Genomic DNA, 72,089 nt, shown 5'->3' on the forward strand with positions numbered 1-72,089 from the left:
AAAATCTGATGGATGGAAAATTGTGCACAGGAATGGGAGGGGCCCGCCACAAGGGCACTGGCCTAGACGCCCCTTCTCCTTAGATTCTATTCCCTTGCAAAATCGGTTCAGCAGCCTGGAGTCTGTTGATTGACTGAGGGGCGGCCGAATTGCATTAGGCAATTCCCTGCTCTCCCCAGGTTGCTGTTTATCCGACGATATATCCATCCCTTTGAAGGTAATAGACGTTTATAACAGTCATATTACTAATAGGGAAGTAACATCAGGGGTAAGATCAAGCGTTACATCTGGTAAGCCTTATGTGGAGAAGCCAACTGTTGTACTCCCGAGGACCTTAGTAGAAGTAGGAAGTATCTCTGAGGAAGGTGCTGATAAACCAACAACTAGCCTAACAATATCCAAAAATGTTATATTACCAGAGGTAGGACTTAACATCATGACCTGGAATATAGCTGGCCTAAGTACAAAGTTAAATACCCCTTTTTGGAACGATTTCATTGCACAAGGGTTCGACATTATATGTCTTCAAGAGACCTGGTATAAAGAAGCTATCTATGTGGAAGGCTACACATCACACTGGGTACTGGCTGTGAATTCAGCAGCAGGAAGGGCAAAAGCTGGCCTTTTAATTTTGGTATCCACCAAATTAATTCAGTTCAAGCCTAATACTTATTATGAGGTGGCCCCTTACGCTCAGTTATTATGTTTGGAGCATGCCGCAGGCAAGGACTTAATCATTAATAATTATTATAACAATACCTTTGATGCACGCAGGGGTCCCATTGTGTACGAAATAGGTAGAGAAATAGATAAGTTGCTGGCTGGTTCTAGGAACCAACCGATTTTATTTTGGGCAGGAGATTTCAATATACAGGTCTGTCCATATGCAAACCAAAGGACATGTGGTTTCTTGGGGGAAATAGATGATAATGTTAACCCTCCACATACCCATTTCCCTCATGATGACTACGGAACCTCTCTTAATAATCTGATAGCTAAATTGGATTTAGAGTTACTCGACTGTTCCCTGAAAAAGGGTAATATTATATGCCCAAACTTTACAGGCAGGGGTGCCCACTCCAACATTGACCACATACTTGTCTCCTGCAACACTGCTTATACTGATCTATGGATAACAGAGCAAGCAGTAAGCAACCATAATAGTATCTCTGTAACTTTACTGACGTGGGGAAATGTACATTCAGACCCCACCAGTTCTGTTAGTGATATTGTTGCAGAGAGACCAAATGGGGTAAGAATTAAATGGGCCAATGTCAATTCTGTTAAACTTCTGGGAGAAGTTATTACTAAATGTATAACTGAAATTGACTACTGCCTAAGTAATGAGATAGTACCTGCCATATTGCTTTCTAAATTTTATCAAATTAATACTGTTATTGAAGGCTTATTGACAGGTAGGAGTAGGCCATCAAAAAGCAGGTCAGTTGGCTGGTTTGACAAAAATTGTACACAGGCATTGTCAAGATTAAAAACTGCCCTGGCCATTAAACCTAGGGATAATACCCTCATCAAAGCTGAACGTCATAACTATAAGACTTCCCTGGAAATCCGGAAAAAAGAAATACAGGAGGAGCTATGGCATAAACTCAATTTAGCTGCTAACACAAACAATAATGGCTTATTTTGGGAGACAATCAACTGCCCTTTCCTTAAGAATGATACCACCCCAGAATTAACGTCTTATGTAAACTGCAATGATTGGATTGATCATTTTTCTAATATTTTTAATCCTGATAGGCTGGTTTTAGATCTTTTAGCAAATCACAACTCTGTATGGTTATCGTCACCTTTATCCATTAGCCTGGATGAGGTTTATTTGGGGCTGACAAAAAGTAAAGGGGGTAAAGCCCCGGGCCCGGATGGTGTCCCTGTGGATCTGTACAAACAGGAGATGGCTCTCTGGGCACCTATTTTAACCCGTATTTTTAATGCGGCTATAGAAGGTAACCTTCCTTTGACCTGGGGACAATCTATCATTGTCCCCCTATTCAAGAAGGGGTCCAGGTCCGAGGCACGGAACTATCGCCCTATCTCCCTCCTGGACTCATCAATTAAAATTTTAAGTAGAATACTCCTTAATAGACTGGAGATATGGGCAGAAGAAAATACTATTTTATCACCAGTTCAATATGGGTTCAGGAGGGGAATGGGCACGATGGAGCAGTGCCTGAACCTCGACCTCATCATAAATAAATATGTTACGGTCAAAAAAGGGAATCTGTTTTTATGTTTTGCGGACCTCAGCAGTGCCTTCGATCTGGTCGAACATTCTATTTTATGGCCGATACTTTTGGAAATGGGCGCACCAATAGATATTGTACATTTCTTGGCCAGACTATACGAAAGGCTCTCCTGTAAAGTGCGTTTTGGGCCCGATGGGGAATCTACCCCCTTTTTTAGAGTTACTCGAGGCATTAGGCAGGGTTGTGTCTTGGCCCCTTTGCTTTTTTCTCTGTTTGTTAATCAAATCGATTTAATTCTTAGGCAAGTTCCTGCTGACGCTCCCCGAGTAGATGGCGATCCCATTCCAATACTGCTATATGCGGACGACGCCGTCCTCCTGTCACGTACCCAAATTGGCTTACAACGTTTAATTGGCTGTTTCTGTAGGTTTATTGACAATAGGAAACTGCTAATTAACAAAGAAAAAACATATGTAATGACTTGCGGGAACAAGAAAGGGGTTAAAAGGACCTTTTTCCTGGACGAGAATAAAATCCAATCCGTGACTAGCTTTTGTTATCATGGTGTCACATTCTCTGGTGACGGGAGATGGGACAATGAATGCAAAAATGTGCGCCTTAAAATGGTAAAAAATACTAATGGAGTATTCAGATTTGCTTCCAAGCTTGGGAATAGTAGGATTAAGGATATGATTTCGATTTATAAAGCCAGATGTATATCATCAGCCTTATATGGCGCTTGTGTGTGGGGGCACCACACCCTTTGTGGTAACCGCATCCAACTCGACGAAAACTCATTTTTGAGGCGTCTATTGAGTGCCCCTGCATCAGCCTCCACAGAGCTAATTCATAGAGAGGTGGGTTTAGATTACATCGAAGATCTTGCAGCTCTTCGCCCTCTGGCTTTATGGCGTTCCATCTGGTCCAAAACCGAAACCATATTTACTCAAAAAGTAATTAGAGACTGTCTAAGGCTGGACCACTGTTTGCATATTCCCTGGCTCAGACATATTTATTACTGGTATAAGCTCCTTTTTAATTTGGATCCTTTTTTAATACCTGAGGAAGTTGCCAGTATATCTAAATTAGATCTCAAGGTGTCTTTCTTACGTCATTCAAGACAATCTAGAGATCTTGTCTGTGTCAAACAACGCACCTATGTTTTTTACCGTGAAAATAACCTAAGTGAAGGTTTCCAGCCATATTTGACAGAAGTTACAAGAAGATCTCACCGTTTTGTTCTTACTCGCCTAAGGCTTGGTATAGTACACCACCTTGTGTCCTTCCCTATCACTAGGCAGCACAGTAATACTTTATGCCCCTGTGATGATTTATCCAAACAGAGTTGTTGTCATTTTATGCTGTTTTGTAAATTTTATGTGTTTTTAAGACGACATTTTTTAAAACCCATCTTTTTAAGATATAATGTACGGTCTACTAGGAGTGCAATGCAGCTAATGTTTAATCTGGAAAGTGCAGATATATGTTTCTATATAGCTACCTATATTTTGAAATGTATGAGTGCCAGGAAATCCATTGTTATGTAATTCATCAGATCTCCAGCAAGTTGCACCGTCACTTTATCAAGTATCGTAAGCTTCTCTTTTTTGCACATGTCCAGAATTGCGGATCGCATTTTATTTTATTCTGTATTTTTTGCACATTAACCGGCACGTTAGTTTTTAGGATATATAAATTATAAATTATAAAGCTTATCAGAACTATTTTATCTGTTTTATATTGTTCATCCCATCATGCATTGGCCCTTTTATGGGGATGGTATCATAACTAGTTTACGGGGATAGCATCACAATCAATTTGTTGTATATACTCATGCAATTGGTCTATATTCTGCCTTTTTATATTTTTACTGTATGACTGTTGTATGTTTTATTTTATGTCTGCTATATGGCTGTATATACAAGCCGAATAAAGCATTTTGAACTGAACTGAGCCTCTTCATAGCTGTCCTTTGAGGCTGTTGTCCTTTAAGGTGGTCTTTCTTGTGGCCATAACCTCGGCAAGGAGGGTGAGTGAGCTTCAAGCTCTTAGTTCCAAACCCCCTTTTTTGACATTACATGCTGAAAGGATGGTACTCGGGACCAGGGCTGCTTTTCTGCCTAAAGTAGTTACTCCTTTTCATTTGGGGCAGTCTATTACTCTCCCTGTTTTTTATCCACCTCCTCATCCCTGCAAAGAGGAGGAAAGACTCCATCGCCTGGATCCAAAGAGGGCTTTGAGTTTTTATTTGGACAGAACGAAAGACTTTCGTCTGGACGATCAGCTCTTCGTGGGCTATGTTGGTCATTCGAAAGGAAGAGCGGTGCACAAGCGCATTTTATCGAGATGGATTATCCTTGCCATCAAGATCTGCTACGCCCTGGCTGGTAAGACTCCTCCTGAGGGTATTAGAGCTCATTCAACTAGAGCAAAATCGTCTACATCTGCTTTGGCCAGGGGTGTTCCTGTGGCAGATATTTGTAAAGCCGCGACTTGGGCCTCCCTCCATACTTTCGCAAAGCATTATTGCTTGGACTCTGAGATGAGGAGGGAGGGCCACTTCGCGCGCTCTGTCTTGCAAGACTTTTTGGTATAGGAAGGTGGACACCCTCCTCCGGGAGTGGGGACTGCTGTGGGAATCTATTCACAAGGTGAAGAATCCACTGGCAGATGTATCCATCAGAAGAACAAGTTACTTACCTTCGGTAACGCTTTTTCTGGTGGATACAGTATCTGCCTGTGGATTCCTCACTGGCCCACCCGCCTCCCCGTTGTCCACCTTTGTATACCTTAAAAGTTGTCTTGCTTGAGATGTTGTTATACTTTCTTGTATATTGGTAGGAAATGCTTGTTTTATTTAGCTTTCCTTTTCCATGTATACTTTGTGTATATGATTGTATTTTGTATATTGTGTATACGTCGTTGGTCCACCTGTGCGCCTCGGAGGCACGGAAAAAATGGGTGGAACTGACGTCATCACGCCGACGTGGCTCTCTATGGCTCCGGTGACGTCATACGGAGTCGCGAGCGGAGCCGATGCATTATGACGTCGTCCAAGTTGGCGTAGTGTGCTGGGGAAAAAAGTTCCGTGGAATGGTGGCGCAGGGGATATTCACAAGGTGAGGAATCCACAGGCAGATACTGTATCCACCAGAAAAATCGTTACCGAAGGTAAGTAACTTGTTCTTCTCGTAACCTCTCAGTGGCCTCATGTTGTGATATTTTCCAAATCTCATTATAGACAGCGTAATAGAAATGTTCTTGACATGGCTTCCTAGGACCTAATAAAAAATCCTGTAGGTCCATATCCTCTGTAAGTAAAGATAAGTTGCTTCACATGTGTAAGTGTTGAGGTCTTTAGCTAATCAAGGCATAACCTCCCAACACTGTATGATGTCACCACCCCTGGGTGTGGTCTCTGTACATAGCGTGGATCTGGCTTGTTGATACTAAACCCTTCGGTTTTGCCCATGAATCTTTCCTGACTGCTATTGTTGTCTGTGGGCCAAATCAGCCATCCCTTCCAATCGGGGTCTGCTCTATTGTAGTGCATGATCTCATCTAGCGTAATCCACCTCCTGTGATGTTATGTTACCCTCAGTGTGTGATGGTGTGGGCATCCGAGGTGTATTTAAATCCTTGTTTTTGGCTAATCCAAGAGAGGTCGTTTGTTGCACAGTTTCATTAAAAAACATTATATGCTGAGGAATGGGGCATGCACTAAATATTGCCTCTGTTCCCTTGACCTGCCACTCTCTAGTACCCCAGACAGATTTTAAGTCTATAGTGTCTTTCCATAAGTCGAAACCTTGTTCAGACAACTGGGCAATAAAGGAAGCAGAATAAATCTTTCTGAAGGATACATCTGCCAGTGGATTCCTCACCTTGTTAATATCCCCTGCGCCAGCATTCGATGGAACCTTTTTCCCCAGCTCTCTACGCCAACGTGGACGTCATAATACCTCGGCTCCGCTCGCGACTCCGTATGACGTCACCGGAGCCATAAGAGAGCCACGTCGGCATGATGACGTCAGTTCCCTTTTTTCCGCGCAGTCGACGCGTAACGGTTTTCCAGCACTCTCCTGCTTTTGTAGTCTTGTAGTGGGTTACTGTTTCTGGATAAACTATGTCTTCAACAAGGAAGTCGGGTTTTAAACCTTGTAGGGAATGTGGGGGACACATGTCCATGACTGACCGCCATGAGGATTGTTTATGGTGCCTTTCGTCGGACCATGATGTGGATGACTGCTCCAGCTGCAGAAAGATGTACCCCAAGGCCCTGAAGGAGAGGGAGGTGAAACTCTTCATGGCCTAGGCGAAGAAGGAAAGAAGAGGTAGGAAGAAGGAGAAATCGAGGCCGGAGTCGTCAACTTCGCACTCTTCGAAGTCGAAGAAACATCATAAGAAGAGGAAGCATAGCTCTCGGCGCCGGTCTTCGAGGAGTAAGGCTTCTAAGGTCGCCGTTGCTTCGGCGTCGAAGCAAGGAATTAATATCTCCATCTCCTTCTCAAGTGTCTCCAGAGAGGTCGCCTTCGCCGAAGCGGTCCCCGGCACAGTCCCCGGCGCAGTCACCGGCGCCAGTGGAGTCTCCAGCTTCTGACGCCGAACAGTATCAAGAGGAAGAGCCTTCTCCAGGACCAGCTGAGCCTGCGGCGCCAGTTGAGGACACTTCGGCTCCGGTTCCTAGTACTCCTCGACCGGATCCAGGGCCAATCCCATATCCGCAGTTCCCGACTCTGGGTGCAGATTCAATGCATTTCCTCAATGCGATGTATGGGATTTTTCAAAGGGCTGCCTTCCCATCCGGCGCACCATCTGGTCCCGTGGGTCCTATGGCATACACTTTGGGAGTGCCGCAACATTATGCTCAGGCTCCCTTTATGCCCTTTTTGCCGATGGCTCCTTCGTGGCAGTTTCCGGCGCCGTCTGGTGATCCATCCCGGCTTCGTCTGGACCGGCCTTCTTCGGAGCCTTCCTTGATGCCGTTGCCGACTCCTTCGGCTCCACGCCCAACTCCACGTTCGGTTCCACCGACTCTGCGTACGGCGCCGCCGACGCCGGTTCCTCGGATGCGTTCTAGAAGAGAGGCCCAGAGGGTTTTGGAAGAGGAGCGTTATAGGGAGGAAGTGGAAGAAGGTTAGGTTGATGGATCTTCTGATGACTTTGAAGTCATTCAGGATGCTAGTGGTCTTGATACTACTCCGGAGTGGGAGCATTCTTCTGCTAGGTCTTCACCACCACAAGAAGTGGCCCCTTATAATTCAGTCATCAAGAAGGCTGCAGAGTTGCTGAACTTACAGTTGCCCTCTGCAGAGTATAAGCCAAACCTCCTAACTGAAGTCCTGCATTCACCATCTTCGATTGTTGAGCCCTTGTTGCCCTTTAATGAGGCTATTTTAGAGCCTGTGATGGACATTTGGTGCAAGCCGCTTTCTTCGCCTGCAGTCTCCAGACAAGTGGCAAGGAGGTATAGGGTGGCTCCGGGGATCCAAGCTTTCTTTCTTCCCACCCTTCTCCAGAAAGCCTTGTGGTGCAAGCTTCATGCTCGAAGCATTCTTCAGGCGCCTTCCCTCAAACACCTGCGGATAGGGATTCTAAAAAGACTGATCAGACAGCCAAAAAGGTCTTTTCTTCAGGAAGCATGGCGCTTAAATCAACCAATGCCACTTGTTTATTGGGGCGTTATGTTCATGCGCTGATGGACTCTATGAAATTATTAGCTCCTAAGCTGCCAGAAGAAGAGAGCTTCTTTTATGGAGGTTGTCACGGACACTCAGGCTGCTGCAAGGCAGGTTATTCAGTCGGGCCTAGACACGGCTGATTCTGTGGCTAGAATAATGGGGTCTTCGATAGCCACTAGGAGGCAAGCTTGGCTTCGTTCTTCCGGCTTTTCGGCAGATGTTCAGGCCACCTTGGTCGACTTGCCTTTTGATGGAGAGAAGCTGTTTGGTGAGAAGGTGGATTCCGCCTTGCAAAGTGTAGGAAGGTGGAATCTGACTATATGGTTGCCCCCACTTTTTTCCTGGTGTTTGAATGGTTTTTGACTAGTCTGGCTGGGATCCTGCTATTTCGGACCCCAGCCTATCTGCTTACTCCCTTAAATGATTGGTGTGCATATTAGATGCACTAGTGATTGGATACTGTGGTACCTTATGAGCCCCTAGTATATGGTACCTTAGGTACCTAGGGCATTGGTACTCCACAGGCCTACCAGGGGCTGCAGCATGTATTATGCCACCCCTGGGAAGCATTCACACTCTGACACCACAGGCCTGCTACTGCAGCCTGTGTGAGGTAGTGTTAGCACTCCTCACAGAGGTATAGGTTCCTATATCTCACCATACACACACATATAAACCTATCAGTCACCCCTCTTGCAGGCCCTAACAATCCTGAGGGCAGGGTGCTTCGTTTACTATGTGAGGGGGTGCTTCTGCATGAGCAGGACCCCCCTGCAGCTGGCAGAGTCTATACTCTTAAGTGCATTATAACCTAGCGGTAAATGCTAACTCTGGAATGACCGCATCAAAATATGTCGTGTTTGGTGTCAAACAACTTGGAATCATACCCCCACACCAGTAACTGGTGTGGGAGTATGATCCCACCCTTCTAGAGGCAACGACATGTACCCACTGTACTAAACGATAGAAATCTTCTAGAGCCCTGGCATCACAAAATGGATACTGCTGCCACAGACACAAGTCTGACCTCCTGATGCTGGGAGTCCTTCCAGCAAGGGAGGCTTGGACAATAGGTTTCCTGCCTTGGGAGGTGCTAGCACCACCCTAGACAGGACTTAGTGTATTGGGGCAGGGAGGGATGAAAGAAACGAGACACTCCCTGGGGCACACAAGGTGTCCCATGCATAGTCCGGTTCAAACCGGTGCTGGGGCACTCCAGCCCCAGTCCTGGTCCGAAACTGGACAAAGGGAAGGGGGTGTAACCACCCCCCTCCCTGGTCCCACCCATAGGAGGGACCTAGCAGTTAACCCAGCCCCCCAGATTAGTATAAGAGTGGGAGCTGAGTCCCTAGGACTTTGGATTATCCTGAAAAACTGCAACTTGAACAGAAACTCTGGACCTTTGACATTCGACTATGGAAGAAGACTGAAGAATCTCCCTTGTGGCCAAGGAGTGACCACCCTGTGCAAACAGGCACCATCAAGCAACCTGCCGTTTGCTTTGCCCAAGTTCTACGAGGAACCAACTGCAGAGCCCGACCAGCGCCTTGACTTCCAGACTTCTCCGACCCTGATCCACATCCACAGCAAAGCTGAGATCCATGGAGGCGACGAGAGACGTGGGACCGGCTACCTGGGAAAATTCGCTACTAGCTTCCAGCGCAGCTTCTGAGGCATCCTCGAAGTTGTGCTCTGGGGATTGAGAAGCCCCAACCCCGAGCACCATCTGCACCGAATATCCGCCCTCCACACTCCACGAGTTCTGCGTGGGGCCCTTCTGCATTTTCCTGCTCGACGCGTCTGTCCGGTTACTTGCCCGTTGGCTAGTAGCCTCTGTGACGATGAACCCTTAACTTTCCACCGCTGGTTTGGCTCCTCCAGACTGGCCCCTGCTTCCCTGCGAAAGAGAAGCACCTCAGGCCTTCCTGGTCTGCAACAGAAGCGAATCCTTCATCCTGCGTGGGTTGCGCTTGCCAAGGATTGTTGGGTCCGAACTCGACATCGCCGCCGCCAACAGCAAGAGCCTTCGTGGGGCAGCTCGGCTCCTGGTCGTCCTCGACGCCTCCTGGTACCCGTGGCTGCTGCGACAAGCTTCACCTCTTCACCTGCATCTTCACGACATTGCCTGGTTCCTTCCTGGTTCCTTCCCGGCTCCTGGCTGGTGACCTAGACTCTGTCCCCTCTGCTTGCAGGTATCCTTCCTCTTGATTCCAACCTTGGAATCCACCGGACACTCTTCACTGACTGCCTGTCAGCATCTTTTCTTCAGGCATCCATAGGAGTCGACAGAGAAACCCGACGCAAGTTCACACCTATGCACCCGCAGCCCATGGGCTAGGTAAACTGAGTACTCCGGTGCTCACAAGGGTATTGACTATCCTAGGGTCTAGTTTCCAAGTCTCTAACTCCTAGCTCCTTCCGAAGGGTCCTAAAACTCTTTAATTCTAAACACTACTATTTCTATCGACTTTAACGCGTTACGCGTGAGTGTTTCCACTCTGCACCTGAATCCCCTGGGCCTCCCACTTCCTAGCAATTGGTAGTATATTGTAGCCCCAGCGATTCCCTAGGCCTAACCTGTGTTCGTGATAGTGGTCCTTATACCACTTACTTAGTATATGGTTTGCGTGGCCCCTAGGGCCTAACTGTATTACTTACCTGTGTGACTTATGTATGCTTAAATAAGACTGTGTTGTACTTACCTTGAATCTCATAAAGAGTGCTGAGGGTATTTTGACTAGAATAAATACATTCTATTTTCATATATCTGCTGTGGTGTCCTTTCAATTGGTATTCAAGGGATTGCAAATGGTATAACAGCTGGCTTCACATGCCATACAGAGTTTAGCCTATGACTGCTCTTGTCCATGCTACCACTAGGATAGCTGGTTTATAAGGTTGACTTTACAACCAATCACCATAAGGGTTGTTTGGACTGACACAAGGTGTACACTAGAACTAGTGACATCATATATCAGGCCAACTTCTCACACAAAGGTTTAAAGATAGCAGGGTTAATGCAAAGTCTTTGGGTTTACAGACTCCTGCTAAGGGATTTGGACTCAGGAAATTTAGAGGATTTGGGAGGTCCTCATTTCGTTCCTTCCGGCAACATCAGCAGCAGCAACAACAGCAGCAGCAGAATCCCCTCTATAGGTCGTCTAGAGGAAAACAAAGGGGTAGGAGAGGTTCTGGCCGCAACCCATCTTCATCTTCAGCCTCCTCTGCTCCCAATGAAGCTTCAGGGAAGCAGCCCTGGATCCCCCATCCTAAATCATGTGAGACGTGTGGAGGGTCGGGTGTCCCACTTTCTGCGAGGTTGGAAGTCTGTCACAACCGACCTTTGGGTTTTAAACCTCGTGGAGGATGGGTACACCCTTCCCTTTCGGGAGTTTCCTCCCCCTTACCCTCATTGCCAGGGTTTCTGCTCGGAAGACCATCTGCTTCTTCTGCAGAAGGAGGTCCTTGCTTTACTACAAAAAGGTGCGATAGAGGTGGTTCCGGAACAGGAAAGGGGTCAGGGATGCTACTCCCGGTATTTCCTGATTCCCAAGAAAGATGGCAGATTGTGTCCGATCCTGGACCTCAGAGTCTTGAATTTTTACCTGAAACAGGAGAAATTCAAGATGCTGACCCTTGCACAGGTTCTTCAAGTGTTGCAGCAAGGAGACTGGATGGTGTCGATCGACTTGCAGGATGCGTATTTCCATGTCCTAATCCTGAAGTCGCACAGGAAGTATCTCCGTTTTATGGTTGGGTCGCAACACTACCAGTTTGCGGTCCTCCCGTTTGGTCTTACTACCGCACCTCGAGTCTTCACGAAGGTGATGGCAGTGGTGGCTACTCATCTCAGGAGGTCGGGGATTCCAGTATTTCCCTACCTGGAAGACTGGCTTCTGAAAGCAGATTCCCCAGAGATGGTGCTACATCATCTGCAGGTAACATCTCAGCTGTTATTCGACTTGGGTTTTTCTATCCATGTGCCCAAATCTCACCTGGTGCCCTCTCAACGCAACCTGTTCATAGGGGCGGTATTGGACACTACTGTGTGTCGAGTATTTCCTCCTCCTCAAAGAATTCTCGACATTCAGGAGATGATACCTTTATTCCACAATGGAGTGGTTGTTCCAGTTCTGAAGGTCCTTCGACTGCTCGGTCTGTTCGCCTCCTGCATTCTGTTGATCAACCATGCACGCAGGCACATAAGGGCACTCCAGTGGTGCCTCCGCAGGCAGTGGTATCAGCACAACGGAGAGCTCAGGGAGTCTGTGAGGATCTCGGGAGAAGCTGCAGCGGATCTGTCTTGGTGGAGCGTGGAGGGCAATCTGTCTCAAGGAAAGCCCTTTCATCTTCCTCCATCGGTGGCCACAGTGATAACGGATGGGGTGGGGTGCTCATCTGGGGGATCTGGAGAGCAAGAGTCTTTGGTCTCCAGAGGAAAGGTTGCTTCACATCAACCTTCTGGAATTACGTGCTATATGTTTGGCGCTCAAGGCCTTTCTCCCTTCCCTTCGCGGTCAGTCGGTTCAAGTCCTGACGGACAACACTACCGCGATGTAGTATGTCAACAAGGAAGGTGGAGTAGGGTCGTATTGTCTCTGCAGGGAGGTGTTAATGCTCTGGTCCTGGGCTCAGGATCATCAGATTTGCTTGATGGCCAATCATCTGGCCGGGGTGCTGAACGTACGCGCGGACAGTCTTAGTCGGCAGTTCTCTGCCGACCACGAGTGGAGGCTCCATCCGGAGGTGGTTCGCGTCACGTTTTTCGGACGTGGGGGACTCCTCGGATAGACCTATTCGCCACCCGCGAGAACGTGCATTGCCCGTCAATCTGCAGTCTCTAGTTTCTGTTGCAGGGGACATTGTGGGACGCGTTTCAGTTGAGTTGTGCCTCACAACTCCTTTATGCGTTTCCTCCCATACCCTTGATTCCTCAGGTTCTGAGGAAAATTCGCCAAGACCGGGCCCAAGTTATTTTGGTTGCCCCGGATTGGCCAAGAAGGGTGTGGTACACAGATCTACTTCACCTCTCATCGCACCCTCCGCTCCGTCTCCCTTTCAGGGCAGACCTTCTCTCGCAATCGGAGGGGCAGGTTCTTCACCCCTGTAGGAGAGTAAGGTCTGCTATCCTATGGTCACCCCAAATTTTTGCTTTTGCTTCACTGGTTTTATGACTTAGTGTGGCTGTGGGCCTGCTAATCAGACCCACAGCCCTGCTGTTCTCTCCCTAAATTAACGCCCATGCACACTAGGTGCATTACCAATTGGAACTGGTTCACCTTATTGGACGCTGTAACAGTGTACCCCAGGTACCCAGGGCATAGGTGTATCCAAGGCCTACCAGGGGCTGCAGCAAGTATTATGCCACCCCTGGCCTGGCCGCACTATTTGACACAACTGGCTGATCACTCAGCTGGGTTAAGTTGGTGTAATCACCTCTTACTTAGATATAGTATATCTATATCTAACATATATGGACACATGGTAACCTATCAGTCACTCCTTTGGCAGGCCTTAACAATCCTGGAGGCAGAGTGCTTGGTTTCATGTGAGATGGTGCTCTGGCATGAGCTGAGCCTGTCTGCAGCTTTCGGAACAACGTCCTTTAGCTGTTTCCATGATATTGCCATACCATATACTCTTAAGTGCATTATGAACCTCGCGGTCAAATGCTAACTCTGGTTTGGCTTTATCAAAACATGTCGAGTAAGGTGTCATACGATTTGGAATACTACCCCCTCGCCAATTCTGGCGACGGGGGTAGCATTCCACCCTTCTAGAGGGACACAACATGTACCTAACCTGAAACACGGGTAAAGTTAGACAGAGCCTCAGCATCACAAAATGGATGCTGCCACCACAGACACAAGTCTGCCCTTCTGCTGCAGGGAGTCCTTCCAGCTTTGGAGGTTTGGACAAAGGGTTTCCTGTCAGGGGAGGTGCTTGCACCACCCCAGACAGGATTTTGTGTAGTGGGTTAGGGAGGGCTGAATAGATTGAGACATGCCTGGGGCACACAAGGTGTCCCTGTGCATATGCCAGTTCAAACCGGAGCTGGGGCTCTCCAGCCCCAGCCCTGGAGCGAAACTGAACAAAGGAGAGGGGGTGTAACCACCCCCCTTCCTGGTCCCACCCAGAGGAGGGACCTAGCAGGTAATCCAGCCCCTAGATTTGGAATAAGAGTAGGAGCTGTGTCCCAGGACTTTAGATCGTCCTGAAACTCGACTTGAAGAAGAAGAATCACTGGACTTCGATGTTCTGCTGCACAGAAGACTGAAGAGAATCTCCCTTGTGGTCAAGGAGTGACCACCCTGTGAACACAGGCACCATCCAGCAACTCAACGACTGCTTTGCCGTCGCCTCCCGCCGGAGCACGAGCCCAGAGCCCGACAAGACCCAGACTCCCAGACATCTCAGAGCCCGATCCACAGTCCCTGCAAAGAAGGGACCCGTAGGGGCACCGAGAGACGTGGGACCGGTCATCTTGAAACGTCCACGACACGCTGACTGCGCAGCACCCGAGGCATCCTCATCGTTGTGCATAGGGCCCTGAGAAGCCGCAACACAGAGCAGCATTTGCACCAAAGACCAGCCCTCCAGCATCCACGAGATCTGCGTGGGGCCCTTTTGCTTTTTGCCACTCGACGCGTCATCCCGGTTACTGGCCCGTTGGCTAGTGGCCATCTTGGTGACGAAATCTACGAACAACACTGCCGGTCTGGTTGCTCCAGACTGGCCCTTACTCCTGTGAAAAGGAGCATCCCCTCTGACCTTGCTGGTTAGAGTACCAAGCTTTCATCGACTCCTGCGTGGCTTGCATTAGCCAAGGACTGTTTGCTCCCATCGAGAAGCCGACACCGCCATCAGCTAGAGCCTTTGTGGGACAGCTCGTGAGTGACTCCTGGACGTCGTCGACATCTTCACTTCCACGTGGCTGCAGAGACAAGCTTCACTTTTTCACCTGTTGGCACCCGACATTGCCTGGTTCCTTCCTGGTTCCACGCTGGTCACTGGCTAGTGACTCTGAACAGTGTCCCCTCTGCTTTCAGGTCTTCTACTCTTCAGATCCCCCCTTGGATCCACCGGAACTCTTCTCGCCTGGCCGCCTGCAGCATCTTCATCTTCAGGCTCCATAGACCTGCACGACGAAACCCGACGCACTTTGACACCTATGCACCCGCTTCCTGTGGGTGAGGTAACGCTGGCACTCCGGTGCTCCTATGTAGAGAAACATCTCTAGTGTCTAGGTTTCCAGTTGTTAGGTTCTGGTCCATCCGGAAGACTCCCTTTGCTTTAACTTTGTGACTTTTACGCACCCATTGAATCCAATAGGTGCACGCGTGTAACTTTCAACACTGCACACGCATCCTGTGGGCCTCCTGGTCACTTACCACTGTTAGCTCCTTGTAGTCCCAGCAATTCTCAAGGCCCTAGGCCTTCCTACTTTTCTATACGTGGTTCTTATACCACAATTTTAGTATATGGTTTAGCGGGCCACCCGGGCCCATCCATAATTGTGCAACTTTTGTATATTTAAACATTGCCTTGTTTTAACGAATGTGCTTCGGTGCTCATAAAGAGTATAGGGGATACTTTTAGTAAATATATACATATATATTTTGAATATATATCTGTGTGGTGTCCTTTCATTTGGTATTCAAGGAGGTTACATATGGTAAAACAGCTGGCTTCACATGCCCTCAAGAGTTTTGCCTGCAGACTGCACTGTCCACGCTACCACTAGGATAGCTGGTCTCTCTAGGTTGACTTCAACCACCACCATAAGGGTTGCTTGGCATGGTATAAGGTGATCACTAGAAATAGTGAGCAGCATATACCAGGCCAACTTCTCACATTGGTGAGCAGCGGTTGGGATTTGAGCTTGCTGTGTTTTACCAATTGTAATCTTTGAAAATATCATTTGAAAGATCATACAGGTACCTTTAGGTACATATAAAACAAGACTAGTATACATAAGTTCTACTGAACTTAGTTGTTGTAGAGCAAAGGGAGTAGCACACCCTGACTACAACGAACTAGAGAAGGTCCAGTAGGAAAACACCAATGTAGGTAGATTGCAACACATCCACCTCACTAAGAGAATGGCTGGAGCAGCATGAGCCACTGGGCTTCCAGCTGTTGAGAGTGACCCTCAAAAGGCACCATCCAAATATTCTATGTTAAACTTTCAGGAGTTAAGACAACTGTGTAACACCAGAAGTCTTAAGCAGGGTCAAAACCCTACTATAGCCCAACTCCTAGAGCTATTAGATTACTCTGATACTCTAAGGGCCCCTGACTCAGTCCCTACACGGTCTGGAGATGGAGGTCACCCATCTGAAGATGATAATACTGAGGCCCCTGTCGCTAGCACTCATGAGGAAGATGATGTAGATGAGGGGGAAGATGATTCAGATGATGGTAGAAATAGCCAGGTGCCAGTCAGGAGACTTAGCCAGGCCAACTTAAGCTTATATGGGACTGGACATGGGATACCTCCCTACAGACCCCCAAGCAGGCTTAACCAGGGACAGAGGGTGAGAAGATCCAGCTCAAGTGGATCTGCCCATTCCAATGGCTCTAAAGGCTCCAGTGCCTCTGATCAGAGAAGGATGACTTCCCCTCAGAGAAGAGAGCATGAAGCCAAGATGAGAGAGGCTGAACTTAGGATCCAAAGGCAAGAACTAGAGGTTGCCTTGGCTAAGGAGAAACTTGCTAGAGCAAGACAGTCTAGAGAGAGTGGATTAGATTCCACTGGTGGCAGCAATATCCCTAAGGATAAAGACAGGTCCTATGACAATAGAAATCTGAGTAAGATTGTGCCCCCCTACAAAGCTGGGGATGACATACACAAATGGATAACTGCCCTTGAGAGGGCCTGCAGAGTACAGCAGGTCCCTCAGTAGCAGTGGGCAGCAATCCTGTGGCTCTCCTTTGAAGGTAGAGGCAGAGACAAGCTCCTCACAGTTAGTGATAAGGATGCTAGAAACTACCTGGTCCCGAAGAGTGCTCTGATTGATGGGTTAGGCTTAACCACTGTGAGGTTCTGTAGCGATCCGAACCCGTGTATTCGGTATCGTAGTACTGACACGATTTTGGTACCAATGAACCGTAAATGATCCATTATATGCATGTCAGTGTTTTCACTGCGCTACGAGCATGAATTCACTGAGAAATAGGGCATTCTGTTGTAAAATCATGGCATCCATTTTAGATACGGCATCCATTTTGTTTCTTGCCCTCACATAGTCAATGGACGAGCAATGACCCTGGCAGAATCACCTTGTTAAGGACACGTAAGCTTGAGCCCCGAGAAAGGCTGACGCTGCATGACTAGGCAGAATCAAGCTGCCTCCTTTTCCTGAGGCCAGTCCTGCTATACTGGTTCTCGTGTCCATTGTCCTGATTGAGAGGCCGAAGACGGTAGCCATGCCCGTTTATGATCCATAAACACCTCTTATCCTACTTTTCAATCCTTTGCACCTGGCTCTGCTCCTCTCCTTCTGGGCTTTTACAATGGGGAGGATACGATTTTTATGATGGGGAGGATCGGTCAAAGAAAGGAAATCTGACAAGGAGACTTGATCGAATACCGAAAACCTACGACTAATTATTGTTTGATGTCTGTTTATTGTCTGTTTGGGATACCTGGTTGGGCATGAAAAATATTCGTGTAATGTTGCCTGAAGACATATTTCGTGTATTTAAGGAGCAACCCACTTTTTGCAATTCGAACAGTCTCATAGATTCTGCCTTTGTGTGGTGCCTATGACTTCTGTGTCCCTGCAGTAAATAAACCTTGGTCTCTGACGCCACCATCGAGAAGCCCGCATCTCTGTTTATTTGTGCACCGAGACAGGAGGAACTCAGGGGTCTTTGGGTGTTGTTTCCCTGACACCTCTGGACTCTTAAAAAGTCCAGAACCTCAAATTGGCGCCCAATGTGGGGCGACGTCATCCGGTACCGGTCCAAAGCCTGAAAATTTCGAGGAGCTTCGTGTGAAGATTCCGGAGGGAGGTACCCCGCTTCATCGATCCCTGCATGTCGTAAAAGTGGCCCGACGATCTCTTCCACGCGGGTTCCCGTTCCTAGACGGCTACAGAGGACCGCTGCCCTGACTGTCGCCCTGTCTTGGACCCGAGGTGCAGACCTTAGTACGGCGAGACGTAGACGGGTTCTCCTTGGTGACGTCTTCCACATTTCAGTTAAGTATTAAGTGGGTTGCGCTCAGTTTGGTTGTTCTTTGTTGCTCTTGTTTTGCTCTTTGCTCTGGATACGTTTGTTTTTGAATTCGTAGATTATCATTGGTTGCTCTTGTTAAGATAATCTTTGTTTTGGTATTGGTTCATTTGGTAGGCCTAAGTTCTTTGCGCATTTTGGTTGGAATCTGTCCTTAGTTTATAATGACTAACAGTAGTAATTGTTTCCTGTCCTGGTTAAGTTGCAACGGGGATTCCCGGTTGGAGGATCCGTGTTCGGTTCCTCCGATTGGAACTCCTACATATGAGCTCTATTGTAAACACGGTGTAGGTCCTATCGCTTATAATGAAGTATGGGTCCGTTACACCAGGAAAGATGGTGTCCTTAGTTGGCCACCGCATGGTAGTTTCGAAAGCGAAATTCTAGATAATCTAGAAATGAAGTTGTTTAAAAAGAAAGCCCGGCCGGCAATGTTTGATTCTTTTTCGCGTATGGCGTAAAGAAGCTAAACAGAGAGAAATTAGGAAGACGAAGAAGGAACAGAAAGAGAAAGGGTTGACATTAATGGAGTCTGCTAGACAATTGCATGTCAACGAGACTGAGAAAGCAATAGAGATGGCGAATAGAAAACATAATTTAGCGATAGATAAATGCTATCCTGTCTTGCCATCTTGTCCTGCTAAGCCAATAGAGGACTCTGAAAAGGATCCTCTGTTGTCTTATCTGTTGAGATCACCTCCTCCGTATGCACAGGGTAATACAGCACCACAGTTACCACCTATCATACAGCCAGCTGCTGGTCAGCCTGGAATAGTTGCTCCACTTCCTTTGATTCAAGCTCCTGTTCTTCCTGTGGTTAATGTCCCTTCGGCACCCCCTCTTCGTGGGTTGCCTATTCCGCCTTTGCCTATCGTTCCGCAAACTGCTTTACCTGCTACCCCCACCCTTACCATTTCATCTGCTCCAGCTTCCCTGTTCCCGAACTCTGTAAACATTCTGACTCCACTTTCTGTCCGTCGGAAAATAACCGACTCTGTAACTAGTATCTTAACTCCTCTCTATAGGTCTTTAATTTGGACCTCCGTTTCTGACTCTACACAGAGACGTAGCCAGTTTCCTGGTCCCCAGGAATGAGAAATATTAGATTCGACAGCTTTTAGGTGGATGTCGAAAGCTGCGAAGTATGATACACGAAGAGTGTCAGATACATTTATGCAATGGAATGAACCAACTCAGCGTTATGTCTTTGACGTGATGTGTTCCTTTTTGCGTGAGGAATGGGATGATGATGATGACTCAGATTCCGTCCCCTCTGATTTGATAAATATTCAGCAAAAGTTCGCCGCAGGAATGGTGATAGGTTCAGAAGTAAGGGAAGCGATAGAACTGATTTTAGCTTATAGGGATGATTCTCCTCTTCGAGCACCAAGGAGCTTTGATGGTTCTCCGATTACGAGGAAAAGACGAGGTCAATACCCGATGAGGGAAGTTCCGCCGATATGGCGCGAAGCAGTTCAAGCTGATGCGGCTCAGGGTATTTTAGCTGCCCCGGCACATTTCCATAGAGTGTGGATACACATCCCTTGGAAACGGGCCGAAGTGTTAGCAGTAAAACAGGCGTTGCCGGACCCGCGTAAAAATCCTGCTGGTTATTATAAAGAGTTAACGCAGACAGTTCAAGCGTGTGTCATGAATTTGGCAGACATCGAAATGCTATTCGGCAATGTAGTGCCACAGCCTGTATGGGCCAAGATTCGCCATGAGAATCACCCAGTCGCCTTAGGAGGTGATTGGCCAGCTATTGTAGCGGCAGATGCGCAACAAGTTGGTGGTGCTAAACCTGAGCCTCTGATTGCTGCTTTACCTGGCAGAATAATTAATCTGATGAAAACGCTGATGCCAGCGTTACGAGTCAATTGGGATAAACTATCAGCATGCAAGCAAAAGAAGGACGAAAGCGTCTCTGACTTCTTCACTAGATTTGAAGAGACCTTCGTAGACCACAGTGGGCAAGATATGAGTACTGAGGGAGGTCAGAGGTTGTTTGTCGACAAGTTCGTGTTTAATTTACTGCCTGAGCTTAGTAACAAGTTAAAGGATTCTGAGAGTGCATGGGCAGTGTCGACGACAGCACAGATACTTGCAACTGCTCAGTATTACGAGAATAGAGAGAAAGAAGAGAAGGAAAAGTCAGAAAAGAAAACAAAAGATTTGAAGACTAAAGTTCTTTTGCAACAGGCATACCCGCCTCGCTCAATTCAGTCAGATTCACAGCAGCGACCCCAGTTTCAACCACAGCCACAGTTCCAACAAGGGACGTCCCAAAGATTTAATTATGGTTTTCCCCGACAACAGTTAGCATGGAATCAGTGTGCATATTGTAAAAAGGAAGGCCATTATAAGAACGAGTGTCCAGTACTGTACGCACAGACCAGTGGTGTCCCAGCTCAGAGAGGTAGTGGTGGGTTTATGCAAGCTCCTAGAGGTAGAGGACGTGGTACAATGACTCCACAGGCTGATCGCCCATCAAATTATTTCGATCAGCGAAATGTACAATCTACGCAACCAGGTAGATCTCCACAGTATCATGTTGAGGATTACTATGAAAATAATGAAGAGATTCAGAAAAGCGAGTACTAGGACAGCCACAGGCAAAGAGAGGGAGTAGTATCAGTTCCAGTTGATCAGAGTGGACCTTATGTCGCAGTAGTTACATCAGGCGTGGTCGAACCGTTTCTGTTGGATACTGGTGCGGCAAAAAGTTCAATTATGCATGCGAAACTCCCTGGCGCACCTTTGTCTGGCTTAACGAACACTTCAGTAGGTTTCTCAGGCACCCCTGTTCACAATCCTGTTTCTAGTCCTTTGTCAATTTCTGTTGGGCCATGCGAACTAGAAGCACCCCTTATTCTAACAACCGGTTGTAATGAGAATCTGCTTGGTTTAGATCTGTTGAAACGCCTGCATGCGACACTGTACTGTTCTCCTTCGGGAGTACAGCTCACATTGGGTAAGAGAGTCATTTCTCCAATGTACATGTCGATGGATAAGCTCCCACCGGAGCTGCATTCTCTCCCTGATACTCTTTGGGCGACTGGTCCTAATGATGTAGGTCTTTTGGAAATTCCCCCTTATGTGGTAAGTCTGAAAGCGAATGTTAAATTCCCGCGAATCCCACAGTATCGGATTTCAAATGAAGGTGAACGTGCACTTTTATTGATCGTGAAAGACTTAATACAGAAAGATGTAATAGAGGAAACTAGAGGAAATGTCTGCAATAGTCCTGTTCTGCCGATTTTGAAACGCACTGACCCTTCCAAACCTCCAATCTACAGATTTGTGATTGACCTCAGAGAGGTTAACAAAATAGTGATTCCACAGTTTCCTGTGGTCCCAGATATCACTGCATTATTGACGTTGATTCCTGCCTCAGCCTCATGGTTTACAGTGATCGACTTGAAGAATGCCTTCTTCAGCATACCGATAGCCGAGGAAAATAGAGACATTTTTGGTTTCTCTTTAGGTGGTCGCAGTTTCAGGTTCAAGCGCGCTCCACAAGGTTATTGTGAGAGCCCTTCAATTTACAGCCAAGCATTAAAAAGTAAATTAGATGCTCTTGTACTTCCTCCTGGTGTTGCTCTGATCCAATACGTAGATGATCTTTTACTGGCTGCTGATGACAAGGAAACTTGCAAAACAGCTCAAATTTCTTTATTACGTCATTTGTCAGACTTACATCACAAGGTTTCACCTTCTAAACTGCAATATTGTTGCCAAGAAGTGACCTACTTAGGTCATCTTTTGTCAAAGGAGGGAAGAAGGTTGACCCCAGAGAGAATCAAAGCAATTTCGCAGATGACTGTACCAAGCACACAGAGAGAAGTGCGTGCGTTTTTGGGTATTACGTCACACTGCAGGCAATGGATCCCAAATTTTTCTCTCATGGCAAAACCATTGGTAGCCCTGACTGGAAAAGGTGTTCCGAGCCCTTTGCCATGGTCTGATGAATGCCAACAGAGCTTCTCCGACTTACGTGATGCGCTGTGTTCAGCTCCTGTGTTGGGTACTCCTGACTACAGTAAGCCGTTCACTCTATATGTCCATGAAAGAGAAGGTTGTGCGTTGAGTGTTTTAACGCAACAATTTGGTGACAAACAGCGGCCTTGTGCATATTTCTCATCCACATTAGATCCGGTAGCCAGAGCATTGCCAAGTTGTTTGAGAGCTACAGCAGCAGCTGCAATGTCTATTCGACAGTCTGCTGGACTAGTCATGAACAACATGTTAGTAGTCATGGTTCCACATGCTGTGGATACACTCATGAATCGAACGAAAACTCAGCACCTCACCAGTGCTAGACTATCAGGCTATGAGCTGACGCTTTTGGCAAGTCACATTCAGATCAAGCGATGCAACATATTGAATCCAGCAACGCTGTTGCCGACTACTCAGGAGACGAGTGATTCAGAGCCCCATGACTGTTGTTTTAGAACTGAGGAAGAGACAAAAGGTCGGATTGATTTAAAAGACACTCCGTTACTAGATCCAGATGGCACTTTATACGTCGATGGGTCATGTTTTAAACTACAGAATGGTGATGTGACGGCCGCGTATGCAGTTACGACTTTGAGTACGATTGTTGAGACCGCAAGAGTAAGTCAGAATTCTGCCCAAGCTGCAGAATTAATTGCATTAACAAGAGCGTGTGTTTTAGCTGAGGGAAAGAGAGTGAATGTGTTTACTGATAGCCAATACGCCTTCGGCGTAGCACATAGTTTTGGACGTCTGTGGAAAGAAAGAGGTTTTCTCACGTCCCATGGGACTAAGATCCAACATGGACAGTTAGTGAGTGATCTGTTGGAATCTCTGACCTTACCGAATGAAGTTGCGATTGTGAAGTGCAGTGCACATCGAAAGATTACGGATGATGTTGGCCGTGGGAATGCGTTTGCTGATGAGGTCGCCAAAGAGACGGCCAAGAATATGATGAGTCGAATGTACGTTGCAACATCTGCAAGATGGATTGCTGAATCAGGAATGTGTGAGAATACGATTGAAAGTGTGAAGGTAATCCAGAATGAAGCAACTGAAAATGAAAAGAATGAATGGAAGGAGAAAACGGGTAAAATGGATTCAAGTGGATGTTGGGTTGATTTGTCTGAGCAGCAGCGTTGGATGTTACCTGATGCGTATGTACTTGCGGTAGTCACGATGGCGCATGGAGCGGCGCACATCAGTTCGAAAGGGATCTGTAAAATGTTAGCTCCAGTATGGAAGAATGATGGAATTACTAAGTGTGCGGAAAGAGTGGTGAAAAATTGCATGATATGCCTGATGCATAATCCTGGCAAGGGAACCCCAACCCCAGTCGGTCACTTTGCTCCCCCTTCTTGTCCCTTTGAAGTGATTCAGTTGGATTTTATCCACATGGACAGATGTAAGAATCTTAAATATGTCCTAGTGGTAGTCTGTGCCTTTTCAAGATGGATTGAGGCATATCCGTTAAAGGATAACACTGCTATGTCCACTGCCAAAATCCTCCTCAAAGAGTACTTCCCCAGGTATGGTATGCCACGGATTGTTTGGTCGGACAATGGAAGTGAGTTTGTAGGGAAAGTTATGAAGAATGTGTGTGCGGGTCTGGGAATCACCCAGAAATTCCACTGTGCGAATCACCCACAGTCAGCAGGTTTGGTTGAAGGGTACAATGGTACCTTGAAGCTGAAACTTGCTAAAATTCAGGCTTCTACTGGTCTATCTTGGCCAGACGCACTGCCTTTAGCTTTACTTTCCACCAGAGCGACTGTACACTCTCGAGTAGGGCTTAGCCCATATGAGATTGTGTTCGGTCGTCCTGCTAATGTTTGGGGGGTCCCTAGGCCAAAGGATTTCAAACAGATCGAATATCCAATGTTGATTGATTACCTTTTTGACCTGACTGCTAAATTGAGCCTTATTCATCAACAGGTATTCGAATCCTTGCCTAAACTGCCAGAGAGTCCAGGCCACACGTTGAAACCCGGTGATCAAGTTGTGGTGCGGAATTTTGAACAAACCCGGAACCTCCAGCCAAGATTTGTGGGCCCGTTTCAAGTGCTCCTGGCGACAAGAACTGCTGTACGCCTAGCTGGAAGAAAGAATTGGGTGCACGCTAGCCATACGAAGCGTGTCCCTCTCCCACTCCCTTACGACAACTGGGTTAGACAGGGATTTGGTGTATCCGAGACAGAACCTGTTCCTAGGCTCATTCCCTTCAGTGATGCAGAGTACATAACGGACAAACGAACTGAAACGCAGAACTCTGATACCCCACCAGGAACTGTTCCTTCGAACCCTGAACAGAGTGTTGTACAAAGTGAACATTTGTCACCTGTGGATTCGAACATTTCTGCACCTGTAGACCAGCTATTTCAAGATCAGACAAGACCCGGAAAGTACAGATATAATCTACGTTCTCATTCTATGAACCAATAACATTGCATAATTACCTTTCTATTTGAAAACTGTTTTGATCTTATCGCATTCCATTCAGTCAGGAAGTTTGCTCTAAATTTTTATCCTTTTTGTTTTTGTTGTTCCCTCACCTTGCCATCTGGGTTACCGTAGGGTCGTAACGTGTGCCTTGTTTTAACTTGCAGGGAACCAGACACAAGGTCGGTTTCTTCTGTCTATTTTGGGAACTCCCAGGGTAGGCAGAGGCAATTTTTTAACAGGTACAAACCATCCGTTGCGAACGGTTGTAGAAGATGGAGCTTCCTGAACTGCGACGGGCTAACGTCATTAATGCTCGCAAGACGAAACTGTATGAAATATTGTATAGCAAATGTTTCCTAATGCAATGTGCTCTGACATTTCTGATTGTTTTAATAACTCTGGTAGGCGGAATTATTTTTGGTATTCAACTGATCTTTGCACCTGTTACATCTACAGTATCTCCCCATGTTTCTGTTTCTCCGACTGTTGTTTCTTTTCACTCTTTCCATCCTTTTCCTGCACATGAGCAAGCTCGACGCTCTGAGTTTATAAATAACACTTTCATTCAGCTCTTGCACCAACACCAACTAGTGGTAAACACAACGAACTGCTGGGTGTGTGGCTTAATACCACATACCATGGACAAGGGTATCCCTTATCTGGTTCTGCCTTTTAGTTATAATGGATCATTCTGGGCATTTCAGACCATGTTCATCTATGCTCTAGAGACCTATCCCCCGCGACCTCCGCGTTCCACTAGGTATAACTCCGCTAATAGAGCCTTGGTAAAGGGAATTACTGACATGGTTAGAGACGTCAATAACACTCCGTCTATTCCCAAGGATGAATTACGAGTTTACATGGGTTGGAATGTTACGGAATACGGCATTACTTTGGGTGAGAACAAACGTAAGAGCTCGACTCCGATCTGGGTCATACCCCACCAAGGTCAGGTCTGTTTGCAAGGAAATGGGAGGAATCCGAAAGCTCGACTAGGGAAGAGTGACTGTACCGAAACATACGTTTTCCCGTCACAGTCTTCTCCTGCATTCTTAGCTGCTAAGGGCACCTATTTTGTTTGCAAAGACAGAGCATATACATGGCTGCCTGCTGACTTTTCAGGCTCATGTTATATCGCTCAACTGTTGCCTCCGACATACACTGCTGCACCGGATTATCACAAAACTAGAGTTGTGAGAGGTGTTTTCAATAAGGAAGATACCGCTGGCCAAGAAGCAGGAGACTTCTTCAAAGGTTTCCTTCCGTTCTGGGGGCCTATGGCCAACAGTAGAAACTTACGTCAACTAACACGGGTAGTTGAATCCACTATTACCGAAACTGCGGGTGCCCTTAGTAACTTGACAGCTGAGCTTCAAGCGGATCGCCTCATGACGTTACAGAATCGTATGGTCCTGGATGTATTACTTGCAGATCGAGGTGGGGTATGCAAGATGATCCAATCGAGTTGCTTTGTTTTTATCCCAGATAATGCGCCAACGGTATATAAGGCCATTTCTAAGTTACACAAAATCTCTGACTCTATTCATGTAGAGGAAGGTGACTGGTCATTAATGGGATGGTTCTGGAGTCTGTTATCTGCGTGGGGATGGAAGGTTCTGATAGTCACTGGTGTTGCGTTGGTATTTTTATTTTCGTGCTGTCTCATTGTTCAGTGTGGTCCTGCCTTATGTGGCCTTTGCGTTTCAACATGCGTGAGAAGACCACCACCTGTTTTTGGAGATACGCCACGAGATAGAGTAATGCTCCAGCAACATATCAGTGACCTGATGAACATAGAAATGGACTCTGACATAGAGTAAGTTATTGCCTATGTAAGAGCAAAAGGACGGTCTGAGGTTCTGTAGCGATCCGAACCCGTGTATTCGGTATCGTAGTACTGACACGATTTTAGTACCAATGAACCATAAATGATCCATTATATGCATGTCAGTGTTTTCGCTGCGCTACGAGCATGAATTCACTGAGAAATAGGGCATTCTGTTGTAAAATCATGGCATCCATTTTAGATACGGCATCCATTTTGTTTCTTGCCCTCACATAGTCAATGGACGAGCAATGACCCCGGCAGAATCACCTTGTTAAGGACACGTAAGCTCGAGCCCCGAGAAAGACTGACGCTGCATGACTAGGCAGAATCAAGCTGCCTCCCTTTCCTGAGGCCAGTCCTGCTATACTGGTTCTCGTGTCCATTGTCCTGATTGAGAGGCCGAAGACGGTAGCCATGCCCGTTTATGATCCATAAACACCTCTTATCCTACTTTTCAATCCTTTGCACCTGGCTCTGCTCCTCTCCTTCTGGGCTTTTACAATGGGGAGGATACGATTTTTATGATGGGGAGGATCGGTCAAAGAAAGGAAATCTGACAAGGAGACTTGATCGAATACTGAAAACCTACGACTAATTATTGTTTGATGTCTGTTTATTGTCTGTTTGGGATACCGGGTTGGGCATGAAAAATATTTGTGTAATGTTGCCTGAAGACATGTTTCGTGTATTTAAGGAGCAACCCACTTTTTGCAATTCGAACAGTCTCGTAGATTCTGCCTTTGTGTGGTTCCTATGACTTCTGTGTCCCTGCAGTAAATAAACCTTGGTCTCTGACGCCACCATCGAGAAGCCCGCATCTCTGTTTATTTGTGCACCGAGACAGGAGGAACTCAGGGGTCTTTAGGTGTTGTTTCCCTGACACCTCTGGACTCTTAAAAAGTCCAGAGCCTCAACTGAACAGTACAGGTTAATGTTCAGAGACACCCAGAAGATACAGACTCAGGACTGGTCTGAATTTGTTGAGTGTACCACTAAGGCTCTGGAGGGCTGGTTGCTGGGAAGTAAGGTTGCAGATTACACAGGATTGTATAATCTAATTATGAGAGAGCAAATCTTAAATAATTGTCAGAACCAGCAGTTGCATCAACACCTGATTGACTCAGATCTGACCTCTCCCCAAGAATTGGGAAAGAAGGCAGACAAATGGGTTAGAACCAAGGTTAAGCAAAAGAACCAGAACCAGAACCAGGGTGGTGACCAAAAGAAGGCAGACCAAAAGGGTGGGGAACAGAAACCTAAAGACCAGAAGTCTTCTCCAGGCCCCCAACAGAATAATGAGGGTGGGTCCCAAACTTCTAAGAAGAAGAAGAAAGAAGGTCAGAAAAAGCCATGGTGTAATGTCTGTAAAAACACCTCTCACTGGACCAGTGAGTGTAAGAAAACTGGAGCCCCCATCACTGCAGCCCCTAAGGCACCTGCACCCCCTAGTACAGTTGGCAGTGTTGGTCCTCAGGCTAAGGGAGTAGTGGGGTTAACCTTGGGTACTGAGGGAGATTCTGGCCTAGTCAGAACTCCTACACAGGCTGTTCTGATTTGTGATGTGGACATGGATTTGTCCCCTACTGGGAGTCCTAGTAATCTAGGCAAGTACAGACAGACACCTTTAATCAACAATAAAGTGGCTCAAGCATACAGGGACACTTGTGCCAGTGTCACAATGGTGACACCTGGCTTTGTGGACCCTGGTCAGATAGTGCTAGGTGATAATTACCTAGTGACCAACGCCAGCAATGTCTCTACTGCATATAGTGTGGCAATTGTTAATTTCTCCTGGGGAGGGGTAACTGGCCTCAAAAAGGTTGTGGTAAGTGCAGACCTCCCAGTTGAATGTCTGTTGGGCAATGACCTAGAATCCTCTCTATGGTCAGAAGTGGAGTACAGGACTCATGCAGAGATGATAGGGATTTCATCACATGTCCTTGCTGTGACCAGGTCACAGGCCAAAAAGTGCCTCACTGAACCTCAGGTCTTGGAGCCTGGAACAATGGACCAAGTACCTACCAAGAAGAAGAACAGAAGGGTAAAGGCCGTGCCTTCCCTCCTGCCTGAAAGTGAATGTGAGAAGTTGGCCTGATATATGATGTCACTAATTCTAGTGTACACCTTGTTTCTGATGGATACATCTGCCAGTGGATTCCTCACCTTGTGAATATCCCCTGCACCAGCATTCCACTGAACCTTTCTTCCCCAGCACTCCACGTTGACGTGGGCGACGTCATAATGCATCGGCTCCGCTCGCGACTCCGTATGACGTCACCGGAGCCATAAGAGGCCCACGTCGGCGTGATGACGTCAGTTCCCTTTTACAGCGCCGTCGACGCGCAACGGTTTTTTCCAGTACGATCCTGATACTTAGTAATAGTTGGGTGTTACTGTTGTTAAATCTGTGATGTCTTCGACGAGGAAGTCGAGTTTTAAGCCCTGTAGGTAATGTGGGGGCCACATGTCTATGACGGACCCCCATGATGACTGCTTGTGGTGCCTTTCATCCGACCACAACGTCGAGATTGTGCATGCTGCAGGAGGATGAATCCTAAGGCATTGAAAGAAAGGAAGGCGAAGCTGTTTATGGCAAAGATCGGTAAGGAGAAGAGAGGGAGAAAGAAGGAGAAGTCAAGGCCGGAGTCGTCGACTTCGAGGTCGACGAAGTCAAGGAAACATCACAAGAAAAGAAAACATTCTTCACGACGCCGGTCTTCGAAGAGCAGGAAGTAGAGGTCAGCGGCAACGTCGAAGTAAGGACTTGTCACCTTCTCCTTCTCCTTCTAAGTCTCCGGGTGGATCTCCTTCGCCGAAGCGGGCTCCAGCACGTTCACCGGCGTAGTCCCCGGCGCAGTCCCCGGCGCCGTCACCGGCGTCGTTTCTGGTTCCAGTGGAGTCGCCTGTTTCGGATGGTGATCAGGAACAAGGGGAAGAGCCTACTCCGGTGCCTGAAGATTCTACGGCTCCAGTAGAGGACACTATGGCACCGCTGCCAAGTACTCCGCAGAGGGATACAGGTTCTGTGCCTTATCCTCAGTTTCCTGCTCCAGGTACTGACTCTACTCAGTTCTTGAATGCCATGTATGGTGTTTTAATAGGGCGGCCTTCCCATCCGGAGCACCAACTGGTCCCGTGGGTCCCATGGCGTATTCGTTAGGGGTGCCGCAGCATTATGCTCAGGCCCCCTTTATGCCCTTTCTGCCGATGGCGCCTTCGTGGCAGTTTCCGGCGCCTGTCTGGGGATCCGTCACGGCTTCGGCTGGATCATCCTGCTTCAGAGCCTTCCTCGACGCCGTTGCCGACTCCATCGGCACCGCGTCCGGCGCCGCCGCCTCCGTCTATGGCGCCGCCGACTCCTATAACTCTGGCTCCACCGACGCCGCGTACGACGTCGACGACGCCGGCTCCCCGGATTCGATCAAGAAGGGAGGCCCAAAGGGTTTTGGAGGAAGGAAGGTATAGGGCAGAGGTAGAGGAAGGTGAGGTTGACACATCCTCTGATGAATTTGAGGGAATACAAGAGGCTAGTGGCCTGGATACGACCCCGGAGAGGGAGCACACCTCTTCAAGATCCTCTCCACCACAAGAGCTGGCACCCTACCATACTGTTATTAAAAAGGCTGCAGAACTGTTAGATTTACAGTTACCCTCAGTAGAGTACAAGTCGAACTTGCTGACGGAGGTGCTACACTCTCCAACTTCCACGTCAGAGCCTTTACTGCCTTTTAATGAGGCCATCTTGGAACCTGTTTTGGAGGTATGGCGGAAACCACTTTCTTTTCCGGCGGTTTCCAGACAGGTGGCGAGAAGATACAGGGTGGCGCCTGGGGATCCGGATTTTCTATCTACACACCCGTCTCCAGAGAGCCTAGTTGTGCAGGCTTCCTGCTCAAAGCACGCTTCGGGGGCTTTCCCTCAATCTCCCGCAGATAGGGAGTCCAAAAAGGTGGACCAGGCGGCTAAAAAGACTTTCTCTTCAGGAAGTATGGCACTAAAGTCTTCCAATGCCACGTGCTTGCTGGGTCGTTACGTGCATGCCTTGATGGACTCAATGAAGTCTTTAGCCCCTAAGCTGTCTGAGGGTGATTAGTCGTCCTTCTTGGAGGTGGTTGCAGACACTCAGGCCGCTGCCAGACAGGTAATCCAATCAGGGCTGGATACGGCAGATTCGGTGGCGAGGATAATGGGCTCATCCATAGCCGCAAGAAGGCAGGCATGGCTTCGTTCGTCGGGTTTCTCCGCGGATGTTCAGGCCACCTTAGTGGATTTGCCGTTTGATGGGCAGAAGTTGTTTGGAGAGAAGGCAGACTCTGCCCTACAATGATTTAAAGACAGCAGGTTAACGGCTAAGTGTTTGGGTCTGCAAGCTCCTGCTAAGGGTTCTGGTTTTAAGAAGTTTAGAGGATTTGGAAGATCATCCTTTCGCTCCTTCCGACAGCCTCAGCAGCAACAGCAGCAGCAGCAACAGCAGAATCCCCTCTATAGATCCTATAGAGGGAGACAAAGGGGTCGGAAAGGTTCTGGACGCAACCCCTCTTCTTCTTCCTCCTCCTCTGCTCCCAATGAGGCTTCAGGGAAGCAGCCCTAGATCCCCCATCCCGGATCATGTAAGACCTGTGGGGGGTCGGGTGTCCTACTTTCTACGGGGTTGGAAATCTGTTACGACAGACCTTTGGGTTTTGAACCTCGTAGAGACTGGGTACGCCCTTCCCTTTCGGGAGTTTCCTCCCCCTTACCCTCCTTACCAAGGTTACTGCTCGGAAGACCATCTGCTTCTCCTGCAGAAAGAGGTTCTAGCTTTGCTTCAAAAGGGTGCAATAGAGGTGGTTCCGGAGCAGGAAAGGGGTCAGGGATGCTACTCCCGGTATTTCCTGATTCCCAAAAAGGACGTCAGATTGCGTCCCATACTGGATCTCAGAATCTTGAACTTTTACCTGAAACAGGAGAAATTCAAGTTGCTGACCCTTGTGCAGGTTCTTCAAGCGTTGCAGCAAGGAGACTGGATGGTGTCGCTCGACTTGCAGGATGCATATTTTCATGTCCCAATCCTGAAGTCGCACAGGAAGTATCTCAGTTTTACGGTTGGGTCACAACACTACCAGTTTGCGGTTCTCCCGTTTGGTCTTACTACCGCACCTCGAGTCTTCACAAAGGTGATGGCAGTGGTGGCTGCTCATCTCAGGAGGTCGGGGATTCCAGTTTTCCCCTACCTGGACGACTGACTTCTGAAGGCAGAGTCCCCAGAGATGGTGCAGCGTCATCTGCAGGTAACATCTCAGCTGTTATTCGACTTGGGTTTTTCGATCAATGTGTCCAAATCTCACCTGGTGCCCTCTCAATGCAACCTGTTCATAGGGCCGGTACTGGACACTACTGTGTGTCGAGCATTTCCTTGTCCACAAAGAATTCTCGACATTCAGGAGATGATCCCTTTCTTCCACAATGGAGCGGTTGTTCCAGTTCTGAAGGTCCTTCGCCTGCTCGGTCTGTTTGCTTCCTGCATTCTGTTGGTCAACCATGCACGCTGGCACATGAGGGCGCTCCAGTGGTGCCTCCGCAGGCAGTGGTATCAGCACAACGGGGATCTCAGGGAGTCGATCAAGGTCTCCAAAGACGCTGCAGCGGATCTATCTTGGTGGAGCGTGGAGGGCAATCTGTCGCTAGGAAAGCCCTTCCATCTGCCTCCATCGGTGGCCACGGTGATAACGGATGCCTCCACCCTGGGGTGGGATGCTCATCTGGGGGATCTGGAGATCAAGGGTCTTTGGTCTCCAGAGGAAAGGTTGCTTCACATCAACCTTCTGGAGTTACGGGCGATACGTTTGGCGCTCAAGGCCTTCCTCCCTTCCCTTCGCGGTCAGTCTGTTCAAGTCCTGACGGACAACACTACCGCAATGTGGTATATAAACAAACAGGGAGGAGTCGGGTCTCTTTGTCTCTGCAGAGAGGCCCTGCGTCTATGGTCCTGGTCTCAGGACCATCAGATTTGTCTGATGGCGAATCATCTGGCCGGGTTTCTGAACGTACGACAGTCTCAGTCGGCAGTTCTCCGCCGACCACGAGTGGAGGCTTCATCCGGAGGTAGTTCGTCATGTCTTTCGGACGTGGGGAACTCCTCGGGTGGACCTGTTTGCCACTCACGAGAATGGTCACTGCCCGTGGTTCTGCAGTCTCCAGTATCCGATGCAGGGAGCGTTGGGGGATGCGTTTCAGTTGAGTTGGGGCTCACAACTCCTTTACGCGTTTCCTCCCATACCCTTGATTCCTCGGGTTCTGAGGAAGATTCGCCAAGACCGGGCCCAAGTTATTTTGGTCGCCCTGGATTGGCCAAGAAGGGTGTGGTATACAGATCTACTCCACCTCTCCTCGTGCCCTCCGCTCCGTCTCCCTCTGAGGGCAGACCTCCTCTCGCAGTCGGAGGGGCAGGTTCTACACCCCCACCTCCAGAGCTTACACCTTCATGCCTGGAGATTGAACGAGGCAACCTGAGTTCATTCTCTCTCCCGCCTGATGTGGTGGATGTTATTTTATCGGCCAGGCGACACTCCGCCAAGTCCATTTACTCCTACAGGTGGTCTAAGTTTGTGAAATGGTGTGGAGAGACATCCATTGGCCCTTTAAAAGCCCATCTTTCCAATGTGCTCCAGTTTGCTCTTTCCTTGGCCCAGCAGTGTTGTGCTGTAGCCACGGTTAAGGGCTATTTATCTGCCTTATCGGCTTTTCTATGCCTTCCTGATCAACCGTCACTATTTAAATCTCCGGTTGTTCTGAGGTTTATCAAGGGCCTTACAAACATGTTTCCTCCCACTCCTTTTGTAATGCCACAGTGGGACCTTAATCTTGTTTTAACCTTTCTGATGGGGTCCCCATTTGAACCTCTACATAGCTGTCCTTTGAGGCTGTTGTCCCTTAAGGTGGTCTTTCTTGTAGCCATAACCTCGGCAAGGAGGGTGAGTGAGCTTCAAGCTCTAAGTTCCAAACCTCCTTTTCTTACTTTACATGCTGAAAGGATGGTTCTCAGGACCAGGGCTGGTTTCCTGCCAAAAGTTGTTACTCCGTTTCATTTGGGGCAGTCCATTACTCTCCCTGTTTTTTATCCACCTCCTCATCCCTCCAAGGAGGAGGAAAGACTCCATCGCCTGGATCCAAAGAGGGCTGTGAGTTTTTATCTGGACAGGACTAAAGACTTTCGTCTAGATGATCAACTCTTCATTGGCTATGTTGGTCATTCAAAAGGAAGAGCAGTGCACAAGCGCACTTTGTCGAGATGGATTATTCTTGTCATTAAGATCTGCTACGCCCTGGCTGGTAAGACCCCTCCTGAGGGTATTAGAGCTCATTCGAATAGAGCGAAATCGTCTACATCTGCTTTGGCCCGGGGTGTTCCTGAGGCAGATATTTGTAAAGCCGCGACTTGGGCCTCCCTCCATACTTTCGCAAAGCATTATTGCTTGGACTCTGAGATGAGGAGGGAGGGCCACTTCGCGCGCTCTGTGTTGCAAGACTTTCTGGTGTAGACAGGTGGACACCCTCCTCCGGGAGTGGGGACTGCTGTGGGAATCTATTCACAAGGTGAGGAATCCACTGGCAGATGTATCCACCAGAAGAACAAGTTACTTAACTTCGGTAACGCTTTTTCTGGTGGATACAGTATCTTCCTGTGGATTCCTCACTGGCCCACCCGCCTCCCCGTTGTCCACCTTTGAATACCATAAAAGAAGTCTTGTTGAAATGTTTTTATACTTTCTTGTACATTTGTGGGAAATGCTTGTTTATTTAGCATTCCTTTTCTTTGTATGCTATGCATATGTGTTGGTATGTTGTATACTGTGTATACTTTGAGTCTGTCGTTGGTCCACCTGTTCGCCTCGAAGGCACGGAAAAAATGGGTGGAACTGACGTCATCACGCCGACGTGGGCCTCTTATGGCTCCGGTGACGTCATACGGAGTCGCGAGCGGAGCCGATGCATTATGACTTCGCCCACGTCGACGTGGAGTGCTGGGGAAGAAAAGTTCAGTGGAATGCTGGCGCAGGGGATATTCACAATGTGAGGAATCCACAGGCAGATACTGTATCCACCAGAAAAAGCGTTACCGAAGGTAAGTAACTTGTTCATCAGTCCAAACAACCCTTATGGTGATTGGTTGTAAAGTCAACCTTATAGACCAGCTATCCTAGTGGTAGCATGGACAAGAGCAGGCTAAACTCTGTATGGCATGTGAAGCCAGCTGTTATACCATTTGTAATCCCTTGAATACCAAATGAAAGGACACCACAACAGATATATATGAAAATAGAATGTATTTATTCTAGTCAAACCCTCAGCACTCTTTATGAGATTCGAGGTAAGTACAACACAGTCTTATTTAAGCATACATTAAGTCACACAGGTAAGTAATACAGTTAGGCCCTAGGGGCCACGCAAACCATATACTAAGTAAGTGGTATAAGAACCACTGTCAAGAACACAGGATAGGCCTAGGCCTAGGGAATCGGTGGGGCTACACTATACTACCAAAGGTTAGGAAGTGGGAGGCCCACGGGATTCAGGTGCAGAGTGGAAACACTCACGCGTAATGCGTAAAAGTCGATAGCAATAGTAGTTATTAGAAATTAACAGTTTTAGGACACTTCTGGAGTAACTAGGAAGTCGAGACTTGGAAACTAGACCCTAGGATAGTCAATACCCTTGTGAGCACCGGAGTACTCAAGTTACCTAGCCCACGGGCTGCGGGTGCATAGGTGTGAACTTGCGTCGGGTTTCGTCGTTGACTCCTATGGATGCCTGAAGGAAAGTTGCTGACAGGCAGTCAGTGAAGAGTGTCCGGTGGATCCCAAGGATGGAATCAAGAAGGAAGGATACCTGCAAGCAGAAGGGACAGAGTCTAGGTCACCAGCCAGGAGCCGGGAAGGAACCAGGAAGGAACCAGGCGATGTCGTGAAGATGCAGGTGAAGAGGTAAAGCTTGTCGCAGCAGCCAGGGGTACCAGGAGGCGTCGAGGATGACCAGGACCAGGAGATGAGCTGTCCCACGAAGGCTCTTGCTGTCGGCGGCATCGATGTCGAGCTAGGACCCAACAAGCCTTGGCAAGCGGAACCCACGCAGGATGGAGGACTTGCTTCTGGTGCAGACCAGGAAGGTCTGGGGTGCTTCTCTTTCACAGAGGAGCGGGTGCCAGTCTGGAGGAGCCGGACCAGCAAGATGAAAACAAAGGTTCGTTGTCGTAGAGGCTACTAGCCAATGGGCCAGCAACCGGACAACACGTCGAGCAACTCAGGTGCAGAAGGGCCCCACGCAGAACACGTGAAGTGTGGGTAGCTGATCTTCTTTGCAGATGGTGCTCGGGATTGGGGCTTCTCAATTCCCCAAGCACATCCTCGAGGAAGCCTCAGAAGTCACGCTAGTCAGTTACTAGCCACTTTTCCCAAGTCGCCGGTCCCACGTCCCTCGTCGGCTCCACGGGTCTCAGCTTTGCTGTAGATGTGCATCTGGTTGAGAGGTGTCTGGAAGTCTCGGCGCTGGTCAGTCTCTGCAGTCGTCCCTCGCAGGATTCAGTCGCAAAGCAAGCAGCGGTCGCTGGATGGTGCCTGGTTGCCCAGGGTGGTCACTCCTTGGCCACAAGGGAGATTTCTTCAGTCTTCTTCCTGAGGTCGAATGTCGAAGGTCCAGAGTTTCTGTTCAAGTTGCAGATTCAGGTTAATCTAAAGTTGCAGGGCTCAGCTACCTTCTAATATACTGGGCTAGTGGGCTGGGCTACCTGCAAGGTCCCTCCTATGGGTGGGACCAGGAAGGGGAGTGGCTACACCCCCTTTCCTTTGTCCAGTTTCGCGCCAGAGCTGGGGCTGGAGTGCCCCAGCGCCGGTTTGAACTGGACTATGCATGGGACACCTTGTGTGCCCCAGGCATGTCTCATTCCTTTCAGCCCTCCCTGCCCCAATACACTAAAGTCTGTCTGGGGAGGTGCTAGCACCTCCCCAAGCAGGAAACCTATTGTCCAGGCCTCCCTGGCTGGGAGGGCTCCCAGCTGCAGGAGGTCAGACTCGGGTCTGTGGCAGCAGCATCCATTTTGTGATGCTGAGGCTTTGGTGACAGTTAAACAGCAAAGTAGGATTTTAACATGTCTCTCCCTCTAGAAGGGAGGTATAATATCCTCATCGCCAGAAATGGTATGGGGGTATTATTCCAAAGTGTTAGACACCTTACACGACATGTTTTGATAAAGCCAAACCATAGTTACCATAACCGTTTAAGATTAAAAGGTACTTTAAGAGTATATGGTAGGCTATAACATAGAACAGCTATAAGGACATGGTTCCGAAAGCTGCAGACAGGCTCAGCTCATGCTAGAGCACCATCTCACATATTACCAAGCACTCTGCCTCCAGGATTGTTAAGGCCTGCCATAGGAGTGGCTGATAGGTACACATGTGTCTATATATAAGGTAGGTATAGGAATACTACACCTAAGCAAGGGGTGATTACACGACCTTGCCCCAGCTGAGTTATCAGCCAGTTATGTCATAATGGTAGGCCAGGCCAGGGGTGGCATAATACATGCTGCAGCCCCTGGTAGGCCTAGGGTACGCCTATGCCCTGGGTACCTAGGGTAGACTGTACAGTCTCCAATAAGGTGATCCTTACCAATTGGGTATGTACCTAGGGTACATGGAGTCCATTTTAGAGAGAGAGCAGACAGCCTGAGACCCTGAATGGCAGGATCTCAGGCCAACTAAGTCGAAAAACCAGCTAGACACTAGGCAAAAAGTTGGGGGTAACCATAGTCAGATATTCACCTTCCTACAGTGAAGATCAGTCTTCTCAGGAAACTGATTTTGAGACTCCTGAAGGAACTGTCCCTGAAGAGCTTGAACCTGACCAGGTTGAGTTTCTGGGGACAGGGGGACCTTCTAGGGCTGACTTAAGGCAGGCTCAGTTAGACTGTTCTTCCCTTGAACCCCTCAGACAGCAAGTCGCTGCTAAGGCTGCTGGGAATGCTCAAGGTACCCATAAAGTATATTGGGATGATGGGCTCCTTTATTTAGAGGCTAGAGACCCAAAACCTGGTGCAACCAGGAGGTTGGTTATACCTCTGCAATTTAGGGGCTTCCTTCTTACCTTGGCCCATGATATTCCTTTAGCAGGACACTTAGGCCAGAACAAGACTTGGGACAGGCTTGTCCCTCACTTTCACTGGCCTCACATGAATGAAGATACCAAGGAGTTTTGTCGCTCCTGTGTAACCTGCCAAGCCAGTGGCAAATCAGGTGGCACAACAAAGGACCCCCTTATACCACTACCTGTGGTGGGGGTTCCCTTTGAAAGAGTGGGGATTGATATTGTAGGTCCAATGGATCCCCCCTCAGCATCTGGGCACAGATTTATACTGGTGGTAATGGTGCAGTGCCACCAGGTATCCAGAGGCAATTCCCCTTAGGACCACAACAGCTCCTGTTGTGGCCAGGGCCTTACTTGGAGTTTTCTCCAGAGTGGGGTTTCCTAAGGAGGTAGTATCTGACAGAGGTGCCAACTTCATGTCAGGATACTTAACAGCTATGTGGAAGGAATGTGGTGTCAACTACAAGTTCACCACTCCTTACCATCCACAATGCAATGGGCTTGTTGAGAGATTCAACAAGACCCTAAAGGGTATGATCAAAGGGTTACCTGAAAAGCTAAGGCGAAGATGGGACATCTTCTACCCTGCCTTCTGTTTGCTTACAGAGAGGTCCCACAAAAAGGAGTTGGCTACAGCCCCTTTGAATTGTTATTTGAGCACCCTGTAAGAGGACCCCTATGTCTGGTGAGGGAAGGATGGGAGTTACCTCTCAAAAAGCCTAAGCAAGACATAGTGGACTATGTACTTGGTCTCCGCTCCCGGATGGCTGAGTACATGGAGAAGGCATCTAAAAACCTGGAGGCAAGCCAAGAATTACAGAAAGCTTGGCATGACCAAAAGGCTGTTTTGACTGAGTACCAGCCAGGACAGGAGGTATGGGTGTTGGAGCCAGTGGCCCCAGCAGCACTCCAAGACAAATGGTCTGGACCCCATACAATTGTTGAAAAGAAGGGAGAGGTTACCTACTTGGTAGACCTAGGAACTCCCAGGAGCCCCCACAGGGTGCTCCATGTCAACAGACTCAAGGCATATGTTGACAGGGCAGACATGGGCTTGCTCATGGCTACAGATGAGGGGCAGGAGGAAGAGAGTGACCCTCTCCCAGACATGTTGTCTCAGAACCCTGAAGATGGCTCAGTTGATGGTGTGGCGTTAGGTGGCAGCCTCACTGAACATCAGCAAAATGACTGCAGACAAGTTTTACAGTCATATAGACATATGTTCTCCTTGACACCCAGTCAGACTAACTGGTGTACCCATATGGTGGACACTGGTGACAGTTTTCCTGTGAAAAGCAAGATTTACAGGCAACCTGACCATGTCAGGGACTGTATAAAGACTGAGGTGCAGAAAATGCTGGAGTTAGGTGTCATTGAGCCTTCAGAGAGCCCCTGGGCTAGCCCAGTGGTTCTGGTCCCCAAACCTCTCAAACAAGATGGAAAGAGAGAAATGAGGTTCTGTGTGGATTACAGAGGACTCAATGCTGTCACCAGGACAGATGCACACCCAATTCCAAGGGCAGATGAGCTCATAGATAGACTGGCTTCTGCCAAGTTTTTGAGCACATTTGATTTGACAGCTGGCTATTGGCAAATCAGGTTAGCTGAGGAGTCTAAGGCCAAAACAGCATTCTCAACCCCAGGAGGTCATTACCAATTTGTGGTGATGCCCTTTGGTCTGAAGAATGCACCTGCCACTTTTCAAAGGTTGGTGAACCAAGTCCTCACTGGGTTGGATGACTTCTGTGCAGCATATCTAGATGATATTGCTGTCTTTAGCTCCACCTGTGAGGATCACCTGATCCACCTGACAAAAGTGCTAGAGGCCCTGCAAAAGGCAGGCCTCACTATCAAGGCTACTAAATGCCAGATAGGGCAGAGTAAAGTTGTATACTTGGGCCACCTTGTAGGTGGAGGCCAGGTTCAACCACTGGAGAGTAAGATCCAGACCATCAAGGACTGGTCCCCTCCAACTACCCAGACTCAGGTCCGAGCTTTCTTAGGCCTGACTGGGTACTACAGGACGTTTGTTAAGAACTATGGGTCCATGGTGACTCCTCTTAATGATCTGACATCCAAGAAGATGCCCAAAAAGGTTCAGTGGACAGTAAACTGTCAAAAGGCATTTGATGACCTGAAGAAGGCCATGTGCTCTGCACCTATCCTGAGGAGTCCTGACTACTCCAAAGAGTTTATTGTCCAAACAGATGCTTCTGAGTTGGGGGTGGGAGCTGTGCTTTCACAATTTAATGTAGATGGTCAAGACCAGCCCATTGCTTTTATTAGCAGAAGGCTGACTCCTAGAGAGAAACGTTGGTCAGCTATTGAGAGGGAGGCCTTTGCTGTGGTGTGGGCCCTGAAGAAGTTGAGACCATACTTATTTGGAACTCACTTCAAGATTCAGACCGACCACAAGCCCCTCTTATGGCTAAATCAGATGAAGGGTGAAAACCCCAAACTACTCAGGTGGTCCATTTCCCTACAGGGGATGGACTTTACAGTGGAGCACTGCCCAGGGACTGACCATGGTAATGCAGATGGTCTCTCCCGGTACTTCCACTTAGAACATGAAGACACAACTGGTCAAGGTTAGGCTGATGTCCCTGCATTTGGGGGGGGTTGTGTAGGAGAGTAGGGTCTTGTATCCTATGGTCACCCCAAATTTTTGCTTTTGCTTCACTGGTTTTATGACTTAGTGTGGCTGCGGGCCTGCTAATCAGACCCACAGCCCTGCTGTTCTCTACCTAAATTAATGCCAATGCACACTAGGTGCATTACCAATTGGAACTGGTTCACCTTATTGGACCCTGTAACAGTGTACCCAGGGCATAGGTGTATCCAAGGCCTACCAGGGGCTGCAGCATGTATTATGCCACCCCTGGCCTGGCCTCACTATTTGACACAACTGGCTGATCACTCATCTGGGGTAACTTGGTGTAATCACCTCTTACTTAGATATAGTATATCTATATCTAACATATATGGACACATGGTAACCTATCAGCCACTCCTATGGCAGGCCTTAACAATCCTGGAGGCAGAGTGCTTGGTTTCATGTGAGATGGTGCTCTGGCATGAGCTGAGCCTGTCTGCAGCTTTCAGAACAACGTCCTTTAGCTGTTTCCATGATATTGCCATACCATATACTCTTAAGTGCATTATGAACCTCGTGGTCAAATGCTAACTCTGGTTTGGCTTTATCAAAACATGTCGACTAAGGTGTCATACGATTTGGAATACTACCCCCTCGCCAATTCTGGCGACGGGGGTAGCATTCCACCCTTCTAGAGGGACACGACATGTACCTAACCTGAAACCCGGGTAAAGTTAGACGAGCCTCAGCATCACAAAATGGATGCTGCCACCACAGACACAAGTCTGCCCTCCTGCTGCTGGGAGTCCTTCCAGCTTGGGAGGTTTGGACAAAGGGTTTCCTGTCAGGGGAGGTGCTTGCACCACCCCAGACAGGATTTTGTGTAGTGGGTCAGGGAGGGCTGAATAGATTGAGACATGCCTGGGGCACACAAGGTGTCCCTGTGCATATGCCAGTTCAAACCGGAGCTGGGGCTCTCCAGCCCCAGCCCTGGGGCGAAACTGAACAAAGGAGAGGGGGTTTAACCACCCCCTTCCTGGTCCCACCCAGAGGAGGGACCTAGCAGGTAATCCAGCCCCTAGATTTGGAATAAGAGTAGGAGCTGTGTCCCAGGACTTTAGATCATCCTGAAACTCGACTTGAAGAAGAAGAATCACTGGACTTCGACGTTCTGCTGCACAGAAAACTGAAGAGAATCTCTCTTGTGGTCAAGGAGGGACCACCCTGTGAACACAGGCACCATCCAGCAACTCAACGACTGCTTTGCCGCCGCCTCCCGCCGGAGACCGAGCCCAGAGCCCGACAAGACCCAGACTCCCAGACATCTCAGAGCCCAATCCACAGTCCCTGCAAAGAAGAGACCCGTAGGGGCACCGAGAGATGTGGGACCGGCCATCTTGAAACGTCCACGACACGCTGACTGCGCAGCACCCGAGGCATCCTCATCGTTGTGCATAGGGCCCTGAGAAGCCCCAACACCGAGCAGCATTTGCACCAAAGACCAGCCCTCCAGCAGCCACGAGATCTGCGTGGGGCCCTTTTGCCACTCGACGCGTCATCCCGGTTACTGGCCCGTTGGCTAGTGGCCATCTTGGCGACGAAATCTACAAACAACACTGCTGGTCTGGTTGCTCCAGACTGGCCCTTGCTCCTGTGAAAAGGAGCAGCCCCTCTGACCTTGCTGGTTAGAGTACCAAGCTTTTATCGACACCTGCGTGGCTTGCATTAGCCAAGGCCTGTTTGCTCCCATCGAGAAGCCGACACTGCCATCAGCTAGAGCCTTCGTGGGACAGCTCGTGAGTGACTCCTGGACGTCGCCGACATCTTCACTTCCACGTGGCTGCAGAGACAAGCTTCACTTTTTCACCTGTTGGCACCCGACATTGCCTGGTTCCTTCCTGGTTCCACGCCGGTCACTGGCTAGTGACTCTGAACAGTGTCCCCTCTGCTTTCAAGTCTTCTACTCTTCAGATCCACCCTTGGATCCACCGGAACTCTTCTCGCCTGGCCGCCTGCAGCATCTTTATCTTCAGGCTCCATAGACCTGCACGACGAAACCCGACGCACTTTGACACCTATGCACCCGCTTCCTGTGGGTGAGGTAACGCTGGCACTCCAGTGCTCCTGTGTAGAGAAACATCTCTAGTGTCTAGGTTTCCAGTTGTTAGGTTCTGGTCCATCCGGAAGACTCCCTTTGCTTTAACTTTGTGACTTTTACACACCCATTGAATCCAATAGGTGCACGCGTGTAACTTTCAACACTACACACGCATCCTGTGGGCCTCCTGGTCACTAACCACTGTTAGCTCCTTGTAGTCCCAGCAATTCTTCCTACTTTTCTATACGTGGTTCTTATACCACTATTTTAGTATATGGTTTAGCGGGCCACCCGGGCCCATCCATAATTGTGCAACTTTTGTATATTTAAACATTGCCTTGTTTTAACGAATGTGCTTCTGTGCTCATAAAGAGTATAGGGGATACTTTTAGTAAATAAATACATATATATTTTGAATATATATCTGTGTGGTGTCCTTTCATTTGGTATTCAAGGAGGTTACATATGGTAAAACAGCTGGCTTCACATGCCCTCAAGAGTTTAGCCTGCAGACTGCACTGTCCACGCTACCACTAGGATAGCTGGTCTATCTAGGTTGACTTCAACCACCACCATAAGGGTTGCTTGGCATGGTACAAGGTGATCACTAGAAATAGTGAGCAGCATATACCAGGCCAACTTCTCACAACCCCACCTCCAGAGCCTGCACCTTCATGCCTGGAGATTGAAAGGGGCAACCTGAGTTCCTTCTCTCTCCCGTCTGATGTGGTGGATGTTTTTTTATCGGCCAGGCGACACTCCACCAAGTCCATTTACTCATATAGGTGGTCTAAGTTTGTTAAATGGTGTGGAGAGAGATCAGTTGATCCTTTAAAAGCCCATCTTTCTAATGTGCTTCTGTTTGCTCTTTCCTTGGCTCAGCAGGGCTGTGCTGTGGCCACGGTCAAGGGCTAGCTATCGGCCTTATCGGCTTTTTCTGTGTCTTCCAGATCAGCCGTCATTATTTAAATCTCCTATTGTATTAAGATTTATCAAAGTTCTTACTAATAGGTTTCCACCTACTCCTTTTGTAATGCCACAGTGGGACCTTAATCTTGTCTTAACTTTCTTGATGGGGTCTCCTTTCGAGCCCCTTCATAGTTGTCCTTTAAGGCTGTTGTCTTTTAAGACAGTCTTTCTTGTAGATATAACCTCGGCAAGGAGGGTGAGTGAGCTTCAAGCTCTTAGTTCTAAACCCCCGTTTTTAACCTTACATACTGAAAGGATGGTTCTTAGGACCAGGGCTGCTTTCCTTCCTAAGGTAGTTACTCCCTTTCATCTGGGGCAGTCTGTTACTCTCCCTGTGTTTTGTCCGCCTCCTCATCCTTCCAAGCTGGAGGAAAGACTTCATCGACTGGACCCAAAAAGAGCTGTGAGCTTTTACTTGGACAGAACGAAAGACTTTCGTTTGGACGATCAGCTCTTCGTAGGCTATGTTGGACATTCTAAAGGCAAAGCTGTGCACAAGCGCACTCTGGCCAGATGGATCATCCTAGCCATCAAGATCTGCTACGCCCTTGCTGGTAAGGTTCCTTCTGATGGTATTAGAGCTCATTCAACTAGAGCTAAGTTTTCTACATCAGCTTTGGCCAGGGGTGTTCCTGTTGCAGACATTTTGAAGGCCGCGACTTGGGCCTCCCTCCATACTTTCGCAAAGCTTCATTGCTTAGACTCTGAGATGAGGTGGGAGGGCCACTTTGCGCGCTCTGTTTTGCAAGACTTTTTGGTATAAGAAGGTGGACACCCTCCTCCGGGAGTGGGACTGCTGTGGGAATCTATTCACAAGGTGAGGAATCCACTGGCAGATGTATCCATCAGAAGAACAAGTTACTTACCTTCGATAACGCTTTTTCTGGTGGATTCAGTATCTGCCTGTGGATTCCTCACTGGCCCACTCGCCTCCCCGTTGTCCACCTTTGTATACCTTAAAGGATGTCTTGCTTGAGATGTTGTTATACTTTGTAGATTCTTTCTATCTGGTACATTGGTAGGAAATGCTTATGTTCTTTGGCTTTCCTTTTGTATATGTACTATGTATATTTGATCGAATGTTGTATACTGTGTATACTTTGAATCTGTCGTTGGTCCACCTGTTCGCCTCGGAGGCACGGAAAAAATGGGTGGAACTGACGTCATCACGCCGACGTGGCTCTCTCATGGCTCCGGTGACATCATACGGAGTCGCGAGCGAAGCCGAGGTATTATGACGTCCACGTCGGCGTAGAGAGCTGGGGAAAAAAGTTCAGTGGAATGCTGGCCCAGGGGATATTCACAATGTGAGGAATCCATAGGCAGATACTGTATCCACCAGAAAAAAGCGTTACCGAAGGTAAGTAACTTGTTCGTTTGGTGTTTGTCAACATATTTTTCTGTGCAGGTGTAGGTGCAACCTTATAATAAAACGAGGCTGGGTCTGATGTGTTAAACCCAGAAAAATATGGAAATTTCTGTGCACGTCTTTGAACTACTTTTCGACGGTGTCGGGCAATGTTCCCATTGGTGGGGTGTGAAAACATTTCTGGGGTTAGCATATTTATGCAGAAAATGATGACCATAATGTTTATAGCAATACATTGTTTCAAAGTCTGATGTGTCTTCCAACATTTCATTATTAGAAAAGGCAGCAGATTTTTCTAAATCAGACAACATATTATTTACAGTTTCATAATCCCAATCATCGGAAAATGTACTGGAGGTAATGATATCGCTCAATGAAATTTGAAATAAATGTGGTATTTTTAAAAGTTTGTTCGGGCCAAATATATCGTAATCAACCTTGTCCCATACTATACTATCTGGGATAGGAACTGCTGTAATGTTCACAGATGATAGGTCTCTTTCTGATGGATACATCTGCCAGTGGATTCCTCACCTTGTGAATATCCCTGCGCCAGCAACATTCGGAAACTTTTGTAGGAGTCCACGCCAATGAGGTCGAAGACGACGTCACAGAGACACAGAGTCACCGGCTCCATAAGAAGACCTCGTTGGCGTGATGACGTCAGTTCCCTTTTTTCTGCGCCGTCGACGCCAACGGATTTCGGGAATTGCTGTTGGTAGCTTCACTGTTACTTTGTGTTTTTCTGGTTTTCTCTGTTTCTCTTTCGAGAAATATGTCAACAAGGAAGTCGGGCTTCAAGCCCTGTCGGGAATGTGGCAAGCACATGTCAATTACAGACCCACATGAAGACTGTGTTTGGTGTCTCTCGTCCGACCATGATGTGGATGGTTGTTCTTGTTGCCGGAAGATAAGTTCTAACGCTCTTAAAGAAAGGGAGACGAAGCTTTTCATCGCCAGGATGAAGAAAGAAAAGAGAGGAAGGAGAAAGTCCAGGTCGAGGTCGAGGTCGAGGTTGGCGTCCAAATCGACTTCGGGACATGCTTCGAGAGGCAAGAAGCATAAGAAGAAGAGGAGGCATTCTTCACGGCATCACTCCACTAAGAGTTCGGCGTCGAAGTCGCCGGCTCGGCGTCGGAGGGAATCCGTGTCTCCTTCTCCAGTCCCAGCCTCACCTCTGGTTCCTTCTTCTCTGGTGGCTTCGCTGGCTCCGGCTTCATCTCCGGTTCTGGTGATTTCCCCGACGCCGGCTTCATCTCCGGCTCCGGATTCATCACCGGCTCCGTCTCCGGCCCCGGTTGAGGATCTTCCAGTCCCGGGTGAGCCTGCGACGCCGCTTATTCCACCGTCGGCGCCGGTAAGCCCGAGTCCAGTGATGCCTGACCAGTACCCTGCCTTCCCTGGACCAGGTCAGGACCGCTCGCATTATCTGAATGGGATGTATGGGGTGTTTTCGAGGGCCATGTATACCACTGGTGCACCTGCGGGTCCGATTGGTCCAATGGCTTTTAACTTGGGAGTGCCGCATGTCTATCCTCAAGCTCCATTCATGTCGTTCTTTCAAGCAACGCCGTCTTGGCATCTGCCGGTGCCGAGAACGTCGACTCCGCTTCCCTCTTCACCGGCGCCAGCTCGACCTCGTTCGACTCCGGCTGCTCCTGTGGATCCACGTTCGACGCCGCTGCCGGCGCCGTCGGATTCGAACACGGCGCCGCCGACGCCGCTGGTGCAGATTCAATCCAGAAGGAAGGCACAGAGAGTGGTGGATGAAAGGAGGTATCTTTTGGAGGAAGCTGAACCTGAAGAGGGAGAGTTGGTTGAGTCAGATGAAGTGTATGAGGAGCTAAAGGACGCAAGTGGTTTGGATGTGTCTCCGGAGTGGGAGATCACTCCTCCATCAGATGAGCCCTTAAAGGATGCAGCGCCGTATCATGCGGTTATCAGGAAGGCTGCAGAGCTGCTTGATCTCCAGTTGCCAACTACGGAGTTTAAGTCAAATATATTAACTGAGGTATTGCATTCTCCTACGGCAGTGTCAGAGCCATTGCTTCCCTTCAATGAGGCTATTGTTGACCCTGTGTTAGAGGTCTGGCGTAAACCTTTTTCTGCTCCTGCGGTTTCCAAGACTGTTGCTAGGAGATACAGAGCAGCCCCAGGGGACCCTGAGTTTTTAACATCACACCCTTCGCCTGAGAGCCTGGTGATTCAGGCAGCTTGTTCGGGGAAGTCCAGGGGTGCTTTTCCTCAGGTGCCTGGTGCCAGAGAGGCTAAGAAACTAGATCAGTCGGCCAAGAAGGTCTTTTCATCGGACAGCATGGCACTTAAATCGACAAATGCAACTTGCCTCTTGGGACGATATGTGCATGCACTTATGGATTCGGCTAAGAAACTAGCGCCGAAACTGTCTGAAGAGGATAGGGCTGTATTCAATGAGATCTTGTCGGATGCCCAGGCGGCTGCACGCCAGGTGATCCAGAGTGGATTGGACACGGCGGATTCGGTGGCGAGAGTCATGGAGTCTTCTGTCGCCACCAGAAGAAGTGCATGGTTAAGATCTTCGGAGTTTTCACAGGATGTGCAATCGACTCTTGTGGACCTGCCATTTGATGGTTTTGGCCTGTTTGGCAAAAAGGCAGATGCTGCTCTGGAGCGATTCAAAGACAGCAAGGCGACAGCTAAATCTCTGGGCCTGTAGTCTCAGTCGAGGGGGTCTTTTAAAAGATATAGAGGTTTCTGAAGGACATCTTTTCGAACCTATAGGCAGACCCAGCAGCAGCAGCAGCAAGGTTCCTCGTCTAGAGGTTACAGAGGAAGAATCAGGGGTCGCTCACGTGGCCGTTGTGAGAAGTTGGCCTGGTGTATGCTGTTCACTAATTCTAGTGATCACCTTGTACCATGCTAAACAACCCTTATGGTGGTGGTTGAAGTCAACCTTGATAGACCAGCTATCCTAGTGGTAGCGTGGACAGTGCAGTCTGCAGGCTAAACTCTTGAGGACATGTGAAGCCAGCTGTTTTAACACCTTGAATACCAAATGAAAGGACACCACACAGATATATATTCAAAATATATATGTATTTATTTACTTAAAAGTATCCCCTATACTCTTTATGAGCACAGAAGCACATTTGTTAAAAAAAGGCAGTGTTTAAATATACAAAAGTTGCACAATTATGGATGGGCCAGGTGGCTAGCTAAACCATATACTAAAATAGTGGTATAAGAACCACGAATAGAAAGGAAGGAAGGCCTAGGGCCTTGGGAATCGCTGGGGCGACAAGGAGCTAACTGTAGTTAGTGACCAGGAGGCCAACAGGATGCGTGTGCAGTGTGAAAAGTTACACGCGTGCACCTATTGATTTCAATGGGTGCGTAAAAGTCACAAAGTTAAAGAAAAAGGAACCTTCCGGATGGACTAGAACCTAGCAACTTGAAACCTAGACACTAGAGATGTTTCTCTACACAGGAGCACCGGAGTGCCAGCGTTACCTCACCCACAGGAAGCGGGTGCATAGGTGTCAAAGTTCGTCGGGTTTCGTCGTGCAGGTCTATGGAGCCTCAAGATGAAGATGCTGCAGGCGGCCAGGCGGGAAGAGTTTGGGTGGATCCAAGGGTGGATCTGAAGAGTAGACGACCTGTAAGCAGAGGGGACCGTGTTCAAAGTCACTAGCCAGTGACCGGCGTGGAACCAGGAAGGAACGAGGCGATGTTGGGTGCCAACAGGTGAAGAAGGGAAGCTTGTCTCCGCAGCCACGTGGAAGTGAAGGGATCGACGACGACCAGGAGTCACTCACGAGCTGTCCCACAAAGGCTCTAGCTGATCGCAGTGTCGGCTTCTTGATCAGAGCAAACAGGCCTTGGCTAATGCAAGCCACGCAGGAATCGAGGAAAGCTTGGTGCTCTAACCAGCAAGGTCAGAGGGCCTGCTCCTTTTCACAGGAGCAAGGGCCAGTCTGGAGCAACCAGACCAGTGGTGTTGTTCGTAGATTTTGTCGCCAAGATGGCCACTAGCCAACGTGCCAGCAACCGGGATGACGCGCCGAGTGGCAAAAAGCAAAAGGGCTCCACGCAGATCTCGTGGATGCTGGAGGGCTGATCTTTGGTGCAAATGCTGCTCGGTGTTGGGCCTTCTCAGGGCCCAAAGCACAGCGTTGAGGATGCCTCAGGTGCTGCGCAGTCAGCTTGTCGTGGACGTTTCAAGATGGCGGGTCCCACGTCTCTCGGTGCCTCCACGGGTCTCTTCTTTGCAGGGACTGTGGATCTGGCTCAGAGATGTCTGGGAGTCTGGGTCTTGTCGGGCTCTGGGCTCGGTCTCTGGCGGGAGGCGGCGGCAATGCAGTCATCGAGTTGCTGGATGGTGCCTGTATTCACAGGATGGTCACTCCTTGGCCACAAGGGAGATTCTCTTCAGTCTTCTGTGCAGCAGAACGTCGAAGTCCAGTAGCTCTTCTTAAAGTCGAGTTTCAGGATGATCTGAAGTCTTGGGACACAGCTCCTACTCTTATTCCAAATCTAGGGGCCGGATTACCTGCTAGGTCCCTCCTCTGGGTGGGACCAGGAAGGGGGGTGGTTACACCCCCTTTCCTTTGTCCAGTTTCGCGCCAGGACTGGGGCTGGAGAGCCCCAGCTCCGGTTTGAACTGGCATATGCACAGGGACACCTTGTGTGCCCCAGGCATGTCTCAATCTATACAGCCCTCCCTAACCCACTACACAAAATCCTGTCTGGGGTGGTGCAAGCACCTCCCCTGACAGGAAACCCTTTGTCCACAGCTCCCAAGCTGGAAGGACTCCCAGCAGCAGGAGGGAAGACTTGTGTCTGTGGTGGCAGCATCCATTTTGTGATGCTGAGGCTCTGTTTAACTTTACCCGGGTTTCAGGTTGGGTACATGTTGTGTCCCTCTAGAAGGGTGGAATGCTACCCCCGTCGCCAGAACTGGCGAGGGGGTAGTATTCCAAATCGTATGACACCTTACTCGACATGTTTTGATGAAGCCAAACCAAAGTTAGCATTTGACCGCGAGGTACATAATGCACTTAAGAGTATATGGTATGGCAATATCATGAAACAGCTAAAGGACGTTGTTACGAAAGCTGCAGACAGGCTCAGCTCATGGCAGAGCACCATCTCACATGAAACCAAGCACTCTGCCTCCAGGATTGTTAAGGCCTGCCATAGGAGTGGCTGATAGGTTACCATGTGTCCATATATGTTAGATATAGATATACTATATCTAAGTAAGAGGTGATTACACTAACTTACCCCAGCTGAGTGATCAGCCAGTTGTGTCAAATAGTGAGGCCAGGCCAGGTGTGGCATAATACATGCTGCAGCCCCTGGTAGGCCTTGGATACACCTATGCCCTGGGTACCTTGGGTACACTGTTACAGGGTCCAATAAGGTGAACCAGTTCCAATTGGTAATGCACCTAGTGTGCATTGGCATTTGTTTAGGGAGAGAGCAGCAGGGCTGTGGGTCTGATTAGCAGGCCCACAGCCACACTAAGTCATAAAACCAGTGAAGCAAAAGCAAAAATTTGGGGTGACCATAGGATAGCAGACCCTACTCTCACACACAACCCCCCCCCCCCAACGCAGGGACATTAGACTAACCTTGACCAGTTGTGTCTTCATGTTCTAAGTGGAAGTACCGGGAGAGACCATCTGCATTACCATGGTCAGTCCCTGGGCGGTGCTCCACTGTAAAGTCCATCCCCTGTAGGGAAATTGACCACCTGAGTAGTTTGGGGTTTTCACCCTTCATCTGATTTAGCCATAAGAGGGGCTTATGGTCGGTCTGAATCTTGAAGTGAGTCCCAAACAAGTATGGTCTCAACTTTTTCAGGGCCCACACCACAGCAAAGGCCTCCCTCTGAATAGCTGACCAATGTTTCTCTCTAGGGGTCAGCCTTCTGCTAATAAAAGCAATGGGCTGGTCTTGACCATCTACATTAAGTTGTGAAAGCACAGCTCCCACCCCCAACTCAGAAGCATCTGTTTGGACAATAAACTCTTTGGAGTAGTCAGGGCTCTTCAGGATAGGTGCAGAGCACATGGCCTTCTTCAGGTCATCAAATGCCTTTTGACAGCTTACTGTCCACTGAACCTTTTTGGGCATCTTCTTGGATGTCAGATCATTAAGAGGAGTCACTATGGACCCATAGTTCTTAACAAACTTCCTGTAGTACCCAGTCAGGCCCAAGAAAGCTCTGACCTGAGTCTGGGTAGTTGGAGGGGACCAGTCCTTGATTGTCTGGATCTTACTCTCCAGTGGTTGAACCTGGCCTCCACCTACAAGGTGGCCCAAGTATACAACTTTACTTTGCCCTATCTGGCACTTAGTAGCCTTGATAGTGAGGCCTGCCTTTTGCAGGGCCTCTAGTACTTTTGTCAGGTGGACCAGGTGATCCTCCCAGGTGGAGCTAAAGACAGCAATATCATCTAGATATGCTGCACAGAAGTCATCCAACCCAGTAAGGACTTGGTTCACCAACCTTTGAAAAGTGGCAGGTGCATTCTTCAGACCAAAGGGCATCACCACAAACTGGTTATGACCTCCTGGGGTTGAGAATGCTGTTTTGGCCTTAGACTCCTCAGCTAACCTGATTTGCCAATAACCAGCTGTCAAATCAAATGTGCTCAAAACCTTGGCAGAAGCCAGTCTATCTATGAGCTCATCTGCCCTTGGAATTGGGTGTGCATCTGTCCTGGTGACAGCATTGAGTCCTCTGTAATCCACACAGAACCTCATCATCTTGGGTGTGAGGTTTGGGGACCAGAACCACTGGGCGAGCCCAGGGGCTCTCTGAAGGCTCAATGACACCTAACTCCAGCATTTTCTGCACCTCAGTCTTTATACAGTCCCTGACATGGTCAGGTTGCCTGTAAATCTTGCTTTTCACAGGAAGACTGTCACCAGTGTACACCACTTGGGTACACCAGTTAGTCTGACTGGGTGTCAATGAGAACATATGCCTATATGACTGTAAAACTTGTCTGCAGTCATTTTGCTGATGTTCAGTGAGGCTGCCACCTAAGGCCACACCATCAACTGAGCCATCTTCAGGGTTCTGAGACAACAGGTCTGGGAGAGGGTCACTCTCTTCCTCCTGTCCCTCATCTGTAGCCATGAGCAAGCCCATGGCTGCCCTGTCAACATATGCCTTGAGTCTGTTGACATGCAGCACCCTGTGGGGGCTCCTGGGAGTTCCTAGGTCCACCAAGTAGGTACCCTCTCCCTTCTTTTCAACAATTGTATGGGGTCCAGACCATTTGTCTTGGAGTGCTGCTGGGGCCACTGGCTCCAACACCCATACCTTCTGTCCTGGCTGATACCCAGTCAAAACAGCCTTTTGGTCATGCCAAGCTTTCTGTAATTCTTGGCTTGCCTCCAGGTTTTTGGATGCCTTCTCCATGTACTCAGCCATCCGGGAGCGGAGACCAAGTACATAGTCCACTATGTCTTGCTTAGGCTTTTTGAGAGGTAACTCCCATCCTTCCCTCACCAGACATAGGGGTCATCTTACAGGGTGCCCAAATAACAATTCAAAGGGGCTGTAGCCAACTCCTTTTTGTGGGACCTCTCTGTAAGCAAACAGAAGGCAGGGTAGAAGGATGTCCCATCTTCGCCTAAGCTTTTCAGGTAATCCTTTGATCATACCCTTTAGGGTATTGTTAAATCTCTAAACAAGCCCATTGCATTGTGGATGATAAGGAGTGGTGAACTTGTAGTTAACACCACATTCCTTCCACATAGCTGTCAAGTATCCTGACATGAAGTTGGCACCTCTGTCAGATACTACCCCCTTAGGAAACCCCACTCTGGAGAAAACTCCCAGTTAGGCCCTGGCCACAACAGGAGCTGTTGTGGTCCTAGGGGGAATTGCCTCTGGATACCTGGTGGCATGATCCACTACCACCAGTATAAATCTGTGCCCAGATGCAGTGGGGGGATCCATGGGACCCACAATATGAATCCCCACTCTTTCAAAGGGGACCCCCACCACAGGTAGTGGTATAAGGGGGGCCTTTGTTGTGCCACCTGATTTGCCACTGGCTTGGCAGGTTACACAGGAGCGACAAAACTCCTTCGTATCTTCATTCATGTGAGGCCAGTGAAAGTGAGGGACAAGCCTGTCCCAAGTCTTGTTCTGGCCTAAGTGTCCTGCTAGAGGAATATCATGGGCCAAGGTAAGAAGGAAGCCCCTAAATTGCAGAGGTATAACCAACCTCCTGGTTGCACCAGGTTTTGGGTCTCTAGTCTCTGAATGAAGGAGCCCATCATCCCAATATACTTTATGGGTACCTTGAGCATTCCCAGCAGCCTGCTGTCTGAGGGGTTCAAGGGAGGGACAGTCTAACTGAGCCTGTCTTAAGTCAGCCTTAGAAGGTCCCCCTGCCCCCAGAAACTCAACCTGGTCAGGTTCAAGCTCTTCAGAGACAGTTCCTTCAGGGGTCTCAAAATCAGTTTCCTGAGAAGACTGCTCTTCACTTTCAGGCAGGAGGGAAGGCACAGCCTTTACCCTTCTGTTCTTCCTCTTGGTAGGTGCTTGGTCCATTGTTCCAGGCTCCAAGACCTGAGGTTCAGTGAGGCACTTTTTGGCCTGTGACCTGGTCACAGCAAGGACATGTGATGAAATCCCTAACATCTCTGCATGAGTCCTGTACTCCACTTCTGACCATAGAGAGGATTCTAGGTCATTGCCCAACAGACATTCAACTGGGAGGTCTGCACTTACCACAACCTTTTTGAGGCCAGTTACCCCTTCCCGGGAGAAATTAACAATAGCCACACTATGTGAAGTAGAGACATTGCTGGTGTTGGTCACTAGGTAATTATCACCTAGTATTATCTGTTCAGGGTCCACAAATCCAGGTGTCACCATGGTGACACTGGCACAAGTGTCCCTGTATGCTTGAGCCACTTTATTGTTTATTAAAGGCGTCTGTCTGTACTTGCCTAGATTACTAGGACTCATAGTAGTGGACAAATCCATGTCCACCTCACAAATCAGAACAGCCTGTGTAGGAGTTCTGACTAGGCCAGAATTTCCTTCAGTACCCAAGGTTAACCCCACTACTCCCTTAGCCTGAGGACCAACACTGCCAACTGTACTAGGGGGTGCAGGTGCCTTAGGGGCTGCAGTGTTGGGGGCTCCAGTTTTCTTACAATCACTGGTCCAGTGAGAGGTGTTTTTACAGACATTACACCATGGCTTTTTCTGACCTTCTTTCTTCTTCTTCTTGGAAGTTTGGGACCCACCCTCATTATTCTGTTGGGGCCTGGTGAAGACTTCTGGTCTTTTGGTTTCTGTTCCCCACCCTTTTGGTCTGCCTTCTTCTGGTCACCACCCTGGTTCTGGTTCTGGTTCTGGTTCTTTTGCTTACCCCTGGTTCTAACCCATTTGTCTGCCTTCTTTCCCAATTCTTGGGGAGAGGTCAGATCTGAGTCAATCAGGTGTTGATGCAACTGCTGGTTCAGACAATTATTTAAGATTTGCTCTCTCATAATTAGATACAATCCTGTGTAATCTGCAACCTTACTTCCCAACAACCAGCCCTCCAGAGCCTTAGTGGCACACTCAACAAATTCAGACCAGTCCTGAGTCTGTGTCTTCTGGGTGTCTCTGAACATTAACCTGTACTGTTCAGTGGTTAAGCCCAACCCATCAATCAGAACACTCTTCAGGACCAGGTAGTTTCTAGCATCCTCATCACTAACTGTGAGGAGCTTGTCTCTGCCTCTACCTTCAAAGGAGAGCCACAAGATTGCTGCCCACTGCTCCTGGGGGACCTGCTGTACTCTGCATGCCCTCTCAAGGGCAGTTATCCATTTGTGGATGTCATCCCCAGTTTTGTAGGGGGGCACAATCTTACTCAGGTTTCTATGATCATAGGACCTGTCTTTATCCTTAGGGATATTGCTGCCACCCTTGGAATCTAATCCACTCTCTCTAGACTGTCTTGCTCTAGCAAGTTTCTCCTTAGCTAAGGCAACTTCTAGTTCTTGCCTTTGAATTCTAAGTTCAGCCTCTCTCATCTTGGCTTCATGCTCTCTCCTCTGAGGGGAAGTCATCCTCCTCTGAGCAGGGGCATGTGGGCCTTTCGAGCCAGTGGAATGGTCAGACCCACTCGAACTGGATCTTCTATCCCTCTGTCTCTGGTTAAGCCTGCTTGGGGGTCTGTAGGGAGGTATCCCATTTCCAGCCCCATGTAAGCTTAAGTTAGCCTGGCTAAGTCTCCTGACTGGCACCTGGCTATGTCTATCATCTGAATCTACCTCCTCCTCATCTGCATCATCTCCCTCTGGAGTGATAGGGGCATTGGTATTATCATCTTCAGATGGGTGACCTCCATTTCCAGACCCTGTAGGGACTGAGTCAGTGGGACTTAGAGTATCAGAGTGATCTAATAGCTCTAGGAGTTGGGCTATAGTAGGGTTTTGACCCTGCTTAAGACCTCTGGTGTTACACAGCTGTCTTAACTCCTGATAGTTTAACATAGAATATTTGGATGGTGCCTTTTGAGGGTCACTCTCAACAACTGGGAGCCCAGTGGCTCCTGCTGCTCCAGCCATTCTCTTAGTGAGGTGGATGTGTTGCAATCTACCTACACTGGTGTTTTCCTACTGTACCTTTTCTAGTTAGTTGTAGTCAGGGTGTGCTACTCCCTTTGCTCTACAACAACTAAGTTCAGTAGAACTTATGTATACTAGTCTTGTTTTTATATGTACCTAAAGGTACCTGTATGATCTTTCAAATGATATTTTCAAAGATTACAATTGGTAAAACACAGCAAGCTCAAATCCCAACCGCTGCTCACCAATGTGAGAAGTTGGCCTGGTATATGCTGTTCACTAATTCTAGTGATCACCTTGTACCATGCCAAACAACCCTTATGGTGGTGGTTGAAGTCAACCTTGATAGACCAGCTATCCTAGTGGTAGCGTGGACAGTGCAGTCTGCAGGCTAAACTCTTGAGGGCATGTGAAGCCAGCTGTTTTACCATATGTAACCTCCTTGAATACCAAATGAAAGGACACCACACAGATATATATTCAAAATATATATGTATTTATTTACTTAAAAGTATCCCCTATACTCTGCATAAGCACAGAAGCACATTCGTTAAAACAAGGCAGTGTTTAAATATACAAAAGTTGCACAATTATGGATGGGCCAGGTGGCCAGCTAAACCATATACTAAAATAGTGGTATAAGAACCACGAATAGAAAGGAAGGAAGGCCTAGGGCCTTGGGAATTGCTGGGGCGACAAGGAGCTAACTGTAGTTAGTGACCAGGAGGCCCACAGGATGCGTGTGCAGTGGGAAAAGTTACACGCGTGCACCTATTGATTTCAATGGGTGCGTAAAAGTCACAAAGTTAAAGAAAAAGGAACCTTCCGGATGGACTGGAACCTAGCAACTTGAAACCTAGACACTAGATATGTTTCTCTACACAGGAGCACCGGAGTGCCAGCGTTACCTTACCCACAGGAAGCGGGTGCATAGGTGTCAAAGTTCGTCGGGTTTCGTCGTGCAGGTCTATGGAGCCTGAAAATGAAGATGCTGCAGGCGGCCAGGCAGGAAGAGTTCGGGTGGATCCAAGGGTGGATCTGAAGAGTAGACAACCTGTAAGCAGAGGGGACAGTGTTCAAAGTCACTAGCCAGTGACCGGTGTGGAACCAGGAAGGAACCAGGCGATGTCGGGTGCCAACAGGTGAAGAAGGGAAGCTTGTCTCCGCAGCCACGTAGAAGTGAAGGGATCGACGATGACCAGGAGTCACTCACGAGCTGTCCCACGAAGGCTCTAGCTGATGGCGGTGGCGGCTTCTTGATCGGAGCAAACAGGCCTTGGCTAATGCAAGCCATGCAGGAATCGAGAAAAGCTTGGTGCTCTAACCAGCAAGGTCAGAGGGCCTGCTCCTTTTCACAGGAGCAAGGGCCAGTCTGGAGCAACCAGACCAGTGGTGTTGTTCGTAGATTTCGTCGCCAAGATGGCCACTAGCCAACGGGCCAATAACCGGGATGACGCGTCGAGTGGCAAAAAGCAAAAGGGCCCCACGCAGATCTCGTGGATGCTGGAGGGCTGATCTTTGCTGCAAATGCTGCTCGGTGTTGGGGCTTCACAGGGCCCAAAGCACAGCATTGAGGATGCCTCAGGTGCTGCGCAGTCAGCTTGTCGTGGACGTTTCAAGATGGCCGGTCCCACGTCTCTCGGTGCCTCCACAGGTCTCTTCTTTGCAGGGACTGTGGATCTGGCTCAGAGAAGTCTGGGAGTCTGGGTCTTGTCGGGGTCTGGGCTCAGTCTCCGGCGGGAGGCGGCGGCAAAGCAGTCGTCGAGTTGCTGGATGGTGCCTGTATTCACAGGGTGGTCACTCCTTGGCCACAAGGGAGATTCTCTTCAGTCTTCTGTGCAGCAGAACGTCGAAGTCCAGTAGTTCTTCTTCTGAAAGTCGAGTTTCAGGATGATCTGAAGTCTTGGGACACAGCTCCTACTCTTATTCCAAATCTAGGGGCCGGATTACCTGCTAGGTCCCTCCTCTGGGTGGGACCAGGAAGGGGGTTGGTTACACCCCCTTTCCTTTGTCCAGTTTCGTGCCAGGACTGGGGCTGGAGAGCCCCAGCTCCGGTTTGAACTGGCATATGCACAGGGACACCTTGTGTGCCCCAGGCATGTCTCAATCTATTCAGCCCTCCCTAACCCACCACACAAAATCCTGTCTGGGGTGGTGCAAGCACCTCCCCTGACAGGAAACCCTTTGTCCACAGCTCCCAAGCTGGAAGGACTCCCAGCAGCAGGAGGGCAGACTTGTGTCTGTGGTGGCAGCATCCATTTTGTGATGCTGAGGCTCTGTTTAACTTTACCCGGGTTTCAGGTTGGGTACATGTCGTGTCCCTCTAGAAGGGTGGAATGCTCCTCCCGTCGCCAGAACTGGCGAGGGGGTAGTATTCCAAATCGTATGACACCTTACTCGACATGTTTTGATGAAGCCAAACCAAAGTTAGCATTTGACCGCGAGGTACATAATGCACTTAAGAGTATATGGTATGGCAATATCATGAAACAGCTAAAGGACGTTGTTCCGAAAGCTGCAGACAGGCTCAGCTCATGCAAGAGCACCATCTCACATGAAACCAAGCACTCTGCCTCCAGGATTGTTAAGGTCTGCCATAGGAGTGGCTGATAGGTTACCATGTGTCCATATATGTTAGATATAGATATACTATATCTAAGTAAGAGGTGATTACACCAACTTACCCCAGCTGAGTGATCAGCCAGTTGTGTCAAATAGTGAGGCCAGGCCAGGGGTGGCATAATACATGCTGCAGCCCCTGGTAGTCCTTGGATACACCTATGCCCTGGGTACCTGGGGTACACTGTTACAGGGTCCAATAAGGTGAACCAGTTCCAATTGGTAATGCACCTAGTGTGCATTGGCATTAGTTTAGGGAGAGAGCAGCAGGGCTGTGGGTCTGATTAGCAGGCCCACAGCCACACTAAGTCATAAAACCAGTGAAGCAAAAGAAAAATTTGGGGTGACCATAGGATAGCAGACCCTACTCTCCTACAGCCGTCAGCTCTCCTCCTCCTCTTCCTCCTCCTCAGCCCCTCCCACCACCGCAAAGCAGCCCTAGATCTGCCATTCCGGATCATGCTGGTCCTGTGGGGGGCCGGCTTACCCATTTTCTGCAAGATTGGGAGTCTGTAACTACAGATCTCTGGGTTCTGGATCTTGTAGAAAATGGGTACGCCCTTCCCTTTCGGGAGTTCCCTCCGAATTACCCTCCTTGTCAAGGTGCTTGCTCGGAGGACCACCGTCTTCTCCTACAGGAGGAAGTCCTGAAGCTGTTTCAAAAAGGTGCGATAGAGGTGGTTCCAGAGCAGGAGAGGGGTCGGGGATGCTACTCCCGGTATTTCCTGATTCCCAAAAAGGACGGCAAATTGCGTCCGATACTGGACCTCAGAATCTTGAACTTTTACCTGAAACAGGAGAAGTTCAAGATGCTCACCAAGCGCTGAATCAGGAGGACTGGATGGTGTCGCTCGACTTGCAGGATGCGTATTTGCACATCCCCATCCTGAAGTCGCACAGGAAGTATCTCTGGTTTACGGTAGGGTCGCAACATTATTAGATTGCGGTCCTTCCGTTTGGTCTTACTTCGGCACCTCGAGTCTTCACGAAGGTGATGGCAGTGGTGGCAGCCCATTTCAGAAGGTCGGGGGTCTCGGTTTTCTCTTATTTAGACGACTGGCTGATCAAGGCGGAGTCGCCGGAGAGGGTGCTGCGTCATCTGCAGGATACAACTCAGCTGTTGTACAAATTGGGTTTTTCGATAAACGTGCCCAAGTCTCACCTGGTGCCCTCTCAGCGCAACCTGTTCATAGGTGCGGTACTGGACACTACTGTTTGTCGAGCATTCCCTCCTCCTCAAAGGATTCTCGACATACAGGAAATTATTCCTTTATTTTACAACGGAGCGGTCGTTCCAGTTCTGAAGGTCCTTCGCCTGCTCGGTCTGTTTGCTTCCTGCATCCTGTTGGTCAACCATGCACGCTGGCACATGAGGGCGCTCCAGTGGTGTCTCCGCAAGCAGTGGTATCAGCACAAGGGCGATCTCAGGGAGTCTGTGAGGATCTCCAGAGAGGCTGCAGGGGATCTATCTTGGTGGAGCGTGGAGGGCAATCTGTCCCAAGGAAAGCCCTTCCATCTACCTCCATCGGTGATAACAGTGATAACGGATGCATCCACCTTAGGGTGGGGTGCTCATCATGGGGATCTGGAGATCAAGGGTCTTTGGTCTCCAGAGGAAAGGTTGCTTCACATCAACCTTCTGGAATTGCGGGCGAGCCGTTTGGCGCTCAAGGCCTTCCTCCCTTCCCTTCGCGGTCAGTCTGTTCAAGTCCTGATGGACAACACTACTGCGATGTGGTATATAAACAAACAGGGAGGAGTGGGGTCTCTTTGTCTCTGCAGAGAGGCCCTGGGTCTATGGTGCTGCGCTCAGGACCATCAGTTTTGTCTAATGGCAAATCATCTGGCCGGGGTTCTGAACGTACGTGCGGACATTCTCAGTCGGCAGTTCTCTGCCGACCACGAGTGGAGGCTCCATCCGGAGGTAGTTCGTCACGTCTTTGGAACGTGGGGAACTCCTCGGGTGGACCTGTTTGCCACTCACGAGAATGCTCACTGCCCGTCATTCTGCAGTCTCCAGTATCCGATGCAGGGAGCGTTGGGGGACGCGTTTCAGTTGAGTTGGGGCTCACGACTCCTTTACGCGTTTCCTCCCATACCCTTGATTCCTCGGGTTCTGAGGAAGATTCGCCAAGACCGGGCCCAAGTTATATTGATCTCCCCGGATTGGCCAAGAAGGGTGTGGTACACAGATCTTCTCCACCTCTCCTCATGCCCTCCGCTCCGTCTCCCTCTGAGGGCAGACTTCCTCTCGCAGTCGGAGGGGCAGGTTCTACACCTCCACCTCCAGAGCTTACACCTTCATGCCTGGAGATTGAACGGGGCAACCTGAGTTCTTTCTCTCTCCCACCAGATGTGGTGGATGTTATTTTATCGGCCAGGCGACACTCCGCCATATCTATATATTCATATAGGTGGTCTAAATTTGTGCTTTGGTGCGGAGAGAGGTCCATTGATCCCTTAAAGGCTCGTCTATCTAACATTCTACAATTTGCCCCTTCTCTTGCTCAGCAAGGCTTTGCTGTGGCAACTGTGAAAGGATATTTATCGGCTTTGTCGGCTTTCCTTTGTTTGCCGGATCAGCCGTCATTATTCAAATCACCTTGTTCTTCGTTTTATAAAGGGCCTTACAAACAAGTTTCCTCCAACTCCTTTTATTATGCCTCAATGGGACTTAAACCTTGTATTAACTTATCTTATGGGTTCTCCCTTCGAGCCCTTACACAAGTGTCCCTTGAGGCTGTTGTCCTTTAAGACAGTATTCCTCATTGCAATCACCTCGGCAAGGAGGGTAAGTGAGCTTCAAGCTCTAAGTTCAAAACCCCCATTCTTGACTGTTCATGCTGAACGAATGGTACTCAGGACCAGGGCTGAGTTTTTGCCTAAGGTGGTAACTCCCTTCCATCTGGGGCAGTCCATTACCCTTCCTTCCTTCTATCCTCCCCCTCACCCTTCCAAGGAGGAGGAGCGGCTTCACCGCTTGGACCCTAAGAGGGCGGTGAGCTTCTACCTGGACAGGACAAAGGACTTCAGGGTTGATGACCAGCTCTTCATGGGCTTTGCTGGCTGCAGGAAAGGTCGAGCGGTGCACAAGCGCATCCTATCCAGGTGGATTGTCTTGTGCATCAAGATTTGCTACTCCCTGGCTGGTAAGGAACCTCCGGAGGGTTTGAGAGCTCATTCCACTACCGCAAAGTCTTCCATGTCTGCTTTGTCTAGGGGTGTTCCTGTGGAGGACATTTGTAGGGCGGCAACTTGGGCCTCCCTCCACACCTTCGCAAAACATTATTGCTTAGACACCGAGGTGAGGAGGGACGGACACTTTGCGCGATCCGTACTTCAGGACTTTCTGGTATAGAAGGGTGGACACCCTCCTCCGGGAGTGGGGACTGCTGTGGAATCTATTCACAAGGTGAGGAATCCACTGGCAGATGTATCCATCAGAAGAACAAGTTACTTACCTTCGGTAATGCTTTTTGTGGTGGATACAGTATCTGCCTGTGGATTCCACACTGACCCACCCGCCTCCCCGTTGTCCAGCCTTCTATACCTGTAATTCTATTGATGGTATTTCAAATGTGTTTTGTTACTGTCAAAGGCATTATGTTTTTTCTTGTGCCTTGCTATTTATTCTCCACACTGTGTGTGTTGCTTTACATATCATTGTTGGACTTGGCCCTTTTTGCAGGGTCATCCCTAAACTTTTTGCCTTCCTCCGGTATTTTTTCTGACCTGGTGTTGGCTGTTTTATGACTCTGGGCAGCTTACCACTGCTGACCAGTGCTAAGGTGCATATGCTCTCCCTATGGTAAAATGTATACATTGATTGGTGTCCATGTTTGGCTTATTCGGTTTACTATCAGCCCCTAGTAAAGTGCACCAGGAGTGCCAGGGCTTGTAAATATGAATGCTGCTGGTGGGCTTGCAGCACTGGTTGTGCCACCCACAGAAGCGGCCTAGTAAAATGTGTCTAAGGTCTGCCACTGCAGAACCTGCGTGCAGTCTGGTACTGTCATGCTAGCTGGGCAAGTGCACACACTTGCCAGCCTCCAAAACCTTCCCTTTTCCTCATGTTAGTCACCCCTATGGTAGGCCCACGGGCAGGGTGCAATGTAGGTGTAAGGTAGGACAAGCCCTGAGTGTGTGGCATGTCCTAATAGTGAATTACAGCCATTTTCGTTTTTCACTATTGAAGGCTACCTGCTCTCCATAGGCCAGAATGGGCTGCTGGGATCACGCCAACGCTGTGACCCCAGTGGACTCAGAGAGCATGGTAGAATGTCAAGTTTAGTATGCCTGAACTCAGAATAATAAAATACTTCTTGTAGTCAAGTTTATTTTAATATCCTGGGTTTGTAAATACTACTTTTAGAAAGTTAGTATTTACTGACCTGGCCATTTCAGTCCGCCTCTGCTGTGTGTGTGTGTTCTGCCTAGCAACAGTAAGGAGCAGGGTTGGGGAATCCCCAGAGACAGGTTGGCTGCCAGGTGGTGGGTAGAGAGATGACACCAGGATGGGTGGGAGGAGTACACCTTGACTCTTGAATAGACCTGTGCTCTGCCACCACAAAGCCGGCGCCGCCCCCTGTGGAGCGGCTGATGTCTCTGCCCTGCTGCTGAAAGGAAAGAGCAGAGTCACCATAACAAAGTGCTCCAGAACTGGACTGAGCCAGGCCCAGGCCCCCTGGCGCTAAAGAACAAAAGAATCACGGTATAAAAGTAGGAGCCTGGCTCCTAAGAAATCAGAATCCTGTTTTACCACAAAGAACCTCTGCCCGACTAGAAGGAGAAGAAGACGCTGGAGGAGCTGGCCTGCTGCTTGCCTTGCTGAGAAAGGAGAGGAAGAGACTACTGAGAAGACTTTGCTGCTTTGTGCTTTAAACATTCTCCAAGGGCTTGATCTGAGCTTGCCCCCTGAACTGAACCCCAGGACCAGTGGGTTCTCTGTGCTCTTGCTCGTCCTCCGATTCGAGCCGTGTGTGCATCCCGCTGGAAAGAGGCTGCGCCCCTCATCGCCCCTCCTAGGGCCGTGACACTCAGGAGCTTGCCTGCTGCAACCCCGTGAGAGCCCCGCTCCGTCCGGAGCCGCTCTCTGTCCCCGGGCTAGGCTGCCTGCACCCCTGTCACCGCCTGCCACTGGAGCGCGCTGAACGCGCTATCACCCCTCCCGCCGGAAACCGTCCGACGACTGTGATCTACGCCGGGTCATCCAGCTGCACTGACCGTGCCCTGTGACCCCGCTTCGCTATCCCCGGACACCTCAGGCCGCGCCGCCCCCGCTGTGGAGACCCCCCCTGCACCGCCGTGCTGAGGGTCGCTGGCCGCGCCTGCCTACCTGCCCACACCCGCTGATCGAGGACCCAAGACCACTTCCCAAGCTGAGAGTCGCACCGACCTGTGCCGACTCTCCACATCACGAAAGAAGTTCCAGTATCGGGCTCGGGGCCCGCAACGCCTTATTTCCCCGTTCGCAGGAGTCGATCTCTGTAAGTACTGGAACCACAAGTAACATTTGAAAGAGACTACAAAGTATCCATTTGAAGCTACGAACAAAGAACATTTGCCTGCTTTTACAACCTGGTGGCATAGCGAAAACGTTATTGGTCTTGTGATAAGTCTGCTGAGATACCTATACCTATTTTTTCATAAAGAAGCGTATTTTTCTACATATCCAAGTCTGGCGTCCGTTTCTGGGGGGATTGATGTATTTACTGTGTGTATGATTGTAAGTGCTTAACCAACAACGCCTGAGGAATCGCCTTGGCTGCTCACGCCACGCACCTAGAGGGTGAGCAAGGGTCATTCAAAAGGGGTTATCCTGCGCCCTGACGTAGAGGAGAGGGTTCCTGCTTGACACAAGGGCAACCTTGCGCCAACCAGAGACCCCCAAGTCTAACATTGTTGGCAGCGGCTGGGATTTCGGATTTGCATTTGTAATTTGCATACAGTGAATTATTAATCACCAGATAGTGAGAGCAGACCAAGTAACGCAGCCACAGGTTTTTATTTGTTGAACTTTGTTGAGACATCTGCCATTACTGCAACCATGCCTGGCTCACTCTCTGCTGGAAGAGCACACTCTGTGATTTCTGGAATGGATGAGGTGGATTGGGAAGGACTGGGAGGCTACACGATAGAGCAATTGAAAGGCTACAGTGTAAAATTCAGAGTTCCCCATGCTGGATTCAAGAAGAAGGTCCAGTACACCAAGGCGTTGAGAGCCTGGAAAGAGTCAAGAGACCCACAGAATGAGGGGGACATCGTCCCACCCGACAACCTTGTGGAGCCCAGCAGAGTCCTGTCCCCAGAGGAGCTGGCAGACAGGGCAGCAGACAGGGCACATGCAATGGAGATGGCAAAGTTGGCAGGACAAATGGAAATGGAGAAGCAGAAGTTGGCCTTGGAGGCACAACAACGCCAAATGGATCATGATATAAGAATGAGGGAGTTGGATCTCCAGATCAAGAGTTTAGACCGCTCTCCCTCTGGTGGCAGCAATATTGAGTTTTACAGTGCTGAGAGAGTAGTACGCACACCCAGAGATGTGGCGCCTGACTTGAAGGAGGGGGTTAACATACACCAGGAGGTTCAAGGGCATGAGGTAGCTCCAGTAATGCGCAGTATCCCTGAAGGGAATAGGGTAACTGGCGCAGGGGTTCATAGTCCTAGTGGAGGGAGGGACACTCTACTGACTCTAGCTGAGAGGTACAGGGAGAGGGGTTCCCCCAACATTGAAGTCCTGGTGGGTGAGTGTGAAGACCGCCCAGAAGAGTGTGGGTTGTGGGACAGAGACAGTCAGATACTGTCTTGCCAGTCTCAGGAGAGTGGTGTGGAGTACGTGTGTGAGGCACTGGATGGTAAGGTGAAGGATAGTTTGGTTAACCCTGCTAGGGGGCTGTGTGATCCAATTGTGGGAGAGCATATTGTAAGTCCCTGTTTTCCAGAGCTATGCCAACACCTGTGTGAGGGTGAGTTCTCTGACCGCAGAGAGCCCACATTGGAGGCAGACCTTTTGGTGGATTCCAGAGGGTCTGGAGAGGCATTGGGGAGTGACCCTGTGGGGAGTGGCTCAGGTATCTTCCAACCCAGAGTGGTGGAAGTGGTGCAGAGTAGCCCAGCTAGGTCCCATGGTAGTGGGAGGGGTGTAGGGGCTCACGTCCTGTCTCAGTGGAGAAGGAGTGAGTGTGGGGCTGCGTGCCCCCAGGTGCCCGAAACCCAGTCTCAGAGCCTGGATGGTTCTTTAAGGGAACACCAGGCGGGGAGCCTAGGCTGTCCTGATGGGCCGCCCGTTGAGGGGGATCCTCTAGTGTCTGGTGAGCTGGGAGTGTCTGTAAGCAGGTCTCCATCAGTTCTGGTGTCTGGCAGTACCGCTCCAGTTGGGAGGGTGCAGAGGTCCAGAGTGAGGGGTGAGGGGGGGAAAGAGTCCCCAGTGGAAGAACCAGTGGGTCAGGGGTCAGCCAGAAGGGCTGTGTCCCCCGTGAGTGACCATGGTGACACCACTTCTGTCCTGGGGGATCTGCAGGCACTGTCAGATGGACAGGGGTCGGGAGATCAGCACCAGGCAGACTGTCACACGACACATGAGTTATGTGTCACCCTCAGGGGGGGCATGCGTGCTCCCCAGGAAGTTCTGGTGCGCCAGGCGAGCGTTCAACCGCATGGGTTGGTCCCAGGGTTGGGAAGCCAGGTTCAGGTGTTGTCTGACCTGGAGGGTGGGACTACTGTAATCAGTGTCCTGACCCATGTTGCTTCTGGGGGTACCACGCCAGTTGGGAGTGGGCAGTACTCTGGAAGGGGGTGCAGAGGGAGGGCGTCCTCGCCTCTGACCCCGGCTCAACTGAGGGGTTTAGACCCTAGGTTGGAGGGCCGGGTTCAGAGTGTCCCCCCTGACCTGGACGCCCAGTTGCAGGATAGAACACCTGAACTGGTGGGCGAATTGCGCAGGACACCTGCCCCAGGTGCCCTGGCAATTCTGGAAGGGGGTACCACTCCAGGTGGGAGGGTACAGAGCCCCAAGGAGAAGGACCGGGTGTGGGAGAGGCCACCCCAGTCGTGGGTCCAGCCGCCGGGTACAGTCCTGGGGCTGGTGGGTCAGTGCCAGGATGTCATACCTGACCTGACAAGGGGGAGAATGGACAAAGGGTGCCAAGCGCCTGGGGCTACTGCCCCCCGCTCCCTGGCGCCACAGAGGATTGAGAGCCCTGAGAGGCATACGGCCTGGGTCTCATCCCTGACTACTGTGAGTGGCCACTGTAGCATTTTGCTGTCTGTCTGTTGGGACACACCTGTGGGCCAGTTAAGGTTAGGTGCTGCACAGGTGGTGTCCACAGGTGAGGAGAAGGGTTACCCATGGATTGGATTGGTGGGCCCTGAGAGTATGGACAGAGAGAGTCCAATAGGTTCAGATTGGCCTAGAACTGGAGTCTGCCCCTGCAGTTGCGGGCCAGGTCCTTGTTCTATCGCCCCAAGCAGGGAAGACCATCACGGTGGTGATTGGTCTACCCTGCGTTTTGGCTGGAAGGGGGTTATGTTGGACTTGGCCCTTTTTGCAGGGTCATCCCTAAACTTTTTGCCTTCCTCCGGTATTTTTTCTGACCTGGTGTTGGCTGTTTTATGACTCTGGGCACCTTACCACTGCTGACCAGTGCTAAGGTGCATATGCTCTCCCTATGGTAAAATGTATACATTGATTGGTGTCCATGTTTGGCTTATTCGGTTTACTATCAGCCCCTAGTAAAGTGCACCAGGAGTGCCAGGGCTTGTAAATACGAATGCTGCTGGTGGGCTTGCAGCACTGGTTGTGCCACCCACAGAAGCGGCCTAGTAAAATGTGTCTAAGGTCTGCCACTGCAGAACCTGCGTGCAGTCTGGTACTGTCATGCTAGCTGGGCAAGTGCACACACTTGCCAGCCTCCAAAACCTTCCCTTTTCCTCATGTTAGTCACCCCTATGGTAGGCCCACGGGCAGGGTGCAATGTAGGTGTAAGGTAGGACAAGCCCTGAGTGTGTGGCATGTCCTAATAGTGAATTACAGCCATTTTCGTTTTTCACTATTGAAGGCTACCTGCTCTCCATAGGCCAGAATGGGCTGCTGGGATCACGCCAAAGCTGTGACCCCAGTGGACTCAGAGAGCATGGTAGAATGTCAAGTTTAGTATGCCTGAACTCAGAATAATAAAATACTTCTTGTAGTCAAGTTTATTTTAATATCCTGGGTTTGTAAATACTACTTTTAGAAAGTTAGTATTTACTGACCTGGCCATTTCAGTCCGCCTCTGCTGTGTGTGTGTGTGTTCTGCCTAGCAACAGTAAGGAGCAGGGTTGGGGAATCCCCAGAGACAGGTTGGCTGCCAGGTGGTGGGTAGAGAGATGACACCAGGATGGGTGGGAGGAGTACACCTTGACTCTTGAATAGACCTGTGCTCTGCCACCACAAAGCCGGCGCCGCCCCCTGTGGAGCGGCTGATGTCTCTGCCCTGCTGCTGAAAGGAAAGAGCAGAGTCACCATAACAAAGTGCTCCAGAACTGGACTGAGCCAGGCCCAGGCCCCCTGGCGCTAAAGAACAAAAGAATCACGGTATAAAAGTAGGAGCCTGGCTCCTAAGAAATTAGAATCCTGTTTTACCACAAAGAACCTCTGCCCGACTAGAAGGAGAAGAAGACGCTGGAGGAGCTGGCCTGCTGCTTGCCTTGCTGAGAAAGGAGAGGAAGAGACTACTGAGAAGACTTTGCTGCTTTGTGCTTTAAACATTCTCCAAGGGCTTGATCTGAGCTTGCCCCCTGAACTGAACCCCAGGACCAGTGGGTTCTCTGTGCTCTTGCTCGTCCTCCGATTCGAGCCGTGTGTGCATCCCGCTGGAAAGAGACTGCGCCCCTCATCGCCCCTCCTAGGGCCGTGACACTCAGGAGCTTGCCTGCCGCAACCCCGTGAGAGCCCCGCTCCGTCCGGAGCCGCTCTCTGTCCCCGGGCTAGGCTGCCTGCACCCCTGTCACCGCCTGCCACTGGAGCGCGCTGAACGCGCTATCACCCCTCCCGCCGGAAACCGTCCGACGACTGTGATCTACGCCGGGTCATCCAGCTGCACTGACCGTGCCCTGTGACCCCGCTTCGCTATCCCCGGACACCTCAGGCCGCGCCGCCCCCGCTGTGGAGACCCCCCCTGCACCGCCGTGCTGAGGGTCGCTGGCCGCGCCTGCCTACCTGCCCACACCCGCTGATCGAGGACCCAAGACCACTTCCCAAGCTGAGAGTCGCACCGACCTGTGCCGACTCTCCACATCACGAAAGAAGTTCCAGTATCGGGCTCGGGGCCCGCAACGCCTTATTTCCCCGTTCGCAGGAGTCGATCTCTGTAAGTACTGGAACCACAAGTAACATTTGAAAGAGACTACAAAGTATCCATTTGAAGCTACGAACAAAGAACATTTGCCTGCTTTTACAACCTGGTGGCATAGCGAAAACGTTATTGGTCTTGTGATAAGTCTGCTGAGATATCTATACCTATTTTTTTATAAAGAAGCGTATTTTTCTACATATCCAAGTCTGGCGTCCGTTTCTGGGGGGATTGATGTATTTACTGTGTGTATGATTGTACGTGCTTAACCAACAACGCCTGAGGAATCGCCTTGGCTGCTCACGCCACGCACCTAGAGGGTGAGCAAGGGTCATTCAAAAGGGGTTATCCTGCGCCCTGACGTAGAGGAGAGGGTTCCTGCTTGACACAAGGGCAACCTTGCGCCAACCAGAGACCCCCAAGTCTAACAATCATGTACTGTGTATACTGTGTCTATATTGCTGTCAGTCTGTCCGTGTGCCTCGAAGGCACAGGAAAAAGGGTGGACCTGACGTCATCACGCCGACGAGGTCTTCTTATGGAGCCGGTGACGTCAGCGTAGTCGCGAGCGGAGCCGTGTCTCTGTGACGTCGTCTTCGACCTCATCGGCGTGGACTGCTACAAAAGTTTCCGAATGTTGCTGGCGCAGGGATATTCACAAGGTGAGAAATCCACAGGCAGATACTGTATCCACCAGAAAAAGCGTTACCGAAGGTAAGTAACTTGTTCTTTTTCATGATGTGGTGATAGATGTGGTTTAAGAATCACATTCACTTTTTGTGCTGCAGAGCTTTCTCGAAGATAAGTTCCTTTTATAAGCAAACTAAAGAGAGTCACTAAGCCTATCCAGAAAAGAAAGAAAACTATCACCGTAATTACCCAGAGATCCACCCAAGGTAATACCAGGTAGGTCTTTTTAAGAAAGTTCAGAAAATCTTTAATTCGTTGTAGACAAGTTTCTTGGGCTGGCATCATTTCAGGTTCACTTGTATCCAATGAAAACGTATCAAATCAATGAAATAGCCAGATGCAGTTCGATACATTTTCTGTAATTCCGCAGATTTTGTGGAAACTGTAGCTTGCTCTTGTTGGGGCATGTTGACGTAGATACCTGTGTTTGGTCAAATAGAAATTTGTCTTTCATTTGAGTTCTGATTTTGAACATCAGTTTCCAGAGGAATGAGTTCCATCGCATTGTTGCATAGTCCATCATTCTGTGCAGGTGACTCTTCAAACTTAATGAGTCTTTCTGTTTGGACTACTTGTATAGTTGCAAGATGAGAGTGTCTGTTACTCTGAAGTCCACGTTGCCTACTATTCAGTATCAGCCACATAGTGTGGTTTGATTAAGTCAATAGAGACAAATCTCTTCTCCTTTTTACCGGTAAGGGGTGGCAGAAGTACTGTTTTTGTTCCCTCAACTGCCAGGACAGGTACAGGCTTTCTGTATGATGGCCCAAATTCTTTCTTGTCCGCTATTTTTTCTCTAACCAGATCCCCGACTTCAGGGATTCATACAGGTCTTGCTGTGACAGACTTGACTTCCCCAGTGGCAGTCCTTTACACCTGGACGTTACTTTGTAGTGCCCTGGATTCATTTACATCCTGTAAAACAGCCAAACGTTTATGGATGTCAAAATGTTTTTCATACCCCACTGTGCCTTCATTATCCAGATCAGGTATCCACATTCTTTTCCCAAATAGGACCTCATAAGGAGTGACACCTCCTAGAGAGCTTCTTGGCTGGTTATTGAACGCCCTTGAACTCCATACAGATGTTTTACCCAACTTCCACCCGAGCCTAATACTTTAGCTGTTAAAGACTGCTTTAAGTCCCAATTTTTCCTCTCCACAACCAAATTTCCCTCTGGATGGTATGGAGAGGAGTACCGCAAGGCTACACCCAAACTTCCCGTGGCATCGTTGTGAGCCCTAGAGCTAAATGCGGGGCCACGGTCAGAATGTAATGTGCCTGTTGCGTATGTCCCTATAAAGACTCGCAAATCTTTTATAACAGTTCGAGCGTCAGCCGAGCGCTGGGGCCATACCAATAGGAATCTAGAGCAAGAATCCACTGCAACCATGATATACTTGTAAGCCCCATCTGTTTGTAAGGGGCCGCAGTGGTTCAAATAAACACATGCAAGTGGTTTGTCTGTTGTTAGTAATGGTAATGGTGCCTGTACTGGACATGTTACGGTCGAGCCTTTCATCTGCTGACAGATATCGCATTTAAAGACATAGGGGCATATGCATCAACATTAGCATTTGCGATTCCTTATTAGCGAAAAATAAGGAATCGCTAATAAGGAATAGCAAAAGGCTATGCATGTAGGAATCGCTATTCAAATAGCGATTCCTTAACATTCCTTATTACCGAATCGGTAATACCGAATCGGTAATAAGGAATACCTACCCATTCATTCCTATGGGCTTGGAGGCCCATAGGAATGAATGTAAAGCCATTCTGTATTAGCGATTCGGTATTACCGAATCGCTAATAGCTGGAGCACTTTCAAGGGTGCCAGGGTGTCAAAAGGACACCCTGTTGCACCCCTGAAAATGATATGTGCACATATGTTGCACACACACATGCTCTAAGGGCATGTGTGTGCGCAACATGACACTTTGAAAAATGCACAAAAGTGCATTTTTCAAAGTTTTTGCAAATTACCATGCAGTTCATCTTCATGGTAATTTGCTCGCCTTATTAGCGAAATCGCTAATTTTTTAACTTTGATGCATTGCATTTAAGGAATCTCACTTTGGGATTCCTTAAATGCAATCGCTATTTAAGGAATCGGTATTTAAGGAATCCCTATTTAAAGAATCGCTATTTAAGGATTCCTTAAATACCGATTTCTGCTTTTGGGTTGATGCATTGGGATTGGGTATTTTTTACTTAATACCGGGAGCTAATAAGGAATCGGTATTTTACCGACTGGATTTTGGCTTGATGCATAAGGGTGATAGTCCTTAGTTTGCTTTGTTAATCCAGGCCACCAGTAGCGTTGTTTCAGAAGAGAAAGAGTCGCTGTAACTCCTGCATGTACAAAACCTATACTCTTGTGTGCTGCTAGAATTAATCCTAACCTGAAATCCATATTTGGTATTACTCTATCCCCCAATCCAGGAATTTGAGCAAATGGAACATTGTTTGCATCTAACTTTTAGGAGTACTTGAGTGGAAATGATTTTGGTACTGCTGAGTTATGGCGTGTCGCAACCATTATCTCACTGTCTATTCTCGTTTTTGAATGAGTGATTGCAGCTACGGACGCCGTGCGTACAGGCCCCTTTGTGTGGCTTCATCAGGCAATGAATTCCCTTCAAAGTGAACGCCATCACGTTGATGACTCAGTGTGTGTATCACGTGAGCCCTTGGTAGTTCGTTTTTCAACTCCACTACCAGTTGCCAGAGCCTGCACCTTCATGCCTGGAGATAGAACAGGGCAATCTGAGCTCTTTCTCTCTCCCACTGGATGTGGTGAATGTTATTTTATTGTCTAGGAGACACTCCACCAAATCTGTTTTTCTTTAGATGGGCCAGGTTTATTAAGTGTTGTGGAGAAAGATCCAGTGATCCTTTGAAGGCCCATTTATCAGATGTACTTGTTTTTTCACTTTCCCTGGCCCAACAAGGTTGTGCTGAGGCGACGGTTAAGAGCTACTTGTCGGCCTTGTCGGCCTTCCTTTGTTTGCCGGACCAGCCGTCTTTATTTAAGTCCCCCATTGTCATGCAGCTTATTAAGGGCCTCACCAATAGGTTTCCTCCCACTCCCTTCATAATGCCTCAGTGGGATTTGAATTTAGTGCTTACTTTTCTGATGGGATCTCCGTTTGAGCCTCTTCATAGTTGCCCTTTGAGGCTGTTTTCTTTTAAGGCTGTTTTTCTGGTGGCTATCACCTCAGCCAGGAGGGTGAGTGAGCTTCAGGCTCTTAGTTCTAAGCCTCCTCTTACTACTATTCATGCAGACATGATGGTTTTTAGGAACAGTGCTGCTATCCTGCCTAAGGTAGTTTC

The sequence above is a fragment of the Triturus cristatus genome, chromosome 9 (assembly GCF_964204655.1).
Source record: "Triturus cristatus chromosome 9, aTriCri1.1, whole genome shotgun sequence".
Lineage (NCBI taxonomy): Eukaryota > Metazoa > Chordata > Amphibia > Caudata > Salamandridae > Triturus > Triturus cristatus.